Here is a 69,952-nt window from a genome sequence, read left to right as displayed (position 1 = left end):
TAAATAAAACAACAGAGGTCAGACTGCTGTGGGGAAGAAAAGATCGACCAGAGTCAAGAACAAAGTACCGAAACAGAGAATGACTTTTCAGGAAGGAAGTTCCTTGCTTCTCCTACAGGACTAGGAATCCCCCTGTGAGAGGAATGGTTGGTACTCTGTGGCTGGAAATTCCTCAAGATGGGTGATTATTTATATTCCACATTTTCACAAAATTCTTCAAAGTGAGGACCAAAGTCCCTGAGGTAGAGAAGTACCCCTTCCTTCCTTTCCATATGCTCTCTGAGGATTGGGCTCTGCATACAAGAGACACCCAAAGCTTCACTGGTGAACTAGCTGTGACCTTTCGGGAGGTGACACCCAGCCTCTCCACTCCCCACCTGAAGCTGATGGAGAGTCCTCTGTGAGCAGACTTTGGTGCCCTAGTCATTCTTTTTTTTTTTTTTTTTAAAGATGACCGGTAAGGGGATCTTTTTAAAGATGACCGGTAAGGGGATCTCAACCCTTGGCTTGGTGTTGTCAGCACCATGTTCAGCCAGTGAGCAAACCGGCCATCCCTATACAGGATCCGAACCCATGGCCTTGGTGTTATCAGCACCGCACTCTACCGAGTGAGCCACGGGCCGGCCTTGATCTCAATCAACTGCCTTATCAATGTGTCTTTAGTCCAAGGTTCAGGACAACTTATCCTACTTTATAAGCCATATATATATACATTCACAATATCCATTTGTTCTCAGGAGGTGGCAAGGTAGGATCACCTCTTTTCCTCTCTTTATGATATTCCTTACATTCTAATTTTTACTCTTTTCTATCATTCCTTTACTTTTTTCCTCTCTCTTCTCTATCCCTGATCCTCTAACTAATTGGTAGAATCTTTGACCTCCACCTCCTCTGTTTCATTCTCCATTCCTAGAACCAGAATCCACGGCAGACTTCTAGACTTTCTACACTTGAAACAGCCCCACTGCTCTATCATGGCCACTGAACAGTTTGCCAACAAACTGCAGGAGGAAGTGATCTGTCCCATATGCTTGGACATTCTGCACGACCCTGTCACCATTGACTGTGGGCACAATTTCTGCCTCGGATGCATCACTCAGAGTGGGGAAGCATCAGAGGTGTTTTTGGCATGTCCCCTCTGCAAAACTCCTGTAAGGAGGAACACATTCAGGCCCAGCTGGCTGTTGATGAATCTGGTAGAGAAAATCCAAGCTATGGGTTCCTCTGAGATGCAGCCCAAAAGGTAAGAGCTGAGATGTCCAAGACACAGGGAGAGGTTCCATTACTTCTGTGAACATGATGGGAAGTTCCTCTGTGTGGTGTGTGGTGAATCCAAGGACCACAAATCCCATGATGCCAGCTTGATAGAAGAAGCTGCCCAGAATTATCAGGTAGGTATCCCTGTCCCCCCATCAGACCATAAGTCCAGTGAGGAACTGAAAATTGTCACCTCCTCCCTGTGGGTTGCACCCCATGGCATCACCCCTTACACTTGAGTAGGCAGTTCACAGTCGGGCACAGTGGGTTCAAAGATCTGAGTCTGGGGAACAGCTGTCTGTTGAAATCAATGCATAATGGAGAGTGGAAAGGATGTGGAATTTTGATTCAGAAGGTTTGGGCTTCTGTCCACTCTCCTGAGTTTCAAGGAATCACTTTACCTCTCTGAGCCTCAAATACCTTACCTTTCTTGCAGTGGTTAGTAGGACAGATGAGGGAGAGTTTGTGAAAATTCTTTGATACCCCCAAAGCACCATCCAAATATTAGTCATAATTTAGTAATAAATAATAACATTCTTGTCTTTTAGGTCAGTTAGGCTCCAGATTTCTTCCTTTCCATCGGTGTCCCCTTGCCCAATTTGAGAAAGAAAGGGGGTGTCTATTAATAATTACCTAGGACACCCCCCCCTCCGCCGCCCCGAGAGTCCCTCCGGTTCCCCTGAAAGACCAGGAGGGTTTTCTGAGGAGAGAAAACTCCCCGCACAGCCTGCCCAAACGTCCCCTCCCCACAGGGGAAGATTCGATGGCAGGTCGCGTTCCTGCAGCATCAAGAGGAGGAGACGGTACAAGAGAAGACGCAAGACGAAGCGAAGACCAAAGCCTTCCCAGTAAGAAAAAACTCCATCCCATGGTCCTCGGAAGCAGAAATACCTACTCTGCCAAAGCTCCTAGAAGCCGTTATTACTCTATCCCCTCAGAAAAAGACCCGGTGACAAAGAAACAGTGGCGCAGAGCAGGATGGGGTGCGGGAGGGGCAGCCTGGAAGGGCCGAGAGCCCGCGGGCCGCGCCGTCTCCGCGCTGCAGCTCCAGCCCCGCCCGCCGCGCGGCGCACCTCCTCCCGCCCGGTGGTAGCAGCGCCCGCCGGCTGCTCCGCGTCCTGCACCTGCCTGCAGGTGCTGTAAGGAGAACCCGCGCTGGTCTTGGAATCGGAAATACCGTTTTACCGCCCAGCTCTGCCCCTCACAGGCCGTTGCTTACCAGAGACTGACTCCCCAGATAGAAAATGAAGGCATTGTAATTCCACCCAACGCCTTTACCTGTTTCTATGTATCAAAGGAAAAATCTATGTGAAAGCAGATTATAAAAAGCCTTACTGGAAGTGTATTGCAGATCCTTGACGGCAAAAATGATAAAACATAAATTAATGATTTAGCCTAAAACTGAGCAAGTGCTTTTAACAGTTCGTTCTCCTCACCTTTCCTTTCCTCCAGGTCTGCAACATTGCTCTGCGTTGGTACTCCGTATAAACTTAAAAAAATCAAAACTGAACAGAGTGGGCTAGAAGGAACCTTGAGGCCATCCTTTCATCTTCTGCTCTCCCTTGCCTCCAGCTTCAGGTGGAGTATGAGCGGCAGAAGATCCTCACAGAATTTCAGCACCTGCACCAGGTCCTAAAGGAGGAAGAGATTTTCCTCTTGTCATAGATCGACTGGCTCGGGTCACGAGGGAGCCGAGGGAGGGAAACACCACGTCACTTCCACTGAGGCACAGCTGACCTCTCTCAGGACGCTCGTTGATTCCCTGAAGACCAAGCAGCAAATGCCTGCCGGACAGCTGCTCGATGTGAGACACAGAGTCCCTCGAGGGCAGAATTACAGACAGGTAGCAGCCCAGCCCTGCTCTAGAGTACCTACCACCCGGCCGAATACCTGAAATTGCCTGCATCATCCTACCTCTAGCCCAGCGCTGTCCAATAGGAATATGTGAGCCCCATGTATCATTTAGAATTATAACGTGAGCCACTTATGTAATTTAGAAATACAAGCCACACGTATAATTTAGAAATACAGTTGAGCCACATGTGCAGTTTAGAAATGTAATGTAAGCCAGATACGTAATTTACATTTTTTCTAGTAGCCACATTAAAAAGACAGAAAGTAAAATTAATTTTAATGAAAGATTTTATTAACTCGATATATCCAAAATATTACCCTTTCAGTCTGTAATCAGTATTTTAAAAGTATTCTGAGTTTTTTGGGGTTTTGTCTTTGTATTGAGTCTGAAATCTGGTATATATTTTACATTTTAGTACATCTCAATTTGGATGCTAATTGTCAATTGTTGAAGCAAAATGTAGTCCTGTCAAATCAATAAAGTTATGCTTAGGGCTGACCCGTGTCTCACTTCGTGCTGATAACACCAAGGCCACGGGTTCGGATGCCTATATAGGGGTGGTCAGTTGGCTCCTCTGGGAGAGCGTGGTGCTGACAACAACAAGTCAAGGGTTAAGATCCCCTTACTGGTCATCTTTTAAAAAAATATAAATAAATAAATAAATAAATAAATAAATAAATAAATAAATAAATAAATGGAATTATGCTTACTGGAAAAAGCATTTTATGCAGGTTCAGTTTTTTTTTTTTTTTTTTTTTTTTTTTTAAAAGATGACCGGTAAGGGGATCTTAACCCTTGACTTGGTGTTGTCAGCACCACGCTCACCCAGTGAGCAAACCGGCCATCCCTATATGGGATCCGAACCCGCAGCCTCGGCGCTCCCAGCGCCACACTCTCCCGAGTGAGCCACGGGCTCGGCCCCAGGTTCAGTTTTAAATTAAATTTGAGTTAGTGAAAACTAAATTAAATTAACAATTCAGTTTGGTGGAATATACTATAAAGCAAATGTACTTCACAGGGCCTGGTTTTCCAAAGCCTTGCAGTTTATTTTATTTATTTATTTTTTAAAAATTTTATTTTGTCTATATACAATGTGGTTGATTATTGTGGCCCATTACCAAAACCTCCCTCCCTCCTCCCTCTCCTCCCTCCCACCCAACAATGTCCTTTCTGTATGCTTGTCGTATCAACTTCAAGGAACTGTAGTTCTTATGTCTTCTTGCCCGCCCCCCCCCCGGGTTTTTTTGTGTGTTTGTGTGTGTGTGTGAATTCATTTATTTATTTTTAGCTCCCACCAATAAGTGGGAACATGTGGTATTTCTCTTTCTGTGCCTGACTTGTTTCAGTTAATATAATTCTCTTAAGGTCCATCCATGTTGTTGCAAATGGCAGTATTTCATTCGTTTTTATAGCTGAGTCGTATTCCATTGTGTAGATGTACCACATTTTCCGTATCCACTCATCTGATGATGGGCATTTGGGCTGGTTCCAACTCTTGGCTATTGTAAAGAGTGCTGCGATGAACGCTGGGGAACAGGTATACCTTCGACTTGATGATTTCCATTCCTCTGGGTATATTCCCAGCAGTGGAATAGCTGGGTCATATGGTAGATCTATCTGCAATTGTTTGAGGAACCTCCATACCATTTTCCATAGAGGCTGCACCATTTTGCATTCCCACCAACAATGTATGAGATTTCCTTTTCCTCCACAACCTGGCCAGCATTTATCGTTCAGAGTCTTTTGGATTTTAGCCATCCTAAGTGGGGTGAGATGGTATCTCAGTGTGGTTTTGATTTGCATTTCCCGGATGCTGAGTGATGTTAAGCATTTTTTTCATGTGTTTGTTGGCCATTTGTGTATCTTCTTAGCTCTTTTGCCCATTTTAAATTGGATTGCTTGTTTTTTTCTTGTAAAGTTGTTTGAGTTCCTTGTATATTCTGGATATTAATCCTTTGTCGGATGTATATTTTGCAAATATTTTCTCCCACTCTGTTGATTGTCTTTTATCTCTGTTAATTGTTTCTTTTGCTGTGCAGAAGCTTTTTAGTTTGATATAATCCCATTTGTTTATTTTTCCTTTGGTTGCCCGTGCTTTTGGGGTCGTATTCATGAAGTCTCTGTCCAGTCCTAATTCCTTTTATTATTATTTTTTTTTCAAAAGATGACCGGTAAGGGGATCTTAACCCTTGACTTGGTGTTGTCAGCACTAAGCTCTCCCAAGTGAGCTAACTGGCCATCCCTATATAGGGATCCAAACCCATGGCCTTGGTGTTATCAGCACCACACTCTCCCAAGTGAGCCACGGGCTGGCCCCAGTCCTATTTCCTGAAGTGTTTCTCCTATGTTTTCTTTAAGAAGTTTTATTGTTTCAGGGTGTATATTTAATTCTTTAATCCATTTTGAGTTGACTTTAGTATATGGTGAAAGATATGGGTCTAGTTTCATTCTCCTGCATATTGATATCCAGTTCTCCCAGCACCATTTGCTGAAGAGGCAGTCTCTTCCCCAGTGTATAGGCTTGGTGCCTTTGTCAAAGTTCAGATGGCTGTAAGTGTGTGGGTTGATTTCTGGATTCTCTATTCTATTCCATTGATCAGTGTGTCTGTTTTTATGCCAGTGACCATACTGTTTTGGTTATTATAGCTTTGTAGTATAGTTTAAAGTCAGGTAGTGTTATGCCTCCAGCTTTATTTTTTTTTTTTGCTCAGCGTTGCTTTGGCTATGCATGGTCTTTTGTTATTCCATATAAATGTCTGGATAGTTCTTTCCATTTCTGAGAAAAATGTCATTGGAATTTTGATGGGGATTGCATTGAATTTGTATCTCACTTTCGGTAGTATGGACATTTTCACTATGTTGATTTTTCCAATCCAAGAGCATGGGATATCTTTCCATCTTCTTGTATCCTCTCTAATTTCTCTCAGCAGTGGTTTGTAGTTCTCATTATAGAGATTTTTCACAACCTTGGTTAACTCTATTTCTAAGTATTTTATTTTTTTGGTGGCTATTGTAAATAGGCAGAAAGCCTTGCAGTTTAAAATATTGACCTTGTGGAGGACTGGAAATTTTCCTCAGGCTATAAAATCTCTGGTGTAAGATAAAGATTTGTGGCACAGCAAGGTTGCTGGCTCAAGGACAGACTAGTTACAGATTGTTATGTAAAGATACTGAGGAATTTCTGTAAGATCACTTAATTGTCTAATGGAATGTCATCTGACTTTTTTCACTGAAAGTTACCAGCCTATATTGTTGAACTATAACCCCACCTATGTTCTCTTCCTGTAACTTCCTGGTCTGGAAAGTAAATGCAGGAAGAGAACCCCAATTCAGGGTTAATTTCCCAAGGAAGCGATGCCTTTCGCTTGAGGGTTCCGATGGGAGATTAACCACTTCGGGGTCTCTAACTGCTCAGAAGAGATGGGCTTTAAGTAATCCTTTGCATCTCCGTCGCCCAGGGGAAGTGGGGTGACAAATCCATGGGGGATGAAGCAACAAAAAGCAACAAGTTTTTTGTCTTACTTTCCACATTTTAAGTGTTCAGTAGCCACATGTGGCTGGTGGCTACTATATTAGACAGTGCAGGTCTAGGTGATGCACAAAATAAACTGAGATAATCCCTCCTGAAATCATCTCCTATTCCCACTGGTTCAAGAATCCATTTTTTTTCTTTCAAGAAAGGTCATGCAAAGCCATGCCAATCTTTCTCCTGTCCTGGCTCGTAGGGCTTCCCTGGTTCCATCTCAGTGACAAAATCCATCTTCCAAATCTCACTCTTCTCTTCTTCACTCAGCTCCTATTGGTCTAACCATTTTCCTGCCTACTGGCATTTCCGACACTTCTTGGAGAAGTCCTGCATAGGGGTTGGGGGGAAGGGAGACTTGGAGGAGTTCTCACCCCACCTGCTCTGCCCCACACACAGCAGGGTCTGCACTTCCTCCCTGGCTCCCATGAATCAGTCAAGTGCTGAGGCTGTGCTGTTTCTCTTTCTCTTCTAGGACATCAAAGCTGTCTTGTGCAGGTATGATTGGCCATCTCAAATGCATTTTGCCTATTGATTCACTCATACGTACAATTCTCAATGTATATTTAAAATACTCAATGTTCCTCCCTCACAAATACCCACACGCTCTAACTCTGTGGTCAAATATTTGGGCTGCATGTGGGGAAGACCTAAGCTGAAGTAAGCAAGTAGGTTGATTTTTAAAGAGATAAGCTGTTTTCTCCAGCTTCCTGGTTCTTCAATACAGAGTCTCCTATTTTCTGCATGCCCCCTTGCTCACCTGGTGGCTCCTGAGTCCCCTACTCCATCTCCCTGACCCTTTCCCTTCTCTCTCTCTCTGTCTCCACCTCCCATCTTTATTTTCCTATCTTTCTGCCCCCCACCTCACTCCTGTCCCACATCCCCTAGGCCTGACCTCCCAGCTCACTATCCCCTGACTTCTACCCCCACCCCCAAGTCTTTATCCTCTCATCTCTCAAGCCCATGTCACAGGTCCTCCCTCCCCCACACCCCATCCCCTGACCTCACCACCCAGCTCAGCCATTTTGTCCTAGGAGTGAAGAGTTTCAATTTCTTTCTTTCTTTTTTTTTTTTAAAGATGACCGGTAAGGGGATCTTAACCCTTGACTTGGTGTTGTCAGCACCATGCTCATCCAGTGAGCTAACTGGCCATCCCTATATAGGATCTGAACCCACGGCCTTGGTGTTATCAGCACCACACTCTCCCAAGTGAGCCACAGGCTGGCCCCAAGAGTTTCAATTTCTTTTTTTTTTTTTTTTTTTATGGTGAAAAAAGTTGTATATTTGGAATTAACCATCTGGACTCAAGTTTAGATGATCCCAATTTTGTTGGCAACATCCAGAGCATCATAATCAGGAGCCAGTCGAACATATGCCTTCTTCTCTCCATCAGGCCTGATCAGGGTGTTGACCTTGGCCACATCAATGTCATAGAGCTTCTTCACAGCCTGTTTGATCTGGTGCTTATTGGCCTTGACATCCACAATGAACACAAGTGTGTTGTTTTCTTCTATTTTCTTCATGGCAGACTCAGTGGTCAGGGGGAACTTGATGATGGCATAGTGGTCAAGCTTGTTTCTCCTGGGGGCGCTCTTCCGAGGATATTTGGGTTGCCTCCGGAGCCGCAGTGTCTTGGGCTGCCGGAAGGTGGGTGATGTGCGGATCTTCTTCTTTTTGTGGCTTTGGACACCTTTCAGCACTGCCTTCTTGGCCTTCAAAGCCTTTGCTTTCGCTTCGGCTTTGGCAGGGGCAGGAGCTTCCTTCTTCGCCTTCGGCGCCATCTTGTGAAAGGGGGAGTTTCAATTTCTTAATGCAACTTCTCTTCCTCTGGACCTGGAGAAAAAACTCAGTGAAGCAAAATCAAGACATGACTCTATCTCAGGGAACCTGAGAAAATTCAAATGTAAGGAAGAGGATGTCACCTCCTCCATCCACATACCTCCAGGGGTGGAATGTACCTCCCCTGTACTCCCCTGAACTGGATCTCAAACATGCCAATAATAATCACTGGGCCCTTCAAATGCAGACTCTCTGCTGAGTACTTTTCATGCTCACTGTGCTCCCTTTCAGGCATTTCTTATACTCTGTCTTCATTATATTGTATTTGTCTGCCTCCCTGGCTCCTATGAGAGTAACAAGAGGGGCCTGAACTTATGTCCTTCAATCTCTCAATGTTTTACACCTTCTTAGTCCATTAAGAATATGAGACAAATTCAACTCCTACTTCTCCCAAGCACTTCAAATCAGTGCCTTGCTGTGTGGTCCTGGGTTCCTTGCTCAACCTCTCTGGACTCTCCATTTCATTCCATTCTCTGCCACCAGACAGCCTCCAGGCTGATAGGAAGAAACATGAAAGCATATTCTTCAAAGGAATGAATGAAAACTACATGAGGAGCTGTAAGTGGGGACTGATGGTTGCTCCTGCATCTGGAGAAAGTGAGAAAAGCAAAGGGGAATAATTTCGTATCGATGAGTACATGAAAGTCACATATGGGTGAATGCCAGTTGAGAAGAACAGGCATATAGATATACTTTATTATTTTAAACTCAGATAACTCACAAAACAGAAACAATCCCCAAATTTAAAAGTATCCAAAAGTAATAGAAAATTACAAATTTATTCCTACTCCCCAGAGACAGGGAGGAAAAGGTGCGACAAGGAGGAGGTGGAAGCCGCTCAATCTCTGTAGTCTAAGCTGCCCTGCTGGTCACATACCAGGTTTCTGGGCAAACTCCTCTGGGTGTGAGGTCAGGACAGCCCAGGGGATGGAGACCCACCATAATAACAGCCTGTGCCACAGTAATCAGAGATGGTTCTGCCACCTGAGATGGTAATTTCCTAAAGATTCACTATGTGTTAAGCACCCCACATCCAATATTTCAAAATCCCACAACTATCCTCCAAGGTAGGTGCTATTATCTGTGATTTACAGTGAGGCCCCTGTAACTCCAGGGTGGTGAAGTTAGTTACCCAGGCCATGTGGACTATGAAGTGAAAGAGACAGAATTGACTCATTTCTCCAAAGCCAGAAACTACATAATGCATTCCAAAACCACAAAACAGGATTTAGGGATTCTGTTTCACCAGTGTTTCTCATGAAAGGAGTTATTGGTGTTTGGAGAGGATTTGTTGTACTCCATGGCTTGTGCTCCTTTGAATGTTTAACAGGCCCCAGGAAGTGCTACCGGCCAGTACAGAACCCCCGCTCCTGCTGTCACTGAGACAACCTGAAAGATGTCCACACTTCCCTGTTGGTAGGGAATGGTCCCCACTGAGAACCACTGACTATTCTTATGGATGGTGTCAGGGTGCTTATTTTAGTTTTTAATTTGCAGCTTCTGGTTACCAAGACCAAAGCTGGTTTTCTCTCTCCAATTCCTAGGGAGCCTGTTACAGAAAAATAATCCCCAAACAAACAAAACCTCTGAGCCTGAGTCACCCTCTCTAGGTAGGAATCCTGTCTCTGAACACTGGAAGCTTCCTACCAGGGTAATGAGAGGGCCTCCAAGTCTACAGGTGGTCAAAATACTCCATCTGCCCAAAGCAGAGAGGGGAATGGTCTGAACTGGCACCACAGGGAAGGAGATTAGACTGCAGAAAGAACTTCCTAACACACGTCACCCTTCCTGACCAGAGTTAGGTGGGAATGAACAGTTGCTCTCAACTCCAACCTGAGATGAAAGGGAATAGGGAAAGAGCAGAAAGAGGGATTAAGAGAGACTACAGTAAAAGGGTCTGGGGGCTAAGAGGTAGGGAGGATGTGGAATCTGTAGTTCTTGAAGACTTCAGGTGCCAGAGATGTCATGGGCAGGTATGGGGTGGGTGGCAGGAATCTGATTCATCTCCTTAACTCCTTCCCAAGTTACACCTCTCCCAGGAAGTAATAGCCCCCCGTCAACGTACCCCTAACTTGTTCAGGTGTACTTTCTTGAGTTTAACCTCCATTCCTCCTACTGTATCTAGAGCTCAGCAGCACTGTCTGGCAATGGAGGATTACTGCTGACTTGCCCCCCACCCCCACCTCTCTTTTCTTCTTTCCTTCTCCCTTAAAGGCAAGGGAACAACTAAACCGGGGTCACCAAGTATTCAACCCTCAAATCCATTCTACCCCCTATTTCGGGACTTCTTTACTGGGAAAGCCACCCCTCCAGCATGTTTCCCGGCCTCTTCTGTGGAGGTTCCTCGAAACGGAGCCAGGTCTGAGAACGCGGGGAACACTAGCGCTGTGCAGTCAGGAGCTCAAGGTGGCGCTGAGTGAGTGGCTGAGAGCGATGATCAAGGTCCCTGATGGAGTGGGTTGGGTCAAGGGAGGAGAGAGTGGGGGAGAGACCCAGCTACTGAGAGTGGAGATTGGAGTAGCGGTGGTGAAGACTTGGAGAAAGGATGGACGTGGTCCTGACTAAAAGGAGGGGATAAGACTCCCAGGGACCCCCGGGGCTCCCGCTCCACGCTTGGCTTCTCCTGATCGCTTTGGCTGTGGTGCCACCTAGTGGATAAAAGATGTCCCTACCTCTGTCTCCTCTCATTCTCCAACGAGCCCCTCCTACTGCCCCCCACCCCCTTTTTACAACCATTTACCGAGGCAGCAGTTCAGCCAAGTGTGAGGTCCAGAGATGAGTAAAGCCTGCCTGGGTCACAGTCCGCCTAACCCATTCTCATGACCCTGACCACTCTCGCTCTTCCCCACATTTCCACATCCTCCATCTTCCCCTCCCCCGACCCTCACCCCCAAATCCAGCAAGGGAAAATTAATTAATATTGCAGTAAAGGGTTTGAGATAAGACAACAAATCAGGAAATAGAATGAGATCCTCACTCTTAAATCTTTAGCAGAGATTGGAACCAGCACTACTCAAGCCTTTGTAGAGAGTGGGTCGGGAGGGGCCCCATCCACATTTCCTTCTGGACTTAGGGCCTTGATACACTATGATTCAACGTCTGAATCCTAGTACAAGTGTGAGGGTGAGGTGGGGAAGGGGGGCTCAGACTATTTCTCCTTCTGTATTCCAGCCTCCCATCACTGTGTTTCAGTGGGTCCACTTTAGAAAATTATTTGTGCCCAGAAAGTCTGGGCCTCGACATCTCTTATAATAGCCCCAACTCTTGTGTTAGAAATGGGAATCAAGGACCACAGAAACGGGAAAGGAAGAAATGGTCTCATCCTTGGGTTTTGAAATGATCCCGCCACCACCGCCAGTGGGGAGATTCCCTCTGCATCCACAGAACAGCAAATGGTGAAATTTAGGGATTAACTTTAATGAGGAGGGAGCGGGACCTAGGACTTTTCTGGGGACAACGAAGGCTGTGACTGAAGAGAAAGCCTCTCCGGTTGCATCCCGCATCCCGGGGGAGCTCAGAGGTAGGGGGCTGGACGACTCGACCCGGGGCTACCCCCTCTTTCTTCTCCCCATCTTTCCACAGTCCCTGTAACCCTGGACGCGGCCTCGGCCACATCCGGACCTCATCCTTTCCCGGGATCTAACGACAGTGACACTGCACCTCGTCCCTCGGTGCAGGTCGGAGGAGCCCGCCAGCCCCGAGCGCTTCTACCTTTCCCGCAGCGTGCTGGGCTCGCCCCGCCTCTCCTCCAGACGCCAGGCCTGGGAGGCGGAGCTCCAAGGGCCCGGGGGCGGAGCTCCAGGGCCCGAGGGCGGGGCCTGCGTGGTGGGCGGGGCCTCGGAACTAGTGCCCCGGCCCGGCTTCCTGATCATCGAGACTTTGACTGGTTTCTGGGCGCTGCGCATCACCGGCTCTGAGTGCCAGGCGCTTACAGAGGGCGGCACCTGGGAGGATCTCCCGGAGCGTCCGAAGAAAGTGGGCGTCCGCGTGGATGACCAGGACGGGGAGGTTGTCTTCTATGACGCCACCACGGGCAACCACATCTACACCTTCCACGTCTCCTTCCCAGGACAGATCTTCCCCTTTTTTCAGCTCCTGTTTTCCGGCACCCAGATTACCCTGAGTCCCTAAGTGATTCCTTTTCTTTACTCTCCGTCTCCGCCCCACTACACCCTCGCTTTGGGATATGCTGCTGCTGGTAAGGTTGAAGCTGGGTTTCCAGTAGCTTTTATGGAAGGTTACACCCTTTACGCTGCCTGATCCAGGCCTGACGTCTCTGACCCTGCTTTTAATGTTCTTTCTGGGCCGGCCCCGTGGCTCACGTGGGACAGCGCGGTGCTGACAACACCAAGTCAAGGGTTGAGATCCCCTTACCAGTCATCTTTAAAAAATAATAATAATAAATAAATAAATATATGTTCTTTCTTTCTCTCAGTCCCCCACCCCCCTCACCCGCAATATGTCTGGGTCAGAAAGGCTCAAATACACGAAAAGACTGTACACTAGGATATTCGTTGCAGCACTGTTTGTAATAGGACAAGACTGAAAACAACCCAAATGTCCATCCACAGGTGATGGTTCGAAAGGCTGCGATGAGAAAGCATCCAGCTGCATCCTGTTTGAGACATAGATGCAGGAACCTGGACAACTGACCCGGGCCTAATGGCCTAACCCTTTGTCCTCTGCCTCATCTCCCGCAGCCCCCGTGACTCTCAATGCGGCGTTGGCCCATCGGACCTCATGCTGAAAACAAAGATCTGAAAACCTTGACGCTTGACGGGGCAACTCAGCCATGCCTGCCCCAGCTCCTTCTATACATTTTGCAAGTGAGGACTATCCTTATATTATTATAGGATGACCTCCAAGATAAAAAGCAAGATGAGAAACAGTACACATTGCATGATACAGTTTACCTAAGAAAAGGTGAAATATAAATATACATATTCATTTACTTTTTTTTTTTTTTTTTTTAAAAGATGACCGGTAAGGGGATCTTAACCCTTGACTTGGTGTTGTGAGCACCACGCTCAGCCAGTGAGCGAACCGGCCATCCGTATATGGGATCCGAACCCGGGGCCTTGGTGTTCTCAGCACCACACTCTCCCGAGTGAGCCACGGGCCGGCCCCATTTACTTATTTTTATATGTTTAAGTGGAAGGATAAACCAAAACCTAAAAGAGTAACCTATAGAAGGAGGGAAAACAGGTGGAAATAATGGAAATCAGTCTTTTCTGAATGTGCCCTGTTTTTAAAATTTGACTTTGATACCACGTAAATATTTTACATCATTATAAAACAAAATTAAAATGAGACAAAATTAACCTACCTGTGTATATAGTTGGTAGCTTACACACCAGAGAGCAATTTTTCAAAGTCACTTTAAAATGCAGTAATTTTACTGCATATCCTTAGTAGGATATATCCTCAGGTCAAAAAGAATTGCAAATAAATTTTAAACTTTTCATTTATTATATTGTTAATAATAATATCAGTGTTGTTATTCTGAATCTATTATATATGTGTATATACATATATACATGTGTGTATACATATATACACACACATATAGTAGGGTAAAGAAAATAAGTAATTATGCTAATGTTATTAGGGACCAAGATTTTCAACCTAAAAGATTAGGTTTTCTCTTACAAATATGACATAAAAGAAGGGAAATAAATACATAGTAATCCTAGATTTGAATTGGGAAATCAGTATAAACTCATTATGTATTTTCTCTTAAAAATAAAATGTATTTCTTAGCTCTGGCCATAAAGCAGGCTTAAAAATCTGAAGCAGGTCAGATCTAGTTCTATCAGAATCACTTTAACAGCATCATGGAGATGCAGTCAGAAAATCACAGTCTGGGAAAATTCACAGGACAAAGACCCAGTTTTTTTCTTCAAATAGATTGCTGGAGGAAAAAAAGGAGAAAGGGAAACCTATAAATGAAAAAAGTCTAAAGGTCATATCAGCCAAATGCAATGGTAGACTTGCTTGGATACTGGTTTGTATAAATTACTAGTAATTTAGTTTTTAAAAGTATGAAACATAAATTTGAACATCAACTGTAAATTTACATTGGTTCACTTTTAAGTTGTGAGGATTGTACTTTTTACAAGGAGTTATTTTTCATACTGAAGTTTTACCAATAAAATGATGTGATTTCTGGGATTTGCTTAAAAATACACAGCGGGAGGGCCGGCCCGTGGCTCACTCGGGAGAGTGCGGTGCTGATAACACCAAGGCCCCGGGTTCGGATCCCATATACGGATGGCCGGTTCGCTCACTGGCTGAGCGTGGTGCTGACAACACCAAGTCAAGGGTTGAGATCCCCTTACCGGTCATCTTTAAAAAAAAAAAAAAAAAAATACACAGCGGGAAAAGGGAGCGGGCAAGTGGGAGGTAGTCAATTAAACAAAATTGGTCAAGAGTTGATCATTGTTGAAGGGGGTGATGGGTGCACATGAGTTCATCATACATTTTCTTTACATACGTTTAAAATTTTCATAATGGAAAGTTGACACTTAAAAAAAAAAAAAAAGACATCCTTTCACCTTTCAGCACAGTCTCCCAGGGTCAATATTTGGGAGTGAATCTGACTCAGAACCCAGACGTCCTTTTGGAGGTGCTGAAAACATTTTGATGATCACTAAAGACTGGCTTTAACTTGGAGTGGGGGTGGATGTAGTGATTCCCTTTCAAAGACAAATCCATTCTCCTTTCGTGGTTCCTCAGACGCAGAAACGAAAATAAATCCCAAGACCAGGTGCATCCTGCCCTAGAACCCTCACCACCAGCATCCGCAACAAAAATCTTGATAATTTCTGATGTTGCCATGTAGGGATCGAAGTTAAACTCAGAAGATTGCCCCTGTTTCCTGGGTGATCCAAAAAAAGTAAAAGAGACGAGGGGCTTGAAAACACAGAGCCAACGGGACGACAGGACGACCCGCGGAGAGCAAGAGCCACGATTTGTACCACAGTTGAAGACGACTATGGGCTGCTGCTTTGACTTCCTTCAGCCGGGCGGGGGGCGGGGTAGACGGATGGTGGGCGGGCGTCTGGAAGCTTTTACAGCAGCCTTGTGCCAGCTGGGAGCTGGCTGGCTTACCGGAGGCCCGGGGAGTCGGCCTCTGACCGCCCGGCTGCCGGGCGCGTGTCTCCGCAGCGGGAGGGCGGGCCCGGGTGCCGGGGAGGGAGCGAGCCAACGCCCCGAGCGCGGATTCCAGCAGCGCGCAGTCAACCCTGGCCGGGCTTCTCCATCCAGTTCCCCCGGTCGCCTGCGAGGCGCCGCCGATTACATAAGCAGCCTTCACCTGCCTGTCGAGGGGACGACCGCGGGCTGGGGACATGCAGGCCAAGACCTGCAAGCAATTCCCCTCCGTATGTTCATTCAGAATCACCCCAGGACAGACCAGATTCCTTATTTCCCATACTCAAAACCATGAATTCATACATTTTACCTTGTGGTTTCCTTTAATTGCATGCAGATTTAGCTTCCCTACTAGAGAGGTAGATTTCCCACTGTCTTATGTTGATTTTATACTTCCTTCCTCTCCTAAACCCTGACACTTGGCACAGACCTTAGAATGGGGTAGTTGATTAATAAATAGTTACTAAATTGAAACCATCCCCTAACTCCTCTTTCCCACAAGACTGACGTCTTGGAAATCCCACTCGGTTTTTTGTGGCCCCGCCCCAACTCACCTCCCCCAGAAGGACTACCACCGCAGGTTCCTGGTTCTTCCTGCAGGCAGTGTGCACATTTCCAGTGCCGTGCCAGCCAGCTCTGTCACAGCACTGACCACAGTAGACTGAGAACTCCTCGAGGACAGCAGCAGCATTTACTCATCCTCCTTTCACTCTCCTGCTGTCCTTGTGCAGTCCAGGAGCTGGTTCACTGTGAATGAAGGGATGCTTTGCGGCAAGGTTTACCCTTGGGGAGGTCGTTCAACCTGGACCCTAAGCTTGAAATAAGACCATCCCCTTCTCAACCCCTGGGAGAAGAGGAGCCCCTCTTTCAGAAGCTGATTTACCTAAACAGTGTCCTGGCCATTCATACAGCGTTATGTCTGGGAAGTCAGGCACACGCTAAACCCTTACCAAAGGCCTAGACGCCCATTCCCTAGTCCAGGGTTTTTCCTGTTCCTCCACACGGTTGTAACAGTATGAATAACAACCAATTTACAGAGCTTAACAGTTTGCTAAATGGTTTCAGAGACGTTATTCCATTTACTCCTCACAACCTCTTGAGTTAGGTATCATTACATTCCCACGTTCCAGATACAGCACAGATGCTCAAACTCAAGTCCTTTAACCCAAAGCACATGCAAAAGCCATCCTGAAAAAATAAAATCCCATAAAATATATAACAGAATGGTTTTAACAAATAACCAACAAATACCTCTCCCTGGTATTGCCCCCTCTTCCACCATGACACCCTCAACTCCCATGTTAGTTTCCTAGGGCTGCCATAACAAATTACCACAGATGGGGTGGCTTAAAACAACAGAAACTTTAGAAGCCAGAAGTCTGAAATCAAGTTGTCAGCAGGGCCATGCTCCCGAAGGGGGTAGGAGAGAACCTTCCTTGCCTCTTCTAGCTTCTGCTGTTTACTGGCAATCCTTGGCGTTCCTTGGCTTGTAGATGCTTCACTTGAATCTCTGCCTCCATTTTCACATAGCCTTCTCCCCTGTGTCTCTGTGTCAAAATTTCCCTCTTCTTAGAAGGACATGGGCTGGCTTGTTAGCTCAGGTGGTTAGAGTGTGGTGTTATAACACTGTTGAGCTAGGGCTGGGTCTGGAGCTCACACACCCCTCAAGCCCGTTGTCCAGACTGGGTGACAAACCCTTCACACACCAGGCTGGGTGCCCAGACCCCTCACACGCAGGTCTATGAGCTAGGTAACCAGCCAAAAAGGTCCTTGGAAGCCGTAGGTTCGAGAGCATGGCTGGGTGTGGTGCAGCCACCTGAGGCAGACACCAGCCAAGCCACAGCTCTGTGCATGCACACTAACTCCACCCCCACACACAATTTACTTACAAAGAATGCACCGCACCACCCCCAACCTGACCTAAGGTGAGGAGGCCTGATTAAATTATTCTATTTTCCCAACAATGTGAAGGGTTCAGATCTCTGTAAAAAGTAAAACTGGTCATATTGGATTTGGGACCACCCTAATACAATATGACCTCATTTTAACTTGATTACATCTGGAAAAAAAAAAAAACCCAAACGCTATTTCCAAATAAAGTCACATGTATAGGTACCCAGGGCTAGGACTTCAACATGTCTTTGAGCAAGCACAATTCAACCCACAACTCCATCTATCACCCACTGGAAAGTGAGGATACAAAAAAGAGAAAAACAGTGGCATTGGAAAAGACAGCCAAGGACAAGACTTGAGAGAGGCTAAAATGAGAAGAAAGAAAGACAAAGCAGTGGAGACAGAGGAGAGTATTCTCCAGAAAGAGTCAAGTTTGGGCATCTTGTCTGGGGGACTAAAGTAATGAGGGAGACGGTCTCCAAAAGATAGAAGAGGAAACAGCATGGCGGGAGTTGAGAAGGCACCAGGAGAGCAGAGGAGCTGCTCCCTAGTGAGGCAGAGTAAGCAAAAGCCACCCCACTTTTGTGGAAGTCCAGTGAAAGCCGGGGTGTCAAGAGAAGGAGACTCACAGTGATGAGACCCCTTCCCCTGCCAGAGTGGCCCCCTTGAGGAGTTGGGGGTCTGGGACCTCCCGTGCACGTTCCCACAGACACTTTGAGATCATCAGGTCATCTTGTCCCCCTTCCCAGATCTGTTCCTGCTGCCCTGTTCTCTAACACATTGGTTGCCACTGTCCCCATTGCCTACCCAGTCACCCTCACCTGGGTGTTATCCTCAACTGCTTCTTTTCCTCACTCTCATGGTCCTTCAGACCCCAACGCCGTCGACATCCTCCTACCTCAGGACTCTACCCGCTTCACTCCGTCCTTTTACTGACACCACCTAGGTCAGGCATCAGCCATCATCTGGATTACTGTGACAGCTGCCTCCCTCATCACCCTGCTTCCACACTTGTCCTGCCCAATCCATCCTCTATAACCCAGGCCAAAGTAGTTTTCTCCAAACTTTTATTATGAAAATTTTCCAAAAGACAAAAGAGTTGAAAGAATTTTACAGTGACCACCCAAATGCCCACCACCTATATTCTATCATTAGCATTGTACTATACTTTATCAAGTAGATTTCCACCTATCCATCCCTTCATCCATCAGTCCATTTTATGATTTTATGCATTTTAGAGTAAGCTGCAGACATTCAAATGATTTTTTAAGGGGGGTCGGCGTGGGGTGGACTGTCAGCTCAGTTTGTTAGAGTGTGGTGCTGATAACACCAAGGTCCAGGTTCAATCCCTGTTACCAGCTAGATGCCCTACCACCCAAAATTTTTTTTGAAAATATAATCTGATCATGTCAGGACTCTCTGGACTTTCAGTGATGCCCCTGCTCTTTAAAGGATGAATGAAGCCTAATCTACACATGTGATTTGTAAGTGCCTCCAGCTTAACCCCTCCACCCACCTGCTTCCTATTTTTCACTCTAGTAAGACCAAATTGCATAAAGTTCCCCACTCATCGCTGTTTACCATCTCACTGACCTGCTCTTTTTGTTCCTTCTGAGGAGCTGTCCCCAGCCTCCAGGGCCTCAAGACCCCCTTCCCCTCCTCTCCCACATTACTAATTTAGATGCACCTCATCTATGAGCATATTGTAGCCCCCAGGGCATACCTCCATCAAGTTCTTATCTCCACAAACCATAATGATCTGTTTATGTGCCTTTCTCACCCCCACCCGCAATTGAGAGCTTCCTGAAAATTCAGGGATCCTGCTTTGCTTGCCGATTGTCCTTGGCACCTAGAACAGACTATGGCATATGTGGGTGCTCTATAAATATTTGTTGAGTGAGTGCATGACTGGTTTTGTCCTTTCTGACAGCACCTCCTGCCTTTGTACCTTCTTCTTCCATACAGCATGGATCCAAGTTTTCAGTGTGGATCCCAGAGGATAAGAATAAAGAACACTGAGTGTTATCAATATCCTCCAGCCAAAGTCCCCCGGGAACTGCAGCAAGGGAGAGTTTATCCCACAAAGAATTGTGGCACATCTCAAGAAGAGTGTGCTGGGAAAAAACCTATTAAAGAATTTGGGTTTTGGTTATGTGATTTTGGGGAGGGTCTAAGAAAGAGGGGGGTTTACTCTAGATTAATGCTGTTAGAAAACAGAGCAAATTCTACGACTATCAATAAATTTTATCTGTGGGGAGACTAGAATAAAGATAAAACTGTAATTGGTAAAGAGTTAGCAGATATTCCTTTTGGCTAAGAGAAGGGGTGTTTGATATTTTGTGGGTGGCACAGTGAGCTTGTTTTTGTCTGCGCTCATACAAAATTATGAAGTGACCTTACTTTGTCTCATTTTATCAAGGTCTCAGAGTAAATTTGTCCAAGGTTGGTATTCTGTAAAACAGTTTATACCTAAAAGGAGAATAACGTGGTTTAGCTGTGTCAGGCCAGCTTCCCAGTGTCAGAGGCTGCTCTTTTTTTCAGTCTCAGTGTTTAGGTGGGGAATTGGGAAAAAGATGAATTAGTGGGCTTGGGGCATGCATGTATATGTGTAGAACCCAGTTCAATGCAAGAAAGTTTTCAAATAGAACAAATCTCAAGTTTATCTCCAAGGTGTTCAACCTCCAACCCAGCCATATAATCCCAGGTCACGTTCGCCAATCCTCATGGCCTTGGAAGTGGACAAGCGACCTTAGGCCCTGGGGAAGCTTAGTCATGATTAGGGTGGAGCCAGCTGCCTTGGGTGGCCTTGGCTAGGACCTCTCTCAGGCTTCTGCTACATGGACATCCCTTGTTCTACCAGGGCAGAGACTCTGCAGCTTGTCTTCTTGGCTGGGTTGTTTTTGTTTGTCATCCTGCCTGGTATCACAGCCTCCCAGCAACTCCCATACCTACTCATATGAGCCCTGAGGAAACCTCTTAGATATGAATTCTTTGTTGGTTTTGTGACAGTGGCCTCTGACCAGACGGGTTCAGCTTCTTGGACCCCAAGGGGCTTGTGTCTTTGCTCCCTGCCTTTTAGGGTGGTGATCTCACTCTTGCTGTCAGTTTCAGGGATCCAGTGACTCACCGCAGAATAAATCAACAGCTGGCAGATGCCTGGCCCCTGAGTTCTCTGGGGACACTCTCTAAGGAAGTGGGGCCATGACCTTTCATCCTTTAGTCCAGTGCGTCTGTCTTATTGTTACTGATTCCACTTTCCTGAGAAAACCCTTAACATTTCCTTCAAATCAGACGGCTCTGATGTTGCTGCCCCCTGCCTTCATTAATCCTTTCTGCCAAAGGCAGAATCTCCTGTTCTCAAAGGTTCCTCATTCCCCACCCACCCACCCACACACATGCACACAATGCCTGACTTTCTTTTTCACGTCCTCTTGTCTGGCTCTTGTTCGGCCCTTCTCTTCCTTGAGATTCAAACCTGCTTTTGATCAGATGTGCTTGCTTGCTGTAAGACCTTGAACAAATTACTTACTTCTCTGGGCTTCAGTTTTTCCATCTGTAAACTGTGGGTAATGATAATTACCTTTTAGCATTGTTGTGTGGATTAGCTTTTTTAACTACACAAGTAATTAATGTATACATTCATTTATAAAGAATTTAAACAAGACAGGAAGAATGAAAATCTCCTTTAGCTTCTGTCTCCCTGAATCCTACAGCACACTTTTCTGTGTATTTACACACATATTTATGTACACATAGAAATATGTATGTGAATGTGTGTGTGATGTATTTTTGAAATAGCTAGATAAAGTGAGGATAGTAGGGGGTAGTAGGGATATTTGTAGACCAAGTGAGGTTGGTGTGTAAAAAAAAAAAGCTATATATTTCATGAAAGCAAGCCAATGATAATGCCTAAAATTGAAGGAGTATAGAAGTAATATAATCCTGGTACTTGCAGATATGGAGACAAACACCAAAGAGCAAATCAGCTCAAAGAGTTGAAAGTAGTGAAGACAGGAGTGAAGGCTGCTATTTTTTCTAATTAACTCATCCAATTACATGACTTTTTATTTGCATATATAATTTCAATTAAAATTCTGAAAATAACCTCATTGTGTTCTGTGCTCCTTTTTTCTTTTCCTTTTTTATCAGTCACGTCATGATCTGCTGCCCACTCACTCCCTCAGACCAGTTTCTCACACTTACTTCCTCCCCCTGTACATTCCCACGGTCCAGCCTTGTTTAGCCCTGTGGTCTCTCAGACCTCGCTGGACTCCCTCCCTGCTCCAATCTATCCTCCACCTGCAGCCAGAACAATCTCTATAGCACATTTAATCAAAGTGTGTTTCTTCCCCACTTAAAAACCCTCTGAGACTCACCTAGGATAACAGGATTGGCGTCAAGCCCACAGCAGGGCAAGCTCCATGTCCCTCTGAGCTCCAGCCCCGGGCATGACGCACCACCGCCACCACACTGGAATCCTCAAGCACCAGCACGGTGAGCCACCTGCCATTCTCCAGATGCACCTCGTTCTCTCAGGCTGGTCCGGCTCTGTACTTCCTGTTCTCTCATAACTTATAGCACATAGTGTTCTGCACTTACTTTTTCTTTTAACCATGGGTCCTAATAGAGATCTTCTCATGTCAACCCAAATAGGTCTTCCTCTTTTCAACTGCTATGTGAATTAAATTACATAATGTATGTGAAAGCACTTTGCAAGCCATCTGGCATATTAGAATGCTCAATGAATGTTCCTTTATTTCACTTAAGTTCCTTTCACCCCAACATAATGGAGAAATACCCTTGTTATTCCATAACACTATAGTTGTAAGATCCCCCCTCAACCCTCATCACAGCAATGCAAAGGTTTTACGTAGATTGGAAATTTAATGTCACTGTTCTCCCCATCATTGCTTTTGCTTCTACATCCAGTTCCCTTCACATTTCTCTTCTGTCCTCCTTTAACACACCCAACTCCCTGGAACTCTCCCACACACTGAGCTTGCTTGCTTTTGCCTGAAAGCACCCTGCCCCCTTCCCTGCCCCACATCATCCACTGGAGAGATGTTTTCTTTCTTCCCAGATATCTCCTGTAAAAGCATCCCTGAGCTGCCCTCTCCCAGAGGAGCCCTCAGTCCTTGGACCCACCGCCCTCTCTGGTTTGTACTGCTCACACTACTCCTCGACTAGAAGCTCAGGGGTTGGGAACAGACTGTCTTAGTATCTTCAGTGCTCAGCATATCACCTGGCACATAAAAAGTGCCCAATAAATGTTTGTTGGATAAAAATCTTCAGCTTCCTAAAAGTCTAATCTCTCTTTTCTATTTAATGTGCCACATACAGGAGCAGCTGTTCCTGTGATATAAAGGAGAAAGTAGAGAATTTACATTCTTGCTAGGTTTGTGATTTGACGCAACTCATTTCCCCTCTCTGAAACTCAGTTTCTTGATCTGTAAAATGGGAGTAGCAATATCTATGATGAATGATTGATGAATGATGAAATAAAATATACGAAGGTGCTCTAAAAATGTGAAAAGTATTATTATTACGCCTTCTCCAACCTCATTTCCAACTTTTGTCCTTCTGACAAAATTCTCTCCCCAGGTCCAGCCATTTCTGCAAGATCATCTCTCTTCTCCCCATCTCTGTTCCTCATTCCTTTCTGGTGCTGCCGCAGACGCAGACGTATCTTCATAGCTTTCTCAGAGCCATCCCAAGAGCTCTGGTGTGTTCCTTTTCCTCCGCTTTCTTGAAGTCCCCCCCCTGCTCTTCCTGCCACACATGCCACCCCCGTGGGAAGGGCAGCCTGGCATGGGTGTGGATACCTCTACCAAGCTCTGGTTTCAAGGACGCTCGCAAAGGTGTTCAGAGATGACAGATAAAAGGGCAGATAAAAGGGCGCGAGATGCCACGCTCTGCACAGGGAGGGGCTTGAGGAGGGGAGCTGGAGAGTCCGAGGTAGGTCCCGGGCCAGTTTTATTCCCAGAGATGCAGGGCTGGGCAGGCCAGAGCTGGAGGGGTGTGTTGCAAGGTGGGGGATGGGGGTGGGGGTTGCATCTGAGGCCCTGGAGGAAGTCAGAGGGAGAGGCTCCTGAACTAATTGGCAGGCTGGATGCCAGCAGCATGCCAGCGATGTTTTGGTGACAGGTCACCAGGAAAGAGGAAGGAAGGGAGGGAGGGAGAGTCTGTCATGTGGCCAAGACGCAGAGGCCCGTGGGGCTCGCTCTCAGCTCTGGTTGGGCTCATTAGGCTTTTCTAGGTCAGTCTCTGTGTTGCTGTCTCCCTCGCGGGCTCCCCTCCTCCGCCTCATGCCGTCTTTCATGTTTCTCACTTGGTTTCTCTGACTCATAGTCCAAGTCCCTGACACTCTCTTTGTGCTTCTGTGACCCTGGGAGCCAGGAGCCAGGGTTCTAACACTGTGTTGGGGGAAGAGACACTTGAGACCCAGCCCCGACTCCAGCCTGTGCAGACTTTGACCGTGGGCAGGCAAGCCACTGTCTTTCCTCCCTGTAACTGAAATGTCACACACTCTCCTGGAATAGTTAAGAGATCAGTGCAATTTTTTAAAAAAGCTTTGAAAATTATAAATTGCTGTTATTATCATTTTAATTGCTATGTTAATATGAACTATTTTTGTTCTTTTTAGTGCTGCCTTCACTCGTGACGTCATATGCTTACATATGGCTGCGTGGTTTACAAAGCTGTTGAGTGTCCGACAGGCAGCTCTGCTCCTCATGTCCAACACTTGACTCCTGATGTTCCCACCCAAGCCAGCTCCTCACAGTCTTCCCCAACCCAGTCACTGGCAGCTCCATCCTCCCACTACTGGAGCCAAATCCCTTAGAGCTTCTGACCCCTCTTTTGCCCTCACACCCCACCTCCAGTCCAGCAGCAAACCCTGTCAGCTGTCCACCAACTCATGTCCAGAAATCAGCCCCTTCTCACCATCTCCATCCCCTACCAGGCTAGCCTTGGTCAGTACTAAAGAGTGTCTTACAGTGACCTCAAGGCCCTTCACAGTCAGGTGTCACCTCTTTAACTTCCTATTTCTTTCCCACTGCTCCAGCCACATGGCCTTTGTACTAAATCTCAAATCATCAGTTTCTGCTTCAGGGCCTTTCCCTCCATCTGGACCACCCTTCCCTCCTTCCCTCCAGATAAGCACTTGACTTATTCTCTCACCTTCTCTACATCTTTGTTCAAATATTACCCATTGAAGTTGTAACCCTGCCTAACCCAGATAGGGCTCCCTATCTTCCTGTCCAGCTTTATGTTGCTTTATAATACCTGCTATATATTTCACTTATTTATTTGTTAATGATCTGTTTTCCTCATTACAATGTAATTTCCATAAGGGCAGTGCCCTGTCTGCTTTGTTCTTTTCTGAGTCTCAGCTCCTAACAGTGTATCTGGCACGTAGTAGGTGCTTGATAAATGTTTGTCAAATGAAAGAATATAAATTATTTCCTTTGATCCTTAAGACAATTCTTTAATGTAATATAATTGTTTTCATTTTATGGTCAAACTAACAAGAGTTGAGTCAAATCTTGAGATGCTACCACTTTAAGTGGTGTATATATTCCTTCATAGTGTGCAATTTCTTATCTAGTTTAGTCAGAAGAGGCAAAGGCTTCAGTTGTTTTTATTTTACAATGAGGAGTTTGGACTAGTGGACTTCCCATCTGCTAGAGAATGATGCCTGCTTCTTTCTCCAGTGCCTTTTCAGTTGCTGCAGTCCAAGTTCTTCTCCCTCCTCCTAGCCTCACCCCTTCCTGGGGTCCACGGAAGAGATGCAAACAGTTTACCAGGTCCACTATGAAACTGGATCACAGACTCACAGGACACCTTTCCATTTTTAGCTGCCTACACTCCATCCATCTCACTGGCTGAGCCTATGATTCTGTCAAGGAAATAGGATGGCTACAAGACAAAAAGGAGAATAATAAAGAGAAAATGACAGAGGAGAGGGCAGGAGGGAGGAGAGAGGGGGAGAATGATCAGGTAAGTGCACATGAGGGAATATTCTGCAGAGAGGAGAGGCAGTAGTGTGTACTGTTGCCCACCTGAAACACAACATCTCATTTCCTCTCTTATATCCCATCTCAACACCCATAGCTTCTTAAGACCTTTCCCCATCTCAGACATAGAACCTGCCTCGATACAATTGTCCACTCCAGGAACTAGGAATTCATCCTTGATTTTCTACTCCCTCATCCCCCAAAGACCACTTCAACACTTCTGTTAATTCTTTCTACAAATGTACCTCAAATTGGCCTGCTCCTTTCCACTGGATCCTGCTAACCCAAGCCATTGTCATCTCTTGTCTAAATTACTGGAAAATATTTCCCTCTTCAGGATGACCATCTTGCACAACTCTCGGGGATACCATTAGTTTGTAGTGGCCCTGGGTCTCCCCCATGCCACTCTTGCCTTATTCCACTATTCAAAACTTAAGACTATGCTCGATCCAGTTCCTGCCAAAGTCTTCATCACTATTTTGTACCACCTTTACCCCTAGCTCACTGTGTGACAGCTTTGCTTAAATTAGCCCGAATTGTTCTTCACTCTAGATCTTCGTGAAGCTGTTCTCTCTTCCTGGAATGCGTGTTCCTCCTCTCTGTGCCTGAAGAACTCCTCTTCATCTTTCAGGTTTCACTTTAAATGGCACCTCCTCAGAGAGATTTTTCTCAACCCGCATCAAAATTAAAAAACCCTGTTATCCGTCTCTGTGCTGGATAATTACAGGGCTTATTTTGATTTAGCAAATCAAAATAAAAGACATCCATTTGACTTTGAATTTCAGATAAACAATGAATAAGTTTTTAGTAGAAGTATGCTCCGTACAATATTTAGGAGATACTTATACTTTAAAAAAAGCATTGTGTATCTGAAATTCAAATTTAACTGAACATTCTGTATTTTATTTGGCACCTCTAGATATTTGGATTGACTTTATTCCCTTTCTATTGGGAGAGACTGGAAAGTAAAAAACTTCATTTTTCAGAATTCTTTGCAGCTAAGGTTCTGGACATGAATTAAGTTCTTTTAATTAGATGTAAAATATTTGCATGAGATTTGAAAGGCAGAGTGAGGTGAAGGCCATTTTTCTATTGCAGAGATGGTAGATAATCTCCAATAGACATGAAGAGGTCCATGGGAGTAGGACAGTTGTGGCAGTGGCCACTATGCTAGCAGTAGCTGCAGTATTTTTGAACTATGGTGACTGACCTTAGAGCCAGGTGTCCAGTTAGAACCTCCTGACTTTTTTTTTTTTTTGCAACTGGCTGGTATAGGGTACTGCCTGACTTCTACTCCCCCATCCTTTTCAATTATTTTCTTATCTTCTGGTTCCCTGGATTAAATCCCTTGTTGCTTAAGTTACTTGGAGTGGTTTCTACTTCCTGCCTGAGGCCTGCCTGATACAGTTCTCATCACCCTGTACTTGCTTTCATATCACAGGTTGTATACACTGTGTGATTGCTCAGTATCTCTCTTGCCTGCAGACTCTAAGCTGTCAGTGTTGCTGTGCATGAACCTCTGATTTGTTCCTTCTATTCCTGTGTAGCTGGGCCTCAACTCTAGACATATTGTGAGTGCTCAGTTAATATCTTTTTAATTGAAGTAGGTGCCTAAGTGACAGGAATGAACCTCTCCTGCATTCCTGAGGGATAAGGATCATAAAGGTTCCCCCACTTATATACAACTTGGACAAGCTAGATCACCTCTCTGGGCCTCAGCTTTCTTATCTATAATGCAAGAGTTAGACTACATGTTGTTAATGTCCCTTTCAACTGTAATATTCAACAAATCTATGATTCTTCGAACTCTCTCATAGAGTGGAAAGTCAGAATCAAATTAGCTACATATGGCACAATTATTAGATGTCCCAGTACAAGCTAGTAAATAATTTGTTTGGAAGATCCATTCTCCCTGATAGAGAAGTGGATATGGAAATGAGATGCTCATCCTGAATGTAAATAATGGGACGGAGGATGAGTGTTAGAAAAGGAAATGGACAGAAAAAAAAGACTAGGATAAAACGAGCTTCTAAATATATAAAGTGGACCTGTAGATCTCCCACTTAAAAGCTCTTCAGGGGCATTCCACTGTTCTCAGAACAAAACCCAATTCCTTAACCTGGTCCCTAAGTTCCTGGGCAGCTCAGCTCTTAGTAAGTCTCCAATCTCATGTCAAACCATTCTCATCACACTTCATACTCTATCAAGATTGTTCCCACTTCAGGGCCTTTGCACCTGCTGTTGCTGCTGCCTAGAGGACTCTTCCCCAACTCTTCTCACTGCTGACTTCCTTTCATCACTCAGAGCTCAGCTCAAATGTCACCTCCTCAGAAAATCTTTTTCTAATACCATATTAAAAGTAGTGCACACCTACTCCAGTTAATTCCTCTTATATTACCCACTTTATGTTCTTCAAAGAACTTATCACAATCTATAATTATCTTGTTAATTTATTTGTTTACTTGCTTATTGTTGATCTCTCCCAATAGAATCTAAATTGCTAGAGGACAAGGAACCAAGTCTGTCTTGTTCATCACTGTACCCCTAACTCCTAGAACAGTACTTGGCACATAGTAGGTGCTTAGTAAATAGTTGTTAAACAAGTAAATGAATGGATAAATGAATGCACATCTCTTAAAAGGACACTGCTAAGGGGTTGGGGAACAACTCCAACCTAGAAGACCTAGGAAACACTGAGAAAAAATGAATAATGAATGTTTAAGGGGGAATTCAAAGGATGGTTAAAGAAATATCAGTGACATTGACAAGTGGGTTGTTAGAAGGAAAGAGAACAAGTGAGCATCCAGGACAAACTTGAAGGAGAGCCAGCAGCATCTCAGAGAAAGTCAACCCTAAGCAGATATTTAAAGAGAGAAAGAAGGAGGCTCCCAGGAGAGACAGAAAAGAGAAAGTAAAATCTCAGAAAAAAATGAATTAATGTTTAAGGGAAAGAGCACAGATTTTGGAGACAGTAGATTTGAGTTTCAGTCCTGGTTCTATTTATACCCAGGTTTTTTTTTTTTTTTTTTTAAAGATGACCGGTAAGGGGATCTCAACTCTTGGCTTGGTGTTGTCAACACCACGCTCAGCTGGTGAGCCAACCGGCCATCCCTATATAGGATCCAAACCCATAGCCTTGGTGTTATCAGCACCGCACTCTCCCGAGTGAGCCATGGGCTGGCCCCTATACCCAGCTTTTTGAGCCTAGTCAAATCCCTTACCATGCCAGAATCCCAGTGACCTTGCTGTAAAATGGCTAGATTTGGCCTCACAGCTGTTACAGTGTTAAACAAAAGAAAGGACTGTGAGGTTGACATTTCCATAACATAGGTCACGTCTTTAAGCATCAGGATTTATTGTATTAATCTGAATGAATCTTCCTCCTCTGTCTCTACCTCAAGTCCACTCCTCCTGAAGCTGCCCCTCCATCGAGGGATATTTTGCTTAGAGTCCTTGGCACACTTGCATGGAAAACTGCCCTGCTCTAACAGAAGTTCCAATTGTGTTAAAACACATTGTAAATGGCAAAGTCTTTTTAAAAAAAGAGTCATTACAGAAGCAATTGAGATCACAGAAAATCTTTGGGAAGGGCATAGTGAGAGGGAATTAAGAATGAATTGTGGTCTCCTTTGTGCTTCTTACCTCCTGGGCCTTTTTTTTTTTTTTAATTCCACTTCCAGTTTTCTCCCCAAAGATACTTCCCTTTTTTGGTTCAGGCTTTTTCGATTTTCTTCCACTCAATGCAACACTTCCTTCATTTACAGGTAACCTCCTCCGGAAAGCCTTCCTGAAATCATTTCTACTCATCCTCCAATTTGCCAGCAGAATCCTCAACCACTCTTCCCCAGTCAGTTCACCTTTACAACTTGGTAATGACAGATTTAGGTTGATGATGGATATACCTTATCTGCCTTCTCATTCTCTCTAAGGGCAGGAACGATGACTGTAGTGTCATGAGTTTCCCAAACACCTCTTTATAACTACCTCTCCACCTTGAAGTCTCCTAAAGACTTGTGGACTCTTTAAAAGGATGAAATGTTACTGATATGGAGGAGAGATAGACTGGAGGATAAACAAGAGGAGAGAAGGAAAAGAAGGAAAAATAAAGGAAGGAAAGAGCTAAGGCCTGTCCCACTTCTAACATTCCCCAGTGCCATGCATGGGCAACAAGCTGTAACTTTCCACAACACCACAAGCAGGCATCCTGGAAGGAGGTGGAAAGGGGTGAGCACAGTTATGTGGGAGGTACCTACATTAAGGAAGGAGAAGATGTGGATGCCAACAGAAAGGCAGGACCCAGTCACGGTCAACTAGAGCAAGCCAAGCCAAGCCAACACACACACAAAATCACCTCCACCCTTCCGGCTCTCTGGAGACAGAATGAACCCAAGAGGGGATTAGGGGATCAAGGGAAGAGTTGTTAGGGATTCTGGAGAGGGAGGGAGAAAGTCTTGAGAAGTGAGATATTTTCTGGCAGATTCCGTCTCCAAATGCCTTTTCCCTTACCTGTGTCTTAGAACCATTAGGTAGGTGTAAACTCATGGTAACCAGGTATAAAGTCTGAGCTGAAGCATTGTTAGCAGCATTCTTCATCATCTGGTTGTAGAAGGCAAATGATAACTAGTCATGAGCTTCCTTAGCCAGACTGAGTGCCATGTCTCTTATCACATGAGCATTCCCCTGCACTGTGCCTGGCATCTGCCATGAGGCACGACTATTGACTGGGAAGGATAAGAAGGCTTAAGTAGAGTCAGTCAAGGGACCTTCTCACTTTGTCCAATCAATGATGAGCAACTCAATAACTGGGTATAGATTTATTGAGACTTATGTGTGCCAGGCAGTGTTCCAGATGCAGGAAAAGCAACAGTGAACACGAAGAATAGATTCCTGTTCCTACACTGCTTATCTTCTATTGGATAGAAACAAACAAAAACCAGATTAAATAGATCATTGTAGACAGTAATAAATACCACGATGACAATAAATCTGGGTAGAGATAACAAATGCCTTTGAGAAAAATGACTTGAGACACAGGTGGTAGAAGAAGTCCTCTTTGAATAGGTTACCCTTGGGTTGAGACCTGAATGAGAAGATGGAGAGAACCATGTGAGGGTCTGCAGGAAGCAGGGCGCAAACAGAAGCAGCAGTGAGTGCAAAGACTGTACAGTGAGATCAACCTTGGCATGCTCAAGGAACAGAAAATAGGAGGCACTGCAGCGAGAGCAGAAGGAGTGAGATGGGAGAGGCAGGTTCACCAGCACACCCTATCATGCAGGACAGTAGTTTTCCCCTCAGCTAATATTGAAACCCTCTGGAGAGCTTTTAAAACTACTGATGCCTGGGACCCATCCCCAGAGGTTGTTTAATTGGTCTGAGGTGTCTCCTGGGCATCGGGAGTTTAAAGTTTCCCAGATTCTAATGTGCAATCAAGGCTGTGAACCACTGACAAGACCTTGAGGCAAGGCACTTGGGTTGGTGACAATACAAAGTTCCTAAAGAGACTCAAAGGAATTTCTCCAGTACTTCAGGCCCAGATCCAGAAAGAACTCACAGTTTAAGAGGCCTTGGAAGTAGAGATGGAAGCAGGAAAATGAAGCAAGTCGAAGGAAAAGAGATAAAAAGGGACTGACAGGAAGGCCAAGAGAGGCAGAGAAGTTCAGAAAAACATGACAAATTCAAGGCACAAAACAGACAAGTGTAGACAGACTCAGAGAGCCAGAGCCTGAGGGAGAAAGGGCAGGCATGTGTATGTGTTAGTTTCCTACTGGTGTTGTAACAAATTACAACAGACTTAGTGGCTTGAAATACAAATTTATTATCTTATAATTCCGTAGTTCAGAAATCCGAAATGGGTTTTACTGGGCTAACATCGAGGTGTCAGCAGGGCTTGGTTCCTTCTGGATGCTCTGGTGGATAATCCATTCCTTTGCCTTGTGCAGCTTCTAGAGGCCACCCACTTCCTTAGTTCGTGGCTCCCTTCCTGAGTCTTCAAAGCCAGCAATGTCAGGCCAAACACTTACCATGCTGCCATCTCTCTGGTTCTCTTCTGCTTTGGTTCTCTTCTTTTAAGAACTCTTGTGATTACATTGAACCTACGTGTATAATCTGGAATAATCTCTCTAAACTGATAGCAAGCAACCTTAATTCCCTCTGGCAAACTTAATTCCCCTTTACCAAGTAAGGTAACATATTCACAGGTTCCAGGAACTGGGACATGCACATTGCTGGACATTACTCTATCTGCCATAGCAAAGTAGTGCATCTTGTGGGGAAAATAGGATAATTTAGTCAGGCTCCCTCGGCCCAGGTCTCCTTAGGGATCCAGCAGCACATTTTTTGTAAACAAGCTGTGTGTGGGTGGAGTTGGTGCGCATGTGTACCCATGTGTCTTTTTAGTTTGCTGCTATTGTGTATTCTTCAGTTTGTGAAGTAGGCTGGCAAACAGAGAGCTCGAGTCTGAAAATAGAGCATGTTTACTCTGTGGGCAGTTGTTCAGTTTTTCTTTGGACTTTGACTGTAGCAGTTGAGTTTCTGAGTTTCTCTTTGTACTGCCTTGCTGGTAGTGTTGTGTGTGCTGAATAAAGACTATTTCTACTTCAGCCAAGGCTCCAAGGACCTTTTTGCCGATTACTAGCTTATAGACCTGCGTGTGAAGGGTTTGTGAAAGGACTCAAGGGATCCGTGAGTTCCAGACCCTAGCCCTAGCTCTACAGCATCTTGTACAAAATAGATTATAGTTATATCTGTATTCTTTTGTTTGGGTATTTGTACATTTTATTAGCTGGAAGTGTTGTTCCAAGATGAGCACGCATGTGTTTGTGTAGGTTTGTTTATCAGCATATTCTATTTGAGTGTCTTCCTGATAAGTATGGGGGAGGTGAAAAGGGTGCCTGGAAGGGGTGCCTAATAAAGTGCTGCTGCTCCATAAAGACTTACTGCTATTGTATTGCTGTTCTTATTGATGATAAAACTAATGACAGACTGTCTCTTTGCATTTTTTTTTTTTAGCATATCCATCTGTCCGTAAATAATACTGGGTGGCTATTCCAGTGGTATTCAATGTGTATGAGACTATTCAGATAAATCTGTGATGTTTGCATTATATGAGTATATCTGTTTGTAAGTTTGTATACTTTGGGCATTTGGACATCAATGGATGCACACACATGTTGTACAGCAGTGTGCATGATCACAGTTGTGGCATCTGGACATTTACTTATTCACAAATCCCCAAGGGTAACCAGACTAATAGGTCTGGCATGAGAGAAGCTAAGAAGCTGGGAAGAGGAGGGAGCAGGTAGGAAGAAAGGAGAGGAGGAAAAGAGAAAGAGATAGAGGGAAGAAGGCAACAGGAAAGATCAGAAAAAAATTAGAAAGCAGGAGTGAGTTCCAGCGATCTACAATTAAAAAAAAGAGGCAGGATTGGGTCACAACAAGGGCACAAGTCAGAAGAAGATCTGGGCATGGATCCACTTTTGGTCATTCCTTTGCTGTGTGACCTTGGCCATTCCAGCTCTCTGGGCTTTAGCGAACTAAGAGAATCGAAACAGATAATCTTTGGGTACATTCCAAAGAAGACAGGAAAAAGAAAAATGGAAATAGGAACACACAGAGAGAAAAACACAGAGAAGGAACCAGAAAGACTTAGGAAGTAATGAGAGGTCCTGGGAGCCAGCCGGAGGTAGAGCTGAGAGAGCCCTACCCTGGCTTCTTGAGGCAGGAGCGTGGGCGCCTGTTCCCTCCAACTCCCCATTTCTCCAAAGCTTTAGAGTGTCCTTAAGCCCTTAATAGGTAAAGCAGCGAGATGGAATGGAGAGGCGCCGGGAATGACAGCCACACACCAACCCTCAGAGGCTTGCCAAAGCCACACAAACCATGATCCGTGCTTCCGGCCCCAGCCCCCAGATGTAGGTGTGCCAGCCACCTGGAGTGACTCACACTCTGGCGATGTAGGCACCTATGCCAAGAGCGGGCCTGGGCACCCTGCCCACTCGCACACCACAGGCCTAGGGGCGGGTGAAATTCGGGCTCTTCAGGGGGTGACAGGGGGCTACCCTCGCCACCCATTGCTACCTTGCCCCCAGAGCGCCCCCTAGTGACCACCTCGTAGACTCGGGGACCGGAGTGTCCTATTCTCCAGGAGTGTCCTCCTCCCCCAAACCTTATTGGGGAAGCGGGAGAACCAGATGAGGTGTTACGCAAGGCCTGCTGTTTACCTCCCGCAGGAGCCTCCTCCCCCACTATAAAGCCTGATGTGTTGGGGAGATTCGGCGAGACTAAGACTCCGCTTGAGGCGAGAGGCAATCCCAGGACAGGGGCAGAAAAGGGGCAAAAGTTAATGCGGGAGACGCAGAGAGGGGCATCGACTCAGCAAGTAGCAGGGGCTGCCCGCCATCTGGGCGCTCGTAGGCGGTCGCGGTGGTCGCGGAAAGGGCGGCTCCCAGACCCCGGCTCCTCATGGATGCGCCCGAGCTGGGCCCGGGGTTGGTGGAGCGTCTGGAGCAGCTGGCGACGTGTCCGCTGTGCGGGGGCCCCTTCGAGGACCCGGTGCTTCTGGCGTGTGAACACAGCTTCTGCCGCGCGTGTCTGGCCCGCTGCTGGGGGACCCCGCCGGCGACCGGCACCGAGGCGTCCCCCACCGCCTGCCCCTGCTGCGGCCTGCCGTGCCCCCGCCGCAGCCTGAGGTCTAACGTGCGGCTGGCGGTGGAGGTGCGGATCAGTCGCGGGCTGCGGGAGAAGCTGGCAGAGCCTGGAGCCCGCGCGGGGAGACGCCGAGGGGGCCGTATCCCCACCATGGGCTGCCTGGACCCGCACGGAGAGGTGAGGCGGGGGTGCGCTTCACGGGACCGGAGCTGTTGGTGGAGGCTCCGGGGTTCCCTCGGGAATGGTACCTCCAGAGCCAGCGCCCTTATGGAAGTTTAGGCAAGGGATGGAGTGGGGGAGAGAAAAGCAAAGGATGAGGGGGCGAGGGCTGACCCTGGGTCCTCAGGGTGAGAGGTGCCAGAAAGGATGACAGGAAGGAGTTGACACTTGGTCCAGAGGGGAGGAAGCTGGGCGGATGCCTGAGTCTTGTGAGAGGAGCTGGAGAGAAGAGGTTGGAGAAGCCGAGAAGTGGTTGGGCTACTTAGAACGCGGAGACCCTTGGGGACCCGCGAAGAGCGCGGGAACTGCGGGAGCGTGGGCCGGGCAGCCGACGAGGTGCCCAGGAGGCGGAGAGCTGGCGGAGGGGAGGGAGCTGACGGGCGGAAGGGAGAGCTGACTGGGGCGAGGGCCAGCAGGGGGCCAGGGAACTTGGTGCAAGCGATCAGAACTAGCGTAGGAGAGGGCGAGCAGGAGGCTGGGGAACGGTAGAGAAAAAACGAGTGGGAGGCGGGGAAGGAGGTGGGGGAGCAAAGGATGGAGGAAGGGAGTAGATCCAAACGCCCCTGTCGTGGGGCTGGCCCCCGGACTCAGGCTCTAGCCGAGTTGTGGGTTGTTTGTTATTGTTGTTCTCGGCTCCTCCCAGAGCCCCAGGCAGGGGCGGGGACGGGTGCAGGAGGTGCGGGAGAACGGCCGTCGGGGCCTCTGGCTCCTCTCGGCTCCCAGCCTTATCACCCACCCACCCCCCAAGCCCCTGGCCCGACTTTTTGGCCACAAACCAACCCCATTCCTTTGCCCGACCCCCAGGCGTCTGGGATTCCCGGCTGGCTTCTCCCCAGCAGCCAAGCCGGTCTTGGGTCTTGCTTCCGCCCTTTGAAGTCTTCGTAGACCTAATTAGTCTAGGTGTAATTGGCATAATCAGGCAAATTGCCTTTCCTCTCTCCCCCTCTCCACCATCATCTGCACTGGACAGTGAAGTGGAGGGGATAGAGATCACAGTGCTTGGAGAGAGGGGAACATCCAGCGCCCTCTCCTGGCCCCCATGGGGCGCAGCGGATCTTTTGGGCCTCTTAGGACACCTCCAAATCCAGCTGCCTCCCTGGCCAGGGTAGAGAGACACAAAGCAAAGGGCCCAATAAACGCCACCGGGCTTTTATGGCAAGAGTGGATGCAGCTTTATTGTAAGGCTTTTATATACCAACTCTTAGCCCAAGGGCTCTGGGAGTGTGTTTGGTCTGTGTGATGGGAAGTGGGGAGGACGGAGTTTTGACTAGGATACACTCAGGAAGGTGGATAAGGATGGGGTCACTTAAAGAGACAGAATGGGGTTGGGGAGGCAGCAGAGGAAAGTAAATATTCTGGGGGCAAAAAACAGGCATGGATGAGGCTGGAGAAGGGGAACTGAGAACTCTTGGGCAATGGAGTGGGAAGAAGAGGACAATGGGGGTAGAGTAAGGAGGATGAAGAAAAAGTGGTGCTGGAGTGAGAGGAAGGGTCATGAGAAGCGGAGAGGGGAAGTGAGAGGGAAAAGGAGCACAGGGGATAAAGAGGTGGGATCACTCCGAGAGTTGGGCAGGGGCATCACCAACTCAGACAGAGCTTACCTGAGGAGGAAGGAGAGGGCACCCCACAGTATAAAACCCAGAGCTCACATCCATGTTTTCTTCTGCCCATACCAGGATATGAGGAAGACATGGAGACGGTAAGTTCCACTTTTACTGTTCCTTCTACCAGCTGCCATAGTCATTACCTTCCCACTGGGCCCACATCTTTGTGCCCATTCACAGCCAGGTTTTCTGAGGTATGGCCTCATCCCTTCCTGCTTCAGAGATGTGAGTGGGGTAGTGGTGGGTGCATTTAGCATCAGAGGGCAGAGGGGTATTTACTGATTTCCTGACCCTTCCCCCTCATCTGTCCAGATTTGATGTCCCAACACCCAAGTCGTCTAACTCAGAGGACGATCTCCCTGAAGAATACCCAGTGGTCAAAAACATGCTTCATAGACTGACAGGTAAAGAGGGAAGAAGGGAGAGAACTGAATGAGATTCTGTGTTAGGTTTACTCCCTTTTAGCTCTCAAAAATGACCAAGTCCTTTTTGATGTCTATATTAGTTTCCTAGGACTGCTGTTACAAAGTAGGTGGCTTAAACAACAGACATTTACTATCTTGCAGTTCTGGAGACAGAAGCCCAGAATCAGGGTGTTAGCAGGGTCCGTTCCTTCTGAGTGCTGAGGGAGAATCTGTACCATGCCTCCTTCCCAGATTCTGGTAGCCTCAGATGTTCCTTGGTTTATAGATGACCTTCACGTTGTCTTCCTTCTGTAGGCAAAGTCTCTGTCTCCAAATTCCCCCATTTTATAAGGCAGCAGTCATATTGGATTAGGGCCCACTCTTATTACCTCATTTTAACTTGATTACTTCTGTAAAGATCCTATTTCCAAATAAGGTCACATTCTGTGGCACTGAGAGACTTCAACACATCTTCTTTTGTGGGGGGACACAACTCAACTCATAACAATGTCTATCCTAATATTCCAGCCAATTTCCCTCTTCCTTTTTCATGCCCTCAGACAACAGACCCCTGGATGTCAGCTGCCTTTCAGGAATCTCTGCTTCTACCACCTCTCATCACTCCTCTACAGAAGGGTCCCAGGAATCCAACATCTCCTTGCCTCTTCCTTCCTTGCTCACTCCCAAGGCTGCCCTCTATGCTTCTTTAAACTGTCTAGGAAAGATGTTCCACCCTCTTGGTCACTCACCATCCACCCAATTCAGATTGCTTCTAACACCCCTAATCCAGAAATATTTCCTCAAAGCACCTCATACCTACAAGGCCAATGGTTCTTTCTTTCTTGTCTCTGGCTATCACCATCTTCTCTCTCCTCCTCTGCCCCATATCCCCACAGAGATAGGCCTGTCCACCCCCACATATTCCTGTGGGTGGGTGGGCTGGTTTCTCAGAATACCTTGGATTCCTCCCTTTGCCCCTCCCTGCTGTCACTTGGGGTTCCCTATTAGGTATCAGTCTTTCTCTTTAGATCCACCTTCCCCACTCTGCTGACTCAGCTCCCATGCCCTACCCCAGATGCTGCAGATCAAGATATTAATCCTCATTCCTCCCTAGAAGACGGATCATCCTCACTCACTCTTCCTCCTTCAGCCCCATAAAACAGACAACCTCCCCTCTTTCTTTCTTTCTTCTTTTTTTTTTTTTTTTTGTGGCGGCTGGCTGTGACTGGGATCCAAACCCTTGATCTTGGTGTTATCAGCACCACACTCTAACCAACTGAGCTAACGGGCCAGCCCAACCTCTCCTTTGACCCCTGCACTGTGCCCCCTGCCTAGTGTCAGCATGGTCCTTCCTCAACTCCTATCCTACAGAAGTGGCGCCCCAGTGCACAGGTCCGTGCTTGCCCAGGTCTGCTTTTCATATGCCTTTGTCCTTTTTGGTCCTGAAGCCGCCTTTTGAACTGTGGTGGGATCTCTAGCACTCTTAGACTCTAACTTGTCCTCCAGTGCCTACTCACCCTACCGGGCCTCTGATTCAAAATCTCTCTCACGGGGCTGGCCGGTTTGCTAACTCGGTTAGAACGTGGTCCTGATAACACCAAGGTCCAGGGTTCGGACCTCCTTACCGGCCAATCACCAAACAAACAAAAAACCAAAATACTTCTCACGGGGCCCTCTACCTGCTTCCCCTTTCCAGCCGACCTGACCCTGGACCCTGGCACCGCACACCGCCGCCTGCTCATCTCCGCCGACCACCGCAGCGTCAGACTGGCCCCACCAGGGACACCCGTGCCCCCTGACGGCCCCAAGCGCTTTGATCAGCTCCCGGCGGTGCTGGGCGCACAAGGCTTCGGGGCTGGCCGCCACTGCTGGGAGGTGGAGACCGCTGATGCCGCCTCCTGCAGAGACTCTTCTGGAGAAGAGGAGGACGACGGGGAGAGCCGCTATGCCGTGGGCGCAGCCGGGGAGTCGGTGCAGCGCAAGGGCCGCGTAAGGCTGTGCCCCGCGGGGGCCGTGTGGGCCCTGGAGGGCCGCGGAGGCCGCCTGTGGGCCCTCACAGCACCCGAGCCCACCCTGCTGGGCGGCGCCGGGCCCACGCCACGGCGCATTCGAGTGGACTTGGACTGGGAGCGGGGCCGCGTGGCCTTCTACGACGGCCGCTCGCTGGACCTGCTCTACGCCTTCCAGGCGCCCGGCCCCCTGGGAGAACGCATCTTCCCGCTGCTGTGCACCCGCGACCCCAGCACCCCGCTCCGCATCGTGCCGGCGGAAGGCTGAGTCTTGCCCCAACACCAATACTAGTTTGGCAGGCCGCCAAGAAGCTGCTTCCCCTTGGGCGCGGATATCCCTATTCATTGCAAGGATCATGTCCACGCTCCCACTGCAGGAGTATTGATAAGCCCCATCCCCACATTCTCTCTCTTCCCCCCAGATAATAAGACCTCACCTGGCCCCAGCTTTCCACATCCATGCCCACAGCCGATTCTGTTCTGTTCCTGCCCACTCCCTCTCAGGAATCTTTTCTCCCCCACCACTACCAAACCGATTTTTCCCCTTCTGTATTATTCCAGGCTTGAATTGGGAATAAGCCTGCTCCATCAATATTGATAAACCGCCCATGTTTACTACACACAGACCCTGCTAGTCAAATATTTACCTCCCACTCTCAACTCTCTCTCCTGGCTCCAAAGATGGGGTCAGGGCCTTCTCCACAGCTCTAAGGCTAGGGCTTCTCTGTCCTGTCCACTCTGAGGTTTCTCTTCAAGAAAAACAAGAGCCTTGTCCTAAAATAAGAGGCTTGACTCTGGCCTGGACCCCAGAGTCCTCTAGGAAGCTTGATACCATTTTTATTTTGGGAAGGGGGTGTGACAAGCCAGTTTCACTTCCTGTGACTGCTTTCTATGCTCACAGCCTTTTTCTATTAAGAACCTTCTCAAAACTTACCCCTGCACATACCCACAGAAAGAAACCAATGGTGCTACCTCTCCTCTCCACAACCTGGGAAGGGCCCAGACATCCCAAAACGAATCCTTGTACACAGTCTCACATCTTCCCCCACATGTATAAATGGGCCCATATTTAACACATTTTGTGATGTTGGGTTATTTATTTTGTGCATCTGTGGCAATAAATGAGATCTCAGTGATGGTATGGATTTGACTGATCTCTGCAACTGTGCATGGCAAGAAGACTGGAAAAAGATAACCAGATCCCAGTAAGGGTTAAGGAGGGCTGAGAGCTGGACATCTGGGATGGTGGAGACATTAAAGTCTAGGAAGGAAGGGGTGTGCATGTAGTGCAGGGGACACACCCTCTTCTCTTTGCTCCCTCCCTTTTCCTTCCTCTCCCAAGGAACCAAGACCCTGGGACTATGTTGGCTCTGTCTCTGAAACGGAAAGGCCAAAAGCTGAGGAGATAGTTGGCTCTAAGTGACCAGTCTCATGCCAGTTTTGTTAGAAATCGTAGATCACATGAGAAGGGTGGGTAGAGAGAACATGACTATTTCTTTTTCCTTTTCCATTAGAGATGAGAATGACAAAGACCTCTCTCTCCTAATTCCTTTTGAGGTCATGAGGGGGATGGGCAGGAAGGGAAGGACTGGGAGCCCTGAGGCCTCCCGTAAAACCTCATATCCCACAGACAAGGAAGAATTAGGATTATATAAATACATTAGTGGAAGAGCTCTAAACCAGGATTAACAAGCACAGCTGGGGCAAGATTGCCTGGAATCTGACTTGGACCCTGGCAGTGAAAGCTGGGACAGTTGAGAACCCAATTTAAGTGTTTGAGACTAAAGTTGAGAGTGCAGGAAGCCAAGATAACTGGATCCCAGGACAGGCAGTTTGGCAGTGAAAACAAAGGGAAGAAACTGGGACCAATATGCCTGGATCACTGGAGAGAGGAGGGTGGGTACTGGAAGGAGAAATGAGGGCCAGGGAAACCCAGAAGCCTGAGTTCTGGAATAGCAGCAAGTCAAAATTCCAGGATCTCTGTCTGCCTTCCTCTTCCTCTCCCCTATATCAGGCAGAGGAGAGAGAAGGGGGCTGAAGAAGGGATCAAACCATGGGGTTAGTCCCCAAGTAGCCACAAAGACACATTCAGGGCCAGACAGACACAGGAATGGTGTGGAAGAGAGGAATTTAGTGCTGCATTGGCCCTGGAGGGGGCTGGGAGGGGTCAGGAGGCTGGGGAGGGGTGGTGGGGATGGGTCCTGGGGTTGCATGACTCCGTCCTTTGCGGTGGCCCCGTACACAGTGTGTATGACCACAGCCCTCCTCTTCCTCTTCATCACTCTCTGTGGAGCTCTCGCCAAAGGCCCGAGGTTTCTCATAAATACAGCAGCCTGGATTTGGAAGGAAGAGCCCAGTTTAAAAGGAAGAAGAGTAAGATACAGTCAGTTCCATTCTTATAGGATCTTAGTGAAAATTCCTGTTTCCACCATTGTCTCCTCCTAATTTCCAGGATCCAGCTTCCCCAGGCCCACCCCCCGGGACTCAGTCACCCAACCCCCTTGTCCTTTTACACAGCCAAGAATCCAGAGCCCCACTTCTCCCACTTCTGGTACCTCTTGCCATCAGACCTTGGCACATCCCAGTTCTAGCCTCTCTGTACCTCCTTCCCTCTAACCTTAGCCTCTTTTCCCTGATACCAGAGAACCACCAAGTAAGTGACAGGATTGTGAGCATCTGGAGACTTCTGGGAAGCCAGTGGATGTGAGAAGGTAGAAGACATGCAGAAGGGAGCCAGAACTCCAAGGCTACTGTGGGCCAACAATTACTCACATTTTGATGAGCGTCGCCCCATGTGTTCGTTGTCCACAGTGTCGCTCGTCCATTCCACCTTTTTCTCTGGTTTCCGTTTCCGAAGTTTGATGGTTAGGCTCCGATTCTCCTAGAAGGTTAAGAGGGATGGGCGTACTTATCTAGTCCCCATCCTACTGACCTTTCTTATTCCCTCCCTGAGGACTCCCTTTCTTCTCTTCCCCAGCTCAATCAGTATCACAGATACAGCACCAGAGGGTCTGGGAGATGATAAATAGAACAGGTTGTTGACCTCAGTGAGTCTCTTGAAGAGTAAGTATTTTTTCCTGTTCTTGATAACGCTAGTGTATAGAGAAGACATAATTCCTAACCTAGGGAATGTCCCAGCAAATCTTCAAAGGAAAACATAATTCTCACCGTTTCTCTGTCTTCCTCCCCAGATCATTTTTGAATACATTAATACATGAAAATTATTTTCTCAGTCCCTAGTGCCTTTGGTGTGTCTTTTCCATAACCCCTATTCTTTTTCCCATTGAAGAAAGACCTCCATTCTTACCTCTCTGATCCTCAGGTACAGCCTTCCCTACCTATACGGAATCCACCCTAGCATGCTGGCATCTCTGGTAACCACTATTACTAAATTAATAACTAAACTCCCTTAATCCAGAGATTATTAAGCTCAATGCAACTTTTTCCCTTTGAAAGCAACTTAACCTGTTTTTATAAAAATGCTATTTGTTTCTCTACTTACATCTCCTCTCTCTGATTTCTCAAACTACTATCTTTGTCTCCGTTTCTTGTTTCTTCATTCCCCCCACTTCCTTTTACATTCATCTACTCAACAAATATTTATAGATAAGTATGCTTCCAGTAAAATTTCCTTACAGCTGCCCTCCAACCATGCTTTCTTATAGGCCTTTCATTTCCTCTCAGCGCCTTTCTTGCTCCTTAATCCCCAATTTCCCATTCGTTCATTACTTATGCACATCACCACCTCAAGCAGCAACACATATATCGTAACTGTAACCCCCTATTACATGTCCCTAGACCAACCTCCTGCACCATCTCTGCACTGCCAATATCTCCAATACCCTGCAATTCTCAGTCCCTGATATTCAACCCCACATCTTCCATATCCCCAGGCTCAGTCCCTCCAGCAACTCTCCAAAGCCCTGTCCCCTCCCTCCCGTTATCTCCCAGACCCCTCCACAGTACCGCCCCCCGCCTTTCTCACGGGCTCGGTTGTCACGGTAACCGTTGTCTCAGTGACGGTCTCGCTCAGCCCAGCCCCTGCCTCGGCCATGGCTAAGGCTGAGGAGAGGGAGGACGGGAGGGAGAGGGATGAGACACCCTCCCCTTTTTCTGGATCTCTGAGGTCTAAGAGAATCCGTGTCGGATTCAGAGTAGTAACAAGGATCCTCCGCCTTCTTTCTTCCCCCTCCTCCTGGGCCTCCGCTTCCCCACCCCTGGGGATAGCCTGTCCAACCCCACTTCCGGCTCTCCGCTTCCGGGTATGACGCATCTGCAGTCCCTCTTTTCCCTTCCCCGCACCAAATGCGTCAAAGCGCAGGCGTCGCCGGATTAGTTCCGCCGTAAGGTTACAGCGCGCAGGCGCCGCAAGAAGGAGAAACAAATTTAGCGGAAGAGGTGTCACTGCGTGTGTGGGAGGAGGGGGCGCGGTCAAGGGCGGCACGCGCACTCACAGGCAGGGTAAGGCCGGAGGGGGCGCCCGTCTGTCCTAGCTGCGGACTGTGGGCAGTGAGGGAGGAGCGGGGCCAAACTAGGAGCCAAGTTGAGACGTCCTGTAGCTGAGCCCGTCCCTCTCTCCATCTTTAAACCTTAAGGTGGGTGGCAGAGTGGGGAAACTTAGAGGCAATAGTAATGACCCTGTCTTGCCTATTTCAGTTTCCTTATTGTTCCGTCGGGACTTCTCTCATAAGAAAGGGGACCTGCGAGCAGTTGGAAACACATTTGATTAAGATTCAAGCAGTCTGGGTTCCGGTCTTCGCCATGTGCCTGTAGTGTTCGAGCAGGGCTCTTGATGCACCTTCAGCGTGGATATTTCCAGTCAGTGTGCTAGGCCTTGAATATGGAGGTGCATAGTACACTCAGACCCTGCCTGTTAGCTCCCTGTCTAGTGGGAAAGACAGGCATGCTCAGAACTAACAAAAATATAAGACATTGGGGCATTAACATAGTAATAAATCTGATCTGTGAAGTTGAGTTTAGTTACATACTGCCAACATCATTTTTCTCTGGTGGGGATGAGTAGGATTAAGCAGAGAAACAGTTATAAATTACAATATAGGCCATTTTATAAAAATAGGTGCACGTTTCTCAGGGAGCAAAAGAAAGTGGTAAAACGAGAATTTAGAAAGCAGACAGATTTTTTTTTTTTTGATAGAGAGCAGCTTACATGGTTGTGTGCACTAAAGGAAATGCCGTTTTGTACTGCTGGAATGTAAGGGGAACGCCAGATGAGGCTTGACAGGTAGGCAGAGGTTATATGAAAGGCCCCGTATGCTTTGCTAAGAAACTTGGACTTCATACACCATTCCAGGTTTTGAGAGTGTGTCAAGAAAGTCAACTGTCAGAACAGTTCAAATGTACAGTGGGGAAGACTGCCCTGCCCATCTCTCCAAGCTGCTGTGGGGGCCAAACAAAATAGTGTATGTTTGAGAGCTCTGAATATATAAAGGGCCACACAGTTATAAGATAATCACTATTACTCTCATCCCTTGATCACCATTTAAGCCAAAGAATGCAGGAATACTGATTCCCAGAATCAAAATTTGAAAATGTTTTTGTACTGGGCCTGGACTATGTATTTGTTCCCCTTGAAAATTTGTGGTTCAAACTGAAAAAACACAAGATAGAAGTCAGCTTGTATAGTATAGTCCACTTAAAAAACAATGTGTGTGTACTTATACACACACAAGCACAGATACATAATTTGTTTATCTGTTTAGAGGGGGATTCCTTGTGACTTTCACTTTTTTCTTCCTACCTTTTTTATATAAAAATCTGGCTGGCCGGTTAGCTCGGTTAGAAATCAGTCTTACAGAGGGCTGGCCCGCGGCTCACTTGGGAGAGTGTGGTGCTGGTAATACCAAGGCCACGGGTTTGGATCTCATATAGGGGTGGCCGGTTAGCACACTGGGTGAGCATGGTGCTGACAACACCAGGTCAAGGGTTAAGATCCCCTTACCAGTCATCTTAAAAAAAAAAAAAATTCAGTCTTGTAACACCAAGGTCACAGGTTTGGATCTCTGTACTGGCCAAAAAAAAAAAAAAAAAAATCTGTTACTAGGAACATATATATTTTCTTCAAAAGCAATAGTTTTCCAAGATGTCCACCTATAGTAAGTATATACTAGTATCCCTCAATATCAGATTTTTTGTTATCCAAATTTATATACCAAATAGATATGGTTAAATTTTCTGTTGAATCTCTCACTACCTGAACTCCCAGTTTTTGTTTCCCTAAACCCAGGAACTGAATAGTTTTAGATAGTGAGAGAATACTTATAATTGCTTTTTGTATTAGCCTCATTCCTGGCTTCCTTTTTTTGTCCTTTTCTTTTTTTTTTTCCTTTTTCATACAAATATTTACCTGTAAGCTCATTTAAATTCCTTTTGGAATCAGACAGATTATAAATAATATATATGTTGGGGTCTTATAGAAAAATATAACTTTAATAAAGAAACTCAACCAGGGGTAGGAGTACTCTGGGGACAATGATAATCCCCACATGATTATCTGATTCTCCTCTGGGAGCAAAACATTGCAACCAGAGGAGATGGACAAGATATCTAAGAACACAATATCCTTCACTTTCCAAGAAGAGGAGGGAGGAATTCTTGAGTCGCCCCAGAAAAAAGGATTAGGAGTCCTCTTTCTCCTGGAACCTATGGAGAAAAAAAAGACGTTATATTTGACCAAAGGAACAGTTTCTAGCAGTGTAAGATGAGGTACTCAATTAAATAATCAAGGAAGGACTTTTATTCATGACAGTGTGAAGGACTAGCTCTCCTAAACAATCCTTGAATTCCACCTTCAGGACCACTATAAATGCTGGCATTAAAAATATATCTTTTCTGGGACGGCCCCGTGGCTCACTCGGGACAGTGCAGCACTGGTAGCGCTGAGGCTGCAGGTTCGGATCCTATATGGGGATGGCCGATGCGCTCACTGGCTGAGCATGGTGCAGACAGCACCAAGCCAAGGGTTACGATCCCCTTACACATAAGGCCAAAAAAAAAAAAAAAAAAAAAAAAAAAAAATATATATATACATATATATATATATATATATACACACACACACATATATATATATATATATCTTTTCTTAGGGTTCGGATCCCTGTACTGGTCAACTGCTAAACAAAACAAAACAAAACAAATGTATTTTTTTTTGAGGTAATATGGGTTAGAAAAGAAAAAATGTGTCTAATGAATTATGACCTTGAAGTATGCAAAGGTTTCTTAGAACAAAAAGCAGTAACCATAAAGGAATAAATAAAAAAAGATAAACTGGATCTCATAAAAATTAAAACCTGCTCATAGGGCCGAGCCCGTGGCGCACTCGGTAGCGTGCTGCGCTAGCAGCGCGGCGACGCTCCCGCTGCGGGTTCGGATCCTATATAGGAATGGCCGGTGCACTCGCTGAGTGCCGGTCACGAAAAAGACAAAAAAATAAAAAAATAAAAATAAAAAATAAAAAAAAAATAAAACCTGCTCATAAAAAAAAAGTTAAAAAAAAAAATAGGCAAACCACAGACGGGGAAAAAAAATTATCAAAATATATATCTGACTACAAAAATATTTTTAATCCATTGATGAGATGGCAAGAAAGTAAAGGCAATTGTCAAAGTGGTTAAAGATGATGTGAAACCAGAAACCCAGACAAGTAAATTAAAACTGAAGTCCCTACTACCGTGGTGCTCTTAATACTGTTTTGACAGCCACAGGCAGCATAAGGAACTGGAGACAAAAACTTATATCTGATAGGAGATCCCTTGCATAAAACTGGGACCCCCAAAGGGCAATCCTGTGTGCAAGTGAACAGAAAAAAATATCCAATTCTGTAGAAGGGGAATTTGACTGTCTCAGTAGGTAGTGGGAGAGATAAATCTCCCCTGAGAATTTCTAACCATAAGCTGGCCCTAACTTACATGGATTTGTGGCTCAAATTCATATTACCTGTGTGCTCCAAAAAACCTGAAGCCAAGAATTTATTTAACATGATTCCAACAAAGAAAATGAAAAAAAAAAAAACAAAAAAACAAAAAAACAAGCTAACAAACAAAATAAAGTGATTCCAGCTTGGTAGTGCCTTAAGGCACCTGAAAAAGAAACACGGATGCTGAGAATAAAGCACTCATCCCAGGCCTCAAAGAATTACTATAGTTCAAGTTTTAAAAAACCTGGGCTTTACAGTCAAAAATCACAAAACGAAAGAAACACCATGAGAGAGCCATCAGAAATAACAGACAGTTGGGGCTGGCCAGTTAGCTCAGTTGGTTAGAGAGCAGTGTTGATAACACCAAGGTCAAGATTCAATGCCCATACCGGCCAGCTGCCAAAAAACAAACAAAAGAAATAACAGTAGCATCAGACCCGGAAAAACTGTGCATATCAGAATTATCAAACACAATATAAATAACTATGTTTAATATATTTAATATACACTTAAAGAATAAAAGGAGCAATTTAAAATGTGATTAAGGAACTGAGATTTATTAAAAATGACTGAGAAGATTTGAAAAGTAATTAAGAAGAGCTTAAAAATAATAATAAAAGTAATGGGCCAACCAGTTACCTCGGTTAGAGCGCGGTGTTGTTACACCAAGGTCAAGCGTTTGGATCCCCATACTGGCCAACCACCACACACAAAAAAAATAATGATGATAATAATAATAATAATTGAAATAAACTGAAGACAGAATTAGTGACCTGGTCTAAGACAGACCTGAATAAATTACCCAGAAGGCAGCATAAAGAGAAAAAAAGATAGCAAATGTGAGTATGAAAGACAGGGTGAGAGAAATGGAGGATAGAAGAGAAGGTCTAATAAACTAATTAGAGATTCAGAATGTGAGAATTGAGAACATGAGAGAAAAGTAATATCAGATGAGATAATGGCTGACAATCTTCCAAGGTTCATAAAAAAAAAATATCAATTCTAAGTTTCAGAAAGTCCAACAAATCCCAAATAGGATAAATTTTTAAAAGCCACACCTTGCTATATTGAAGTGGAACTGTAAAACACCAAATACCAAGAGGAGTTCTTAAAACCATTCAGAGAGCCATGTTCTTTAAATCATACATGATTAATTCTTACCAAAGTAAAACTATCTTGACTACAGTTGAAGACTCCAGCATAATATGCTGACCACTAGGCAATACTTGCTTTCCGTGTTTTTTCATTTCCTTTTAAAAGGTTTAGTTTACTGGCTATAAAAATGGCAAGAAAATTTTCTTTTTTTGGGCGGGGGGAGGGCGGCTGCTGGCTGGTATGGGAATCCAAACCCTTGATCTTGTTTTACAACACGGCATTCTAACCAACTGAACTAACCGGCCAGCCCAGAAAAATGTAATTTAAAAAAATTAAAAAGACCACAAAACTCCCTATTACCAGAACTGCACAGAAATGTGGGATGGAAACAATTGTTTAGTACAAAAAGTTATTGGATTTTTTAGACAGCAAACTGACTGAGAAAGGGCAGGGGGAAGAGAAAGGATACCCACTTGCAGTTGGTACAGGTGTAGAAGACAGTTTGCCCTTCATCGGCTGAACGCATCTGTCTGGTGTGGTATGCCATTCTCTCATGACCACATCGAGAGCAGCGCCTGTCAATCTGGGAAGAAACTGGTGGATTAAGGAGGCCTAGTCATACCCCGTTTCAAACAGGAATCTTGCTGTCACATCCCGCAGACATCTGTGATCTAAACACCCCTCCTCCTTCTTTGAATTGGTACAAAATTTTCCTGATCTCTGCAATCACCCCTTCATTTCTTTCCCAGTCTCCTCATGGCACTACTCTGATTTCATTAACTTACCACAGGTCCCTGGAACTCAGGCCCTTCCTCCACCGACATAGGCATAGCTGTCCCCAGTTTGTGGAACACAACTGAGGTCTTCACAATCTTCCCTTCGAAGTCTGCACAGGCAGTAAGAACTGGTTGTGGATACAAGCGGAGGGAGCTGTCACCCGCACCCCTCCCAACCCACCCCTAGGCCAGGAGGCCCTACGTCTTTCCCTTCAGATTTCTTCCCTAGACTAAATGTACAAGTGCTTGCTCTCCTGCTCTAGGGCCCCTCTTCCTAGTCCAACTGATCTTGAGGTCCTCAAACCTCCAGCCCTTTCATGCTGGGCCCTCCGCCCGGACCACTGTATACGAGCCCCTCACCCCGCACGTTGATGGAGAAGCCACAGCGAGTACAGGTGACTGTATCCTGAGCCCCGGGAAGAGGTAGGACCGAGCCGCAATCCGGACAGAAATCCAAGTCCGACTGAAAGCTGGAGGAGGTGCTGGCGAGGTCCATAAAGGACATGCGGTCGAAGGCTGGGAAGGGAACGAAAAATTTATCAAGTGAGAAAGACGAGCCCCCTCCTCAGTCAGGGTGTAATTCCTATATAACCTGAGCCCTCCTCCCACGCACGACTCCTGACTCTGCGACCAAGTAGCCAATACTTACGGAACTGCCAGCCAGCTTCGGGTACTTTACTAGGGATCCTTCCAGGGGAAGGCGAGAGGGATGAACCAAGTCTGCGGGTTAGAGCGCTGACTGCGCAAGCGGCAGGGCAGCGAGCCCGCGGCGGGCTAGAGCGTCAGCGCCTTCAGGCGTACGATTGGCTGTGACGTCATAATTAATCGCGAACCTCATACCCGGAGCCTTTGAGAGGGACCGGAATCTAACCGAAGCACGGTGGTAATCTGACGTTGAGCAGGAAAAGTGGTAACCAGTGCTGAGCTCTGGCTACTTTCCTCCTACCGCCCAATCCTGGGGTATTTTGTCTCGCATCCTACAGGGACCCAGTCCGGGGGTGGGGGCGTCCCCCCTGAAGATAGTACTAACTCTACCGTATATGAATACAGTACAATACTGATTTCTCTGAATTAGTGAACTGGAACTCCTGCGGTTCCTAAATCGTTTCCTTTGTGCGGCTGCGCAAAGCTAAGCATTGTGGGATTAATAGTTCTGGTGCTTCTTGGGACCTGCTGACCGAGCTTGGGTTCTCTGCAGAGCCCAGTGTTCCCTGCAGAGCCTCGCGTGCTTTGGGGGCAATGCAGAGCCCTTGGAAGGGGTGAGCCTGCTTCTTAAGGAACAGGAAATGGAGTGAAGGCAAAGGAGAAATGTTTAGTCCCATGGGACAAAAGGAAGCCGGGATGAAGTGGGACACTTGGGAAGGGGCTGAGGACTTGGGAGATGGTGGAACAGAAGACGTTGGGGCTCCTTTTAGGCTTCTGCCAAATGAGGGAGGCCTAGCATTAGTCAAGGGAGCCCCTTAGGTAGGGTCTCAAGACTTATGTCCAGTTGGCTTTCAGTTGGGGACTGCTTTCCACCCGCTCCCCCGTCTCCCATCTCTCCAACTCTAAATCATTGTCATCCATTAGGTGGACAGCTGACACTTTCCTAATCTTTTATAAAACATGAGGATAAGTAGCATTAGAAGATCTTGCCGTTGTCATTTATCTATAATCTACAATCTAAGTAGAAACTTGTCCTGGAGGGGCAGCTTCTAGATAAGTTTTCTAGTTCCTTCCCAGCCCTCCCACCACCACCACCGCCCCCCAACCTGATGGCTGTGCTAAGCGCCTTCATATAAAAGTTCTGAGGGTCGGCCCGTGGCTCACTTGGGAGAGTGTGGTGCTGATAACACCAAGGCCAAGGGTTCGGATCCCTATATAGGGATGGCCGGTTAGCTCACTTGGAGAGCGTGGTGCTGATAACACCATGTCAAGGGTTAAGATCCCCTTACCGGTCATCTTTAAAAAAAAAAAAAAGTTCTGGAGACATCACTGTTTTCTCCTCTGAAAGATACAGGCTATGGTTTTTTTCTTGGGAGAAGCTCCCATCTGCCTTTCTCTGTAATAATGGAGAGTCACCAGAGTAAAGGGGTTAAAACTCAGCAAGCTGCTGGAGTGACAAGTCCCATAATTTCACTTAACTGTGAAATTGGCTGTCATTTTGTCTGTCTTAAAAAGGCAGGTCTTTTGCTAAGCCCACGATGGCACGGAGTTTCATTCTCACTTTTCTGTGTGTCTGTCTCTTTCAAAAAATGGAAATTGAAGTTAGCCCTCCATCCTCTCCAGCTTTCCCTTTTTAATTTGACAAACATTCATTGAGCATCCGCCATGAATACTATCCTAATAGTGATAGCTCCAGAACTTTTATATGAAAGATCTTAGCACAGCTATTAGGTTGGGTGGTAGTGGTGGGAGGGCTGGTAGTGAACTAGGGAACTGCAGATGATGCAGTAAAGGGACACAAGCATTAAAAGGCATGGCCCTTTCCCAACAAGAGCTCACAATCTACTCAATAAGTATTTATTGAGTACCTATGCCAGGCTTTGAGCTGAGGCTGAGGAAGCAAAGTTGAAGTCTGTGTTCCTTGACCTCAAAGAGCACAAATGAATAATTAGAATACAGTGAAAGTTTACTAGTAGGTACAGACTGTGAGAGCCCAGGACAGGCATATAAGACAAATATGCCTGTAAACTTGGAGGAAGATTGGTAAATACCTTAATAAAGATAGATACAATGTTATGGCAATATAAGAGAGGAAAATACTTATATATTATGTGATAAGGATAATCAACAAATCATTAATTTTGAGAACTTGAGATCAGAGACTCTAATGATAAGTACTGTGCTGGATGCTATGTATAGAGAAATAAAAGTAAGATGGTAATATTTTTTATTCTCAAAATAGGTACATATAGTCAGGCAAATAAGAATGTGCCAAAGAGGTCAGTGAGATTGAATATTTGATATCAGATTCTCTCTGATAATATATACAGATCATTATATTTATAGGTAGAAATTATAGTTCCCACCCTTTATGAGCCTAAATTTCAGCATAAAAGTGTTGAAAGTAATATATGAATACAGATATCACAATGTAAGGCATGATTAATTTTCAAATGAGTTGTAGAAATAAAAAATGTTAAGAGTTTAGGGGAAGGCAAAGCCAATGTGACATAGACTAGAAAGTCTACAGAGAGTCAAGGACTTGACCTGTGAGGGATAGATAACTACCATTTATTGAGAACTTAACATATAGCATCAAGCCAAGCTATTTACATCTAATTCATATTTTTTCTTTGTAATCCCGAGAAGCAGATTTTTGTCTTATATCTTCATTTTAATAGATGAAGAAATTGACATAGAGAGAAGTTCAGTTACTTTCCCTGAGTCACACACATAGGAAGTGGTGGAAATAGGATTCAAATCCAGCTGTGTCAGGCTCCAAAGCCCATGCTTTTAATTATAAATGGTATAAAAAGCACAGTGATGAAATGCTAGGCATCCTCAGTGGCTTAAATATGACCTCACAGTAAACTCAGATTTGACCAGGGACAACACATAAAAGTTGGTAGTCTCTTTTGTTGACATCAGTCTGCCCTATAAATAAGCATAGAGTAACCACAGCTTCCCATCCTGAGGGGCTCAACAGGGAATGGTCTCATAATGGATTTAGGGTTAAGAATGATGACAGTGTAGGCAAGCAGAGGGGTGAGTGACCAAATAAGAACAGAATTTCAGAACAAAAGATTAGAGGGCAGAGATGCTGTATGTGCTGATAGAGGCAGAGAGGGCCCAGATCAAGAAACAGCAGAAAGAGGATGAAGTGATAAACCTGAAGTCTAGAATTAGCTCAGAAAACAGAGGAGGCTGGAGGACTAAGGGATCTGGCATAGATGTACTTGGGCAACACCTCACCAAGGAACCTATTGCTTCCCTCTCCCAACCCCTGATACAAGATTCAGAATGGTTCACGCTGAATCCACAGGAGAAGTATGCTTTTAGTTCATATGATAGGAAAGATCCTCTTCTTATTAAAAGAGCATTCATGATTCTCCACCATAGGAATGCAGTGATTTCCCATGGGGAAAGTGGCCCTGCTGTAGTCTGCCTATTAGGTTTTCTCTTTGTGACGGAAATACTCTTGATCTTGGCCAAAGCAATTATGTTCTTTGACTCAGTATGTGAGCAGGTGTGTTCTGACACCTCCAACATTCTAATCTAATGTCTCCTTTTTATCTTCCAGATTGGCCTGGGCTAAAGCATCTAAAGATCCTAGGATTGCTGCAGGTCAACAGTCCCCACTGGAGAAAAAGATCTTGGTAAATAAATTATCTTCACATCAGACAGTTTGGAACTACTCAGAGAGGGAATCTTAGGTTTAAAATCCTTCTGCCTAAGTGACACCTTCAAGAAGAATGTCTACAATGGCAAATGCTTCCCAACTATATCTACAGTTGTAAAACCAAGTATCATTTTGAAAACTCCCAAACTATATGTTTATAAAACTAGTTGTTGATTTGTGGTGGTGGGTACTTTCAGAGCTCACAGACTCACCTGGGAGTGAGGGAGTAAAATCAATTATTACACTAAAGTAAAATTTAAAAAGTACATATCTTTTCTTGGTGTCAATAGGGAGGGTGGGCTCCAGTGTTCAAAAGAAAAAGATTATTACATTATAAAACTCTGAATTTCACTTCAACAGAATCTAGGTGGTGTGCATACAACAGCAGCAAGACAACTGATAAATCAAAAATATCAAGAGGAGTATGAAACACTCTGTAAAGAGCAGGCTCTTTCTCTTGACTACTGGCTTGCCAAAGCAGAGTCTTATTACAATAAAAGAATAGTGGAAATGATGAAAGAAGAGGAGACAGGCAATGAAATCAAGAAGAAAATGGAGGGGAAAACAACCCAAAGCATACAGGGACAAAAACAGTACTATTTGCTACCCAAGAGAGAGATGAAACACATAGAAAGGCACATACATCAAACAGGCCAGGCCAGAGAATTTAAGAACAAAACATTTAGACAGATACTACAACCCCCCACTGAAACAACATCACCAAAAATTAGGCCAGAAGACCCAGGCATCCAGAATGCACAGAGAAGAAAGCAGGTAAATGACAGGGAACAGATGCAAATTAAAGATCACCAAGAACGCATGATTCGAGGTAGAGAACTTACAGAGCAAAAACTCAAGGAAAGAATCTTGAGAAAAAGCCAGTACCAGCCACCTACATATGAGAAGCGTGAAAGAGTAAAGAAAGAGATAAAAGAGTTTGAAAGAGTTATTGCATATCCACTCTTCCAGCCACACAGTAGAAGTCAACTTAAAGTGAATGTTCTTATGGAAAAGTCTCAGAATAGAAAGGAAGCAAATACAATTATAAAACCATATGAAAGGAAATTCTTGGCTGTGCCACCCTTTTTGAGAAGTCAAATAGGAAAAATAAAAGCTTAGTAAAGTTTCAGTGCTTTTATGATAAAATTGTGTCTCTTAAAGGATTTTTTTTTTAATGCTAATTCTCATCTCTCCCCAGTCTTCAGTGAATATTCCATTTGTATCAGATATAGAAGTATGAAATAGTTCTGGACTTGAAAACTACTTTAGTTATTTTTAGTTGCCTGGCATGTGTTCGAGTTGATTTATCCTCTTTGATATTAAGTTTCCTCATTTGTAAAGTGGGAATAATATTTCATAGTATTTATGGGAGGTTTATGATTTTTGTGAAGCGTTAGTATATATTAGTTGTTTCATAAATGTTAGTTTCCACACTTGGGATACCTGGGTTGGGTGATGGTGGTGGATTGGGAATTGTTCTAATCTCCCTCTCCCATTTTCCCTGCTCCTAATCCTCCAAGGTTATTTTGATGAGATTGCTGTAATTCAGTATGTAATCTTTAATTTCCTATTCGTACCTTCATCAGAGAATTGCTAACCAGGCCCTAAAAGTCTAACTTACACCATACAATTTATCTGTAGCAGAAACTTAATTCTGAGAACCTCTTATGTTCCAGGCATCATGTTAGTTACAAAGAATGAATAAAATGTCTGCCCTTGAGTAGTTTATAACTAATGGCATGGATCACTCTATAGACAGCTAATATAATGTAGTAAGGGTTCTAGTAGGGGTGTACAGGGTACTGTACAAAGGAAGGACACTAACCCAGCCTAGCTGAGCAGGGTGAAAAGGAGGAAGAAGGAGGTCAGAGAAGGGAGTGTAGTAGTCTCATGTTTCTTACAGCTGCACATGTCGTCACGTTCTATCACTCACCTTAAGCAAAACCTTCCCAACGTTTGGATCCACTCAGGGGTAATCAAACTTAGCCTTTCTCAAACACATGCCTCCAATATTCATTGATAAATCAGAAAGCAAATTTATGAATTTAGTGAGAATTTTAATTGCCATGCAGAATGAAATTTATTGTTTTCAGTCAGTTCATATTCTTCCTAGATACCAGAAAGTTGGGAAAGTAGTTTACAGTTGTTGAGTAGAGAAACAGAGAAATGGAAACTGGATGCCCTAAGCAATATTATACTTAAGTTGTTATAATCCCAATGCCCAACTTTCTGTAATATCTGGACCCCTTTTACCCTGGATATTGCTAGATCAATGCTCTCCAGTAGAAGTTTCAGCAGTGTTATAGAAACGTTCTATATCTGTGCTCTTCAATACAGTAGCCACTTGCCACATGTGCCTGTTGACATTCAGCTAAAGAGCTGAATTTTTTCTTTTATTTCTTTTCTTTCTTTTTTTTTTTTTTTTGCAGCTGGCCAGTATGTGGATCCAAACCCTTGATTTTGGTTTTATAATACAATGCTCTAATCAAATGAGGTAACTGGCCAGTCTGAATTTTTTTAAATGTTATTTAATTTTAATTAAGTTTAAGTTGCCACATGTGGCAGGTGACTGTCCTATTGTACAACACAGCACTGGATAAACATGACTTTTGTATTTTAAACTCCAGTCCCACCATCAGCTTTCTGTCCGACAGTGTTTGCTGGTATAATAATCACTGTTCTTACATTATCAGTTTAGGTCCCTTTATATTTCATAGGCTCCCTAATCCTTTAAAAAGATTCGAAAAGCAGTGTTGCTAACTTCTGTGTGGAAATGAGATGGCTCAGTGTCCAAGTGTGAGTGAACAGTATAATGCCCACCAAATTGATAAGGTATCCTGAGACCAAAGAATGAAGCAGGAATGGTTTACAAGGAGTTTAGTTTTATCATTATTATCATCATCATCATTATTGAGGGTGGTTACTTACAGTGATTGGGTGGAGTTGGGGAAGAGAGAGTTGAGGCTTATGAAGGCCTTAGAGACAAAAGTGGAGCTTTACCGAAGACAGAAAGGCTGCAGAAGTTGAAGATTCACAGGCACCTCACATCCTCTTGTTGCTTATCTTTAGGGTTGCTGACGTCACTCCCCTTGTCTCAAGCCTAATGTTCTGTTCCTGTTCCAACCTCAGTTGCTAAAACCATTCTGGTTTTGCTCCTGTAAGTCTGTTCTGTAAAGTCTGACATATTAGACTCATAATAAATATTTGTTGAAAGAAAGAACGATGTTTGTTAACTGCTGGAAACAGAGCTGTGTCTGAGAGAGCCAGGCCCAAAATACAAAAACAGCTATTAAGTACTACTATACCTTCCTACCTCCTGTCCATTTAATATCATAGTCAAGCTTTGTTCTTAAATTTCAGTTGAGGTACTAAAATATTTGTTTACTTATCATAATTGTTTTTTAATGTGGTATCAATACATTTGAGGATTTGTTTTTCTCTATCTCCTTTCCTAGAACTTTTCTCCACTGTCTTCTAGACAAGGTCACTCATATGCCCTCTCCTCAAGGCAGCTGGCAGCATGGTAGTTTTGTTAAATTCTGAACAAAGGGGTTCCTAGAGAAAGAGACAAGGAGTCCCCTTTTAATACCAGAGAACCGGAGCCCCTAGAGGATTAGTGGCTATGTAACTGTTTCTTGTCTGATGAACAAATATCTAAGTTTCTTAGCACTCACACACTCTGTAACTTATCCCTGATACGAGTACTGAGTTTGGAAGTGGCAGAGTTGGGAACCAAGACAACTCTCCCAATTCTAAACTCAGTTTTGTCCAGTAGTTCAAATGAGATAAGAAATGTTAAAGTGTTTTATAGCCATAAAATGCCACACAATATCATGAGTTGTTATTGTCCTTCCATTGGATCAGAAAATGCCATGAAAGGCTGGCCGGTTAGCTCAGTCAGTTAGAGCATAGTGTTATACCCAAGACTGAGATCAAGGGTTTGGGTCCCCATATAGGCCAGCTGCTAAACAAACAAACAAACAAACAAAAACAATAATTAGCTCCACCACAATCTAAAGTACAGATGATCGAGAAGCCTACCAAGTTACTTGTGTGCAAAAACAATAGTTGCAAAGGGTTAGGATTTCCCATTTGAATATGCTTTTACAAATAGAAGTTCTGTCCAAAATGAAAGGCCTAATCAATTATCGAATGGAATAGTAAATTTTTCTTTAAAAAAGATTAAGAAAATCAGGAAACTGTTATTGGAGGAGCACACCCTGCTGATACCACTTCCCTCAGAAAGTTTTCCCATGTGAATGTAGCAGAAATTCCAGGAGGTAGGTATAAATAAAAAAATATATATCTGAGGGAAGGAGTTTCCTTCATAAGGCCTGTTTTTTCTGTGAAGCAGGAGACAAAATCATCGTTTTAGAGATGGAGGAAAAACAGGTCTTGGGTAAAACTTAGGCTCCAAATGTACTAGGGACTCTGGAATTTCTTATAACTGACTCAGGCCAGAAACCTTGCTGTTAAAAATGTTGAAAAGTTTGGGGAGAGTTGAAATGCAGTGAGGTCATGACCAAAGTGTCTTCTTGCAAGCCTTAGAAACTGGCTTTGGCTAGTGTAAAGAAAAAGGGAAGGGCTGGCCCGTGGCTTACTTGGGAGAGTGTGGTGTTGATAACACCAAGTCAAGGGTTAAGATCCCCTTACTGGTCATCTTTAAAAAAAAAAAAAAAAAGGTGGTGGGGGGAACCAGTAGAAAGTATTTTGAAATATCTCGAATAACTGGGCCTCACAGAAGATTGCGACCCAGGCAATAAGTACTCCTGGGTACTTACCAACTCTTGTCTCCACATCTTTCTTTGTATCTGCTTATTCTCTTTTTCTTCTCACTGCCTTTTGTTGTTGTTGTTCTTGTTCTTACAGTGGAAGATAGCTGCCTCTCCCACTTTCTCAATCTTGTACTATCAGCTATCCTTTCTCTTTCTCTATATCCAACTGCTTGCTTTCAGCTGGATCATTCCTACTGACTTATAAATATGCCCAAATCTCTCCCATCTAAATTATCATGTTATTTCTTTGCACTCCTTCAAAGCCAAATCTCTTAGAAAGACTATAACAACTGCCTTCATTATGGCTTCTGTACCCATCAATCCACCAAATCCTTATTGCTGAGTCATCAAAGGGCACCATGCTGCTAAATCCAATAGACAATTAAAGGTGAAAATGGAAAAAGTAGAAGGTGACAACAACAGGCAGAACATCGGACAGGTATTTGGCAGCAAAGGCAGCATGGATGAGGAATCAACAATCTAAGGGGAGAAATCTAGTCCACAGAAAACAAGCGGCAAGGAAGATCCATGGTCCTGAGGAATTGGGGATCAGGCAGAGAAAAAATAGAGCCCATTTAAGAAACTGGCAGGATACCAAAGGAACAAAATACATGCCCAGTTATTTGACTCGGGATGAAAGAGAAGAACAGGAATAGAAATGCCAACAAAATTGGGAGGCAGAACTACTGAACTGGGTTCCACTAGAAATGGGACCACTCTCAGTCCTAAGTGGAGCTGAACCAACAGGTGAGGGTTAAGAAAGCCCACATCAGAAACAGCTGAGATGATCAGGTTACAGAGGCTGGAGACAAAGCAGATAATTACCATAACCCTCACTGTGAATTAGGTATATGAGAAGACTTTGAACGTATTAAAGCATGCCTGATAATATCTTTAACAATGAAAGTTGAAGTACTTGAAGTTGAGCCTCGGGATATAAGGTGTATAAGATTGGTGCATTATTTTAAGTAGATCTCATTTTATTTTATTTTTTTAAATTGACAAAAAAATTGTATATATTGTGCACATGATGTTTTGATTTATGTGTACATTGTGGAATGATTAAATAAAGCTAATTAACGTATTCATCCTTTCACATTGTTATTTTTTGTGATGAGAACATTTAAAATCTACTCTCTGAAGAAAAAAGAAAAAAAGATAATAAAAGAACAACAACAACAAAAAGACAGAGGAGAAAAAACATCTACTCTCAGCAATTGTCAAGTGTACAGTATATTATTCTTACCTATGGTCATCATGCTGCACAATAGATCTCCAAAATTTATTCCTTCTGACTGAAACCTTGTACACTTTAAGCAACATTTCCCCATTCCCCTTCCTCCTTCCCCACCCTGGCCAGCACCTGGTAACCATGATTCTATTTTCTGCTTCTATTAGTTTCGGTTTTTGTTAGATTCCACATATAGTGAAATTACAGTATTTCTCTTTCTGTGCCTGGCTTATTTCACTAAGTATAATGTCCTCCAAGCTCATCCAAATAACAGATTGTTGTTACAAATGACAGATTTTCCTTTTTTTTTTTTTAATAGATGACCGGTAAGGGGATCTTGACCCTTGACTTGGTGGTGTTAGCACCATGCTCTCTGAACCCGTGGCTTTGGTGTTATCAGCACCACACTCTCCCAAGTGAGCCATGGGCTGGCCCTAGATTTTCCTTCTTTTTAAAGGCTAAGTAGTATTCCGTTGTCATGCATTGATTAATGATGGGGATATATTTTGAGAAAGATGTGGTTAGGCAATTTCGTCATTGTGTGAACATCATAGAGGATAGCCTATTGCTCCTACATGAGTAATGCGTTACACTACTATGTTATAGCTACAATATCCTACAATATAGCTACAAATTCCTAAGTGATAGGAATTTTTCAGCTCCTTTATAGTCTTATGGGACCACTGCTGTATATGTGGTTTTTTGTTGACTGAAATATCATCACTGTATATGCCACATTTTCTTTGTCCATTCATCCTTCAATAGACATTTAGATTGATTCCATATATTGACTATTGTTGATAATGTTCCAATTGAACATGGGAATGCATATATCTCTTTGACACACTGATTTCATTTCCTTTGCATATATACCCAGAAGTGGAATTGCTGGAGCATATGGTAGTTCTCTTTTTAATTTTTTGAGGAACCCTCATACAGTTTTTTTTATATGACTGTACCAGTTTACATTCCCACCAGCAGTGTACAAAAAGGGTTCCCTTTTCACCACATTCTTGTGAACACTTTTGTCTTTTTTTATTAAAGCCATTCTTACAGGTCAGCAAATTAGGTATAGAAGGAATGTGACCTCAACATAATAAAGGTCATATATGACAAGCCCAGAGCTAATATATTCAGTGAAAAGCTGAAAGCTTTTCCTCTTAGATGAGGAACAAGACAAGGATGCCCACTCTCACCACTTCTATTCAATGTAGTACTAGAAGTCCTAGCCAGACAATTAGGTAAGAAAAAGAAATAAAAGGCATCCAAATCAGAAAGGAAGTAAGTTGTCCCTCTTTGCAGATGACATAATCTTATATATAAAAAGCCTTAAAAGACTTCACCAAAAAACTGTTAGAACTAATCAATGAAGTTAGTAAAGTTGCATGATACAAACTCAATATGCATAAATCAGTATTTTTTCTATACACCAACAGCAAACTAGTCAAAAAAGAAATTAAGAATACAATTCCATTTACAATAACATCGAATAATAATAAAATACTTACGAATAAATTTAACCAAAGGTATTAAAGATCTATTTGCAGAAAATAGGGTTGGCCATTTAGCTCACTTGGTTAGAGTGAGGTGCTGATAATACTAAAGTCAAGAGTTCAGATCCCTGTACCAGCCAGTCACAAAAAAACCCACCCCAAAACAAAGAACACCTTTATGTAGAAAACTATAAAAAATATTGATAAAATTGAAAAAAAACACAAATGGGGAGAAATCCCATGTTCACGAACTGTAAGAATTAATACAATTAAACTGTCTCCCACAACCAGCATGACATAAGTAAAAAAATAGTTTTGGGGAAAAAATGTCCATGCTACCTAAAGCAATCTACAGATTCACTGCAATCCCTATCAAAATTCCAATAGATTTTTGTATAGAAAAAACAATTCTAGATTTTGTATGGAACCACAAAAGACCTTGAATAGCCAAACCAGTCTTGAGCAAAAAGAACAAAGCTGGAGGCAGCACTTTTCCTGATTTCAAAACCTACCACAAAGCTATAGTAACCAAAACAGTATGGTACTGGCATAAAAACAGACATACAAACCTGTGGAACAGAATAGAAAGCCCAGAAATAAATGCATGCATTTATGGTCAACTGGTCTTCAGCAAAGGTGCCAAGAACACATGTATTAGTCTGTCTCTGTTGCTTATAACAAAATACCTGAAACTGGGTAATTTATAAAGAAATAATATTTATTCCTTACAGTTTCAAAGACTGGGGAATCCAGAGTCCAGGGAACACATCTGGTGGGGGTCTTGTTGGTGGGTGGTGACTCTTCACAGCAATATAGAGTGTTACCTGGCAAAATGGCAGGAGCAAGAGAAACAACTCTTCACTAGCTCTCCTTTTAAAGCCATCAGAACCATGCTCATTACTCATGAATGGATCAATCCATTCCCTAGGGAACAGTCCACACAATCTAATCACACCTCTTAAAGCTCCACCTTTAAATTGCTGTAATAGGATTTCCTGCCCTCTGAACACTGTCACAGTGGGGATTGTTTCAATGAGTTTGGAGGGACATTCAATCAACAGCAACACAAAATAGGGAAAAGACAGCCTGTTCAATATGTGGTATTGGGAAAACTGAATATCCACTTGCAGAAGAATGAAACTGGATCCTTATCTCACACCTTATATAAAAATCAATCAAAATGGATTAAAGACTTAACTGTAAGACCTGAAATTGTAAAACTACTAGAAGGAAACATAGGAAAAAACTTCTAAACATTAGTCTGGACAATAATTTTTTGGATATGGGTCCAAATGTACAGGCAATAAAAGCAAAAACAGACAAATGGGAGTGCATCTGTATTAGTCCGTTTATGTTGCTTATAAAAAGTACACAGAACTGGGTGATCTATAAAGAAAATGAAATATATTGCTTAAAGTTTCTGAGTCTGGGAAGTCCAAAGTCCATCTGGTGGTGGCGACAGTGACCTAGGGGTTTCACACTGCAAGATGGTGGAAGCAGAAAGAGCAAGAGAGAGAAAGACTCTCTTATTCTTTTAAAGCCCTCAGAACCACGCCCCTGACCACAATTTTTAATTAATTCACTAGTGCATGGTCCTACAATCCAAACACATCTTTAAGGCTCCACCTATCAATTACCATAATAGGATTTCCTACCCTCTTGACAGTCACAGTGGAGGCCAAGTTTCTAATACATAAAACTTGGGGTACACAATTCAAACTTTAATGAGCTTGAGGGGGACATAATTCAATCCACAACAGCATCAAACTAAAAAGCTTCTGCACAGCAAAGAAAACAACAGAGTGAACAGACAACCTACAGATGGGAAAAAATATCTGCAAAGCTTATATCTCATAAGGCTATTATGTAAAATATATAATGAACTCAAACAACTCAATAGCAAGAAAACAAATAAACTTATTAAAAATGGGCAAATGACCTGAATAGTCATTTCTCAAAAGAAGACATACAAAAGGCCAACAAGTATGTGAAAAACATGCTCAACATCAATAATCATGAAGAAAATGCAAATCAAACCCCCAGTGAGATGTCATCTCACACCTGTAAGAATGCTTTAATGAAAAAGAAAAAAGATAAAACGTGTTGATGAGGATGTAGTGAAAAAGGAAAACTTGGACTTCCAGTCAAGATGGCGGAATAGACGGTCCCTAGCATCACTCTCTCCCACAAATCAACTGATTTAAACTATAAAAACATAACATCAAGTGCATATGGAATGGGGAGACGTCCAGCGGGGGAGGTGGAAGCTCCACAGAGACCACATGCCCTGCGGGGCCACCGTCGCATGATCTGGCAGATAGGCTTCACCGCTGCCACCCAGCTCCATTCCCAGCCCAGCCCAGTGTGCACAGAGTGGGGAGACGTCCAGTAAGGGAGGCGGAGGCTCCGCAGAAACCACACACCCTGTGGGGCTGCCACTGCATGATCCAGCAGGTAGGCTTCACCGCAGGCACCCGGCTCCATTCCCAGCCCGGCCTAGTGCACTCGGAGAAGGGAGACTTCTGGCTGGGGAGGGAGGAACTCCACGGGGACCACACTGCTCCCACGTGATCCAGCAGCCCAGCCCAATGCATACAGAGCACAGAGACGTCCAGCAAGGGAGTTAGAAACTCCGTAGAGTCCACACACCCTGTTGGGGGGACTGCCGCCGCACGATCCAGCAGCAGGTAGGCTTCACCACCACCACCCGGCTCCATCCCAATCCCAGCCTAGCACACACAGAGCAGGGAGACTTCCTGCAGGGGAAGGGGAAGCTCTGCAGAGACCACACACTCTGCGGTGCCTTGGCGCATCCCAGCAGCCCGGGCCAGAGTGCACGGAACAGGGAGAAGTCCAGCACGGGAGGTGGAAGCTCAGCAGAGACCACACACCCTGTGATACTGCTCCATGATCCAGCAGCCCGGCAGAGTCCAAGCTGACCAGAGAGGTGGCTCCCCGGAGAGGCCCAAGACCCTAGGCAACCACACACACAGGCACTAGTGGCCAACTGAGCAGTCACTGAGGTAGCCATACCAAATTGGCAACCACAGCAACATCTTAGTCAGTCAATAGTGTCAAACCTGTGGACTGTGAAACCCCCTGCCACAATGAATAAACATCAAAGAAAAGATACCAGAAATATGAAAAATCAATAAAGTACACCACCAAAGGATAATAACTCTCAAGCTCTAGATCCTATAGAACAAGAAGCCCTTCAAATGACTGACAAGGAATTTCGAGTGATAATTCTAAGGGAACTGAATGAGATACTAGAAAACTCAGCTAGACATCATAATGAAATGAGGAAAAGTATACAGGACCTGAAAGAAGAAATGTACAAGGAAATCAATGCCCTGAAAAAATATGTAGCAGAACTTGCCGAACTGAAGAAGTTATTCAGCGAAATAAAAAACACAATGGAGAGTTTAACCAGCAGGCTTGCGGAAGTTGAAGAGAGAACCTCTGAACTTGAAGATGGGCTGTTTGAAACAACACAAGCAGAGGAAAAAAAAAAAAAGAATCAAAGGCATTGAAGAAAATCTGAGAGAGATATCAGACAATCTTAAGCGCTCAGATATTGGAGTCATGGGTATTCGAGAAGGGGAGGAAAAAAGAGATTGCATTGAAAACATATTCAACAAAATAGTGGCAGAAAACTTCCCAGGTATAGGAAAAATCACAGATGTTCAGATCCAGGAAGTTCAACGATCTCCAAATGTATTCAACCCAAAAAGGTCTTCTCCAAGACATGTTGTAGTCAATCTGGCAAAACTCAAAGATAAAGAAAGAATCTTAAAAGCTGCAAGAGAGAAGTGTTAAATCACCTATAAGGGAGCCCCAATCAGGCTAACATCAAACTTTCATCACAAACCCTAAAATCCAGAAAGGAATGGGATGATACATTCAAAATATTAAAAGACAGAGACTGTCAGCCAAGAATACGCTACCCTGCAAGGCTATCCTTCCAAAATGAAGGGCAAATAGTATATTTCTCAGACAAACAAAAACTGTGGGAGTTCACCACCACACGACCACCCTTACAAGAAATTCTCAAGGGAATACTGGGTTTGGTTCCTGAAAAAGAACTACCACTGCCATAAAAACCCAAGAAAAATCAAAACCCACTAGTAGAATAAAAATGGCATTCATGAAGAGAAAACAAACAAACAAACAAAAACGCTATCTACAACCTAAGGAACCAACAAACACAGAAAACAAACAGTAAATCAGAAAGCAAGGAACAAAAGACACCTAAGACAACCAAACAATGATCAATAAAATGCTAGGAATAAATCAACACTTTTCAATAACAACTCTTAATGTAAAAGGCTTAAATTCCCCAATCAAAAGATACAGACTGGCTGACTGGATTAAAAAGGAGGACCCAACTATATGCTACCTTCAACCCACCTCACCCATAAAGATTCACATAGACTAAGAGTGAAAGGATGGAAAAAGATTTACCATGCAAACAGAAAAGAAAAACGAGCTGGAGTAGCTATTCTTATATCTGACAAAATAGACTTTAAACTAAAAACCATAAAAAGAGACAATGAGGGACACTACGTAATGATAAAAGGACTGATCCTTCAAGAAGACATAACAATCATAAATATGTACGCACCCAATGTTGGAGCAGCCAGATTTATAAAACAAACTCTATTAGACCTAAAGAAGGAAATAGACACTAATACCATAATAGCAGGGGACCTGAACACCCCACTGTCAATATTGGACAGATCATCTAGGCAAAGAATCACCAGAGAAACACAAGATCTAAACAATACTCTAGACTAATTGGACTTGGCAGATATCTACAGAACATTCCATACAACAACCTCAGAATATTCATTCTTCTCATCAGCACATGGATCATTCTCCAGGATAGATCACATATTAGGTCACAAATCAAGTCTCAATAAATTCAAAAAAATTGGAATTATCCCATGTATTTTCTCAGACCACAATGGATTAAAACTAGAAACCAATAACAAACGAAATTCTGGAAACTACACTAGCACATGGAAATTAAACAGCATTCTACTTAATGACATATGGGTCCAAGAGGAAATCAAGCAGGAAATCAAAAAATTTATTGAAACTAATGAAAATAATAATACATCATACCAAAACCTGTGGGATACTGCAAAAGCAGTACTAAGGGAGAAATTTAATGCATTAAATGTTCACCTCAGAAGAATGGAAAGATGGCAAGTGAACAACCTAATACTTCACCTTAAAGAACTAGAAAAACAAGAACAATCCAAACCTAAAGTTTGCAGATGGAAAGAAATCATTAAGATCAGAGCAGAACTTAATGAAATTGAAACCCAAAAAACAATACAAAAGATCAATGAATCAAAAAGCTGGTTTTCTGAAAAGATAAATAAAATTGACAAACCATTAGCATGGATAACAAAAAAAAAAAAAAAAAAAAAAAAGAAGAGAGAAGATTCAAATAACAAAAATTAGAAATGAAAAAGGTGATATTACAACTGATTCATCTGAAATACAAGGAATCATTCGAGACTATTATAAACAACTATACGCCAACAAATTTGAAAATCTGGAGGAAATGGATAAATTTCTGGACACACACAAGCTCCCAAAACTGAACCATGAAGACGTAGAAAATCTGAACAGACCAATAACAATAAAGGAGATTGAAGCTGTTATCAGAAGGCTCCCAACAAAGAAAAGCCCAGGACCAGATGGATTCACAGCAGAATTTTTCCAAACATTCAAAGAGGAATTGACACCGATTCTTTATAAACTATTCTAAAAGATTGAAACAGATGCAAATCTCCCAAACTCATTCTATGAAGCAAACATCATCCTGATACCAAAACCAGGTAAAGATTTAACCAAAAATGAAAACTACAGGCCGATATCCTTGATGAATATAGATGCAAAAATCCTCACTAAAATACTAGCAAACAGAATACAGCAACACATACATAAAATTATTCACCACAATCAAGTGGGATTCATCCCAGGGATGCAAGGTTGGTTCAACATACGCAAATCAATAAATGTGATACACCATATTAATAAAATCAAACACAAGGACCATATGATCATCTCTATAGATGCTGAAAAAGCATTTGATAAAATTCAATACTCATTCATGACAAAGACCCTGTATAAGTTAGGTATAGATGGAAAGTATGTCAACATAATTAAAGCCATATATGATAAACCCACTGCCAATATCATCCTGAATGGGGAAAAGCTGAAAGCTTTTCCTTTAAGAACAGGAACTAGACAAGGATGCCCACTCTCACCACTCCTATTCAACATAGTGTTGGAAGTACTAGCCAGAGCAATCAGAGAAGAGAAGGAAATAAAGGGCATCCAGATTGGAAAAGATGAAGTCAAACTGTCACTGTTTGCAGATGACATGATCCTATATATTGAACAGCCTAAAGCCTCTACAAAAAAACTCTTGGAGTTGATAAAGGGTTTCAGCATAGTAGCAGGATACAAAATCAACACACAAAAATCAGTAGCATTTCTATTCTCCAATAGTGAACATGCAGAAAGAGAAATCAAGAAAGCCTGCGCATTTATAGTAGCCACCAAAAAAATAAAACACTTAGGAATTGAGTTAACCAAGGAGGTGAAAAATCTCTATAATGAGAACTACAAACCACTGCTGAGAGAAATTAGAGAGGATACAAGAAGATGGAAAGATATCCCATGCTCTTGGATTGGAAGAATCAACATAGTGAAAATGTCCATACTACCCAAAGTGATATACAAATTCAATGCAATCCCCATCAAAATTCCAATGACATTTTTCTCAGAAATGGAAAGAACTATCCAGACATTTATATGGAATAACAAAAGACCATGCACAGCCAAAGCAACGCTGAGCAAAAAAAAATAAAGCTGGAGGCATAACACTACCTGACTTTAAGCTATACTACAAAGCTATAATAACCAAAACAGCATGGTACTGGCATAAAAACAGACACACTGATCAATGGAATAGAATAGAGAATCCAGAAATCAACCCACACACCTACAGCCATCTGATCTTTGACAAAGGCACCAAGCCTATGCACTGGGGAAGAGACTGCCTGTTTAGCAAATGGTACTGGGAGAACTGGATATCAATATGCAGGAGAATGAAACTAGACCCATACCTTTCACCATATACTAAAGTCAACTCAAAATGGATTAAAGAATTAAATATACACCCTGAAACAATAAAATTTCTTAAAGAAAACATAGGAGAGACACTTCAGGAAATAGGACTGGACACAGACTTCATGAATACGACCCCAAAAGCACGGGCAACCAAAGGAAAAATAAACAAATGGGATTATATCAAACTAAAGAGCTTCTGCACAGCAAAAGAAACAATTAACAGAGTTAAAAGACAACCAACAGAGTGGGAGAAAATACTTGCAAAATATACATCCGACAAAGGATTAATATCCAGAATATACAAGGAACTCAAACAACTTTACAAGAAAAAAACAAGCAACCCAATTAAAAAATGGGCAAAAGAGCTAAGTAGGCATTTCTCTAAGGAAGATATACAAATGGCCAACAGACATATGAAAAATTGCTCAACATCACTCAGCATCCGGGAAATGCAAATCAAAACTTCACTGAGATACCATCTCACCCCAGTTAGGATGGCTAAAATCCAAAAGACTCTGAACGATAAATGCTGACGAGGTTGGGGAGAAAAAGGAACTCTCATACATTGTTGGTGGGACTGCAAAATGGTGCAGCCTCTTTTGAAAATGGTATGGAGGTTCCTCAAACAATTGCAGATAGATCTACCATATGACCCAGCTATCCCACTGCTGGGAATATACCCAGAGGAATGGAAATCATCAAGTCGAAAGTATACCTGTTCCCCAATGTTCATCACAGCAGTCTTTACAATAGCCAAGAGTTGGAACCAGCCCAAATGTCCATCATCTATGAGTGGATACGGAAAATGTGGTACATCTACACAATGGAATACTACTCAGCTATAAAAACGAATGAAATACTGCCATTTGCAACAACATGGATGGACCTTGAGAGAATTATATTAAGTGAAACAAGTCAGGCACAGAAAGAGAAATCCCACATGTCCTCACTTAATGGTGGGAGCTATAAATTAATATATAAATTCACACACACACACACACGCACACACACACACACAAAAAAAAAAACCCCCCAAAAAACCGGGGGGGGGGGGGGAGAAGACATAAGAACTACAGTTTTTTGAAGCTGATAGGAGAAACAAACAGAAAGGACATTGTTGGGTGGGAGGGAGGAGAGGGAGTAGAGAGGGAGGTTTTGGTACTGGGCCACAATAATCAACCACATTGTATATCGACAAAATAAAATTTAAATAAATAAATAAATAAATAAAATAATTTAAAAAAAAAAAAGAATGAATCCCTAGAAGTTTAAAGACAGAAAAAAAAAAAAAAAAAAAAGGAAAACTTGTACATTATTGGTGGAAATGTAAATTGGTATACAGAAAACAGCCACATGGAAAACAGTAAGGGGGTTACTCAAAAACTACAAATAGGACTACCATATGATTCTGTGGATATCTGCATTCCCATGTTCAGATTGAACATGATCCACAATAGTCAAGACATGGAATCAACCTAAGTATCCACTGACAGATAAAGAGATAAAGAAAATGTTGTTTGTACATGTATGTACATATATAACTATCTGTTCAATTGAATACTATTCAGCCTTTTAAAAAGAAGGAAATTCTGTCATTTGGGAAAACACGGATGGACCTGGAGGACACTGTGCTTGGTGATGAATAATCCAGGCACAGAAAGACAAATACTGCATGATCTCACTTACATGTGGAATCTAAAATTTTGAACTCAGAGTAAGATTTTTAAAAAAGCAGCAGCAGCTGCAGAGAATAGGTTGGTGGTTGCTAGGGGATGGGGGAATGGGAGATGTTGGTCAAAAAGTAGAAAGCTTCAGTTAAAATGGATGAATAAATTCTGGAAATCTAATGTACAGTATGGTAACTGTAGGTGATAATAAGTCCTATATACTTGAAAATTGTTGAGGGTAGATTACAAATATTCTCACCATACCCCTCCCCTGCAACCCCCCCTCAAAACAGAATATAACTATGTGAGGTGATGATATATTAATTAGATTGACTGTGGTTATCATTTCATAATGTATATACATATCAAATCATCACATTGTATACCTTAAATATTACGATTTTTGTCAACATACCTCAATAAATCTGGAAAAGAAATAAAGTGTACAATTTAAGAATTTTAAGTACAGTTGGCCCGCTGTATCTGTGAGTCCTGCATCTGTAGATTCATCCAGCTGCAGATAAAAAAAAAAAATAGAAAAGAAAGGAAAATAAACCCTGCAGATATTCAGAAAAAAATAATTGCTTCTGTACTAAACATGTACAGACTTTTTCCTTGTCATTATTCCCTAAATAATACATATAATTATGTACATAGCATTTATATTGTATTATGTATTATAAATAATCTAGAAATTATTTATTTTAAAATTTTTATTGAATCAGAATTGATTATACATATTTTTGGGGTTCAATGTTGAGATATGTTGTTCAAATCAATATTACTAGCATATATATTGTTACAAATCATAATTATTCTTTATGCCCCTTGTCCAATCTCTCCACATCCCCCTCTATCTCCCCCCTCTAATATACCTTAATATCTTCTCTCCTTCTGAAAGAATAATGGTTACTCTGTTGATTTGTTGCCTAGATGATCTGTCCAATGCTGAGAGGTGTGATCAGGTTCCCCAGTATTATCATAGACCAGATGCTTCTTCTGTCACTCTGGAATGGGCTTTATGGAGAGAGACATCTTCTTCTTTTCTTTCTCTGCTGGTGACTCTCCTTGTGTCAATGCACTCCAGTGG

The 69,952-nt window shown here is 44.0% G+C and overlaps 6 protein-coding genes across 9 annotated transcripts; 3 read left to right on the top strand and 3 right to left on the bottom strand.

The window, feature by feature from the left end:
- Positions 1–974: 974 nt before the first annotated feature.
- TRIM31 (tripartite motif containing 31) lies at positions 975–12,605 on the top strand. Its single transcript, XM_063098261.1, is given in 10 exon segments — positions 975–1,391; positions 2,010–2,105; positions 2,830–2,934; positions 2,936–3,061; positions 7,111–7,139; positions 8,429–8,538; positions 8,958–9,032; positions 10,019–10,084; positions 12,057–12,085; positions 12,087–12,605. Coding segments are annotated over 10 exon segments (1,572 nt in total).
- Positions 7,890–8,416, bottom strand: LOC134378596 (large ribosomal subunit protein uL23-like). The gene has a single exon (XM_063097888.1). It carries the CDS (start codon positions 8,414–8,416, stop codon positions 7,946–7,948), a length of 471 nt encoding a protein of 156 aa, XP_062953958.1. The 3' UTR covers positions 7,890–7,945.
- Positions 12,606–33,845: 21,240 nt separating the features above from the next.
- RNF39 (ring finger protein 39) lies at positions 33,846–39,554 on the top strand. Its single transcript, XM_063097373.1, has 4 exons — positions 33,846–34,354; positions 36,073–36,095; positions 36,313–36,404; positions 38,101–39,554. Exons 1-4 carry the CDS (start codon positions 33,992–33,994, stop codon positions 38,679–38,681), a joined length of 1,059 nt encoding a protein of 352 aa, XP_062953443.1. The 5' UTR covers positions 33,846–33,991; the 3' UTR covers positions 38,682–39,554.
- A 970-nt stretch (positions 39,555–40,524) lies between these two features.
- PPP1R11 (protein phosphatase 1 regulatory inhibitor subunit 11) lies at positions 40,525–42,658 on the bottom strand. Its single transcript, XM_063097374.1, has 3 exons — positions 42,399–42,658; positions 41,186–41,294; positions 40,525–40,746 (listed from the first exon to the last, which is right to left on the bottom strand). Exons 1-3 carry the CDS (start codon positions 42,465–42,467, stop codon positions 40,544–40,546), a joined length of 381 nt encoding a protein of 126 aa, XP_062953444.1. The 5' UTR covers positions 42,468–42,658; the 3' UTR covers positions 40,525–40,543.
- Positions 42,659–44,841: 2,183 nt separating this feature from the next.
- POLR1H (RNA polymerase I subunit H) lies at positions 44,842–48,969 on the bottom strand. 4 transcript variants are annotated; one of them, XM_063097917.1, is made up of 5 exons: positions 48,813–48,969; positions 48,581–48,736; positions 48,230–48,348; positions 47,918–48,027; positions 44,842–45,073 (listed from the first exon to the last, which is right to left on the bottom strand). In XM_063097917.1, exons 2-5 carry the CDS (start codon positions 48,723–48,725, stop codon positions 45,049–45,051), a joined length of 399 nt encoding a protein of 132 aa, XP_062953987.1. In that variant the 5' UTR covers positions 48,726–48,736; positions 48,813–48,969; the 3' UTR covers positions 44,842–45,048. The 4 variants fall into 4 exon arrangements, with proteins under 4 accessions (XP_062953987.1, XP_062953988.1, XP_062953986.1 ...); XM_063097918.1 differs by having other exon boundaries at positions 48,844–48,969; XM_063097916.1 differs by having other exon boundaries at positions 48,870–48,969.
- A 2,993-nt stretch (positions 48,970–51,962) lies between these two features.
- Positions 51,963–55,644, top strand: LOC134377618 (uncharacterized protein C10orf120-like). The gene is made up of 4 exons (XM_063096110.1): positions 51,963–52,192; positions 52,446–52,521; positions 52,905–53,318; positions 55,614–55,644. The coding sequence occupies exons 1-4, from the start codon at positions 51,963–51,965 to the stop codon at positions 55,620–55,622; spliced, it is 729 nt and encodes a 242-aa protein (XP_062952180.1). The 3' UTR covers positions 55,623–55,644.
- The last annotated feature ends 14,308 nt before the right edge of the window (positions 55,645–69,952 follow it).

This window comes from Cynocephalus volans, chromosome 5 (assembly GCF_027409185.1).
Source record: "Cynocephalus volans isolate mCynVol1 chromosome 5, mCynVol1.pri, whole genome shotgun sequence".
In the NCBI taxonomy this organism is placed as follows: domain Eukaryota; kingdom Metazoa; phylum Chordata; class Mammalia; order Dermoptera; family Cynocephalidae; genus Cynocephalus; species Cynocephalus volans.
The sequence above is the reverse complement of the archived record's forward strand: the minus strand, read 5'-3'. Positions and strand labels throughout refer to the sequence as shown.

What these genes read in the sequence shown, in the direction of transcription:
- LOC134378596 (XM_063097888.1), bottom strand. Translation starts at nt 8,416, where the DNA reads ATGGCGCCGAAGGCGAAGAAGGAAGCTCCTGCCCCTGCCAAAGCCGAA.
- RNF39 (XM_063097373.1), top strand. Translation starts at nt 33,992, where the DNA reads ATGGATGCGCCCGAGCTGGGCCCGGGGTTGGTGGAGCGTCTGGAGCAG. An exon ending in GCCTGGACCCGCACGGAGAG is followed by an intron (nt 34,355 to 36,072) that starts GTGAGGCGGGGG and finishes TGCCCATACCAG; the next exon opens with GATATGAGGAAGACATGGAG. An exon ending in CATGCTTCATAGACTGACAG is followed by an intron (nt 36,405 to 38,100) that starts GTAAAGAGGGAA and finishes TCCCCTTTCCAG; the next exon opens with CCGACCTGACCCTGGACCCT.
- PPP1R11 (XM_063097374.1), bottom strand. Translation starts at nt 42,467, where the DNA reads ATGGCCGAGGCAGGGGCTGGGCTGAGCGAGACCGTCACTGAGACAACG. An exon ending in TTACCGTGACAACCGAGCCC is followed by an intron (nt 41,295 to 42,398) that starts GTGAGAAAGGCG and finishes TTAACCTTCTAG; the next exon opens with GAGAATCGGAGCCTAACCAT. An exon ending in GGGGCGACGCTCATCAAAAT is followed by an intron (nt 40,747 to 41,185) that starts GTGAGTAATTGT and finishes TTCCAAATCCAG; the next exon opens with GCTGCTGTATTTATGAGAAA.
- POLR1H (XM_063097917.1), bottom strand. Translation starts at nt 48,725, where the DNA reads ATGTCCTTTATGGACCTCGCCAGCACCTCCTCCAGCTTTCAGTCGGAC. An exon ending in CTTCTCCATCAACGTGCGGG is followed by an intron (nt 48,349 to 48,580) that starts GTGAGGGGCTCG and finishes ATCCACAACCAG; the next exon opens with TTCTTACTGCCTGTGCAGAC. An exon ending in TACACCTGTACCAACTGCAA is followed by an intron (nt 45,074 to 47,917) that starts GTGGGTATCCTT and finishes TTTTCTCCATAG; the next exon opens with GTTCCAGGAGAAAGAGGACT.
- LOC134377618 (XM_063096110.1), top strand. Translation starts at nt 51,963, where the DNA reads ATGCTGTATGTGCTGATAGAGGCAGAGAGGGCCCAGATCAAGAAACAG. An exon ending in ACGCTGAATCCACAGGAGAA is followed by an intron (nt 52,193 to 52,445) that starts GTATGCTTTTAG and finishes TTTATCTTCCAG; the next exon opens with ATTGGCCTGGGCTAAAGCAT. An exon ending in CACTGGAGAAAAAGATCTTG is followed by an intron (nt 52,522 to 52,904) that starts GTAAATAAATTA and finishes TCACTTCAACAG; the next exon opens with AATCTAGGTGGTGTGCATAC.